The 72089-nt window shown below is 44.5% G+C and overlaps 1 protein-coding gene across 3 annotated transcripts; it reads right to left on the bottom strand.

Annotated features, from left to right (window-relative positions):
- Positions 1-14952: 14952 nt before the first annotated feature.
- TOR4A (torsin family 4 member A) lies at positions 14953-70445 on the bottom strand. Of its 3 annotated transcripts, none has more exons than XM_077284008.1 (3): positions 70319-70445; positions 20167-20246; positions 14953-16548 (listed from the first exon to the last, which is right to left on the bottom strand). In XM_077284008.1, the coding sequence occupies exon 3, from the start codon at positions 16496-16498 to the stop codon at positions 15245-15247; it is 1254 nt and encodes a 417-aa protein (XP_077140123.1). In that variant the 5' UTR covers positions 16499-16548; positions 20167-20246; positions 70319-70445; the 3' UTR covers positions 14953-15244. The 3 variants fall into 3 exon arrangements, with proteins under 3 accessions (XP_077140123.1, XP_077140122.1, XP_077140124.1); XM_077284007.1 differs by lacking the exon at positions 70319-70445 and adding an exon at positions 21190-21632; XM_077284009.1 differs by lacking the exon at positions 70319-70445 and adding an exon at positions 20861-21088.
- Between the last annotated feature and the right edge of the window lie 1644 nt (positions 70446-72089).

Here is a 72089-nt window from a genome sequence, read left to right as displayed (position 1 = left end):
AAAATTATTATTGGGGAATGACACTAGGTGAAAATGAATGAATCAGAAACTGCCTGTTGAAATAATGGTTTCCCCAATAAGTGGTGATGACTACACAGCTACTTGGTGTTTTTATTTTTACATATTAGTTCATTAAAAGTTATGTTTTTAATATAATCTTTAGTTAGGGATTTGTTGCCAATTGGCAAATTGTGATTAGGGCTAAGATTGTGGACACGGAACAGGGACTGTGTCATTATTCTGGAATAATGGGAAGTAAAGTGGTAATTATAGTAAAAGAAGCTCCAGCGTCACAGAGTGTTTCAGCAGAGGAGTGTGCTTCCACTACGGCAGTCTGTGACCTGTCCAATCCTATGTTAAGTCTACGTTCACATTTGCGGTCTGCGCCGCAGCGTCGCCGCATGCGTCATGCGCCCCTATATTTAACATGGGGGCGCATGGACATGCGTCGCACTTGCGTTTTGCGCCGCATGCGTCACTGCGGCGCACGCGTCCGGGCGCAGAGGACGCAGCAAGTTGCATTTTTGCTGCGCCCAAAATCAATGAAAAAAAGGACGCATGCGGCGCAAAACGCAGCGTTGTGCATGCGTTTTGCTGCGTTTTTGTTTGCGTTGTGCGTTGCGGCGGCGACGCTGCGGCGCACAACGCAAATGTGAACGTAGCCTAACAGGGCAGTGTCGTGATATGGGAGAGGTGCAAACAGGCTGATGAGGTGGAAGAAGCAGGTTTCCAGCAGCACAGAGTGTTTTTGTAGGGGAGTTTGCTGATTTTTCTGGTGACACATTGACCTGTCCACTGGTAATAATATGTTCAGGACTACATACGACGTGTCCTGATGTGAGGAGAGGAATGGAAAGAAGTGAGCTGTTAAAAGTAGATAGGGGGAATAGAGTCCCCAGCAGCACAGAGTATTTCAGGAGTGGAGTGTGTTATTCTTTCATAAGGCACAGATAACAATTACTAGTTTGAATATAACCAGAGGGCAATGCCGTTTCCATTCTTTATCTCAATAGTGAATGGGAAATTCTATCCTACAGGAATGACATCATTGGAATCTCCTTACAGCTAAATATAGTGTTGTATCGCCTCAGCACATAGTAAATGTCCAACACACCCTGTACTAATAATACAGCATCTGAGCAACAGTATCTATATCACCATAGGGAGCGCTGCACCTAAACATTACTGAGCCTGATCTGCTACTATGTAACTGAGACCATGTTCACTAATCAGCAGTTGAATGAACGTTCTTATAGATTACTGCACATAGGGGGCAGTATTCTAGTAGCTATATTCTTGTACATAGGAGCAGTATTATAGTAGTTATATTCTTGTACATAGGAGGCAGTATTATATTAGTTATATTCCTGTACATAGGGGGCAGTATTATATTAGTTATATTCCTGTACATAGGGGGCAGTATTATTGTAGCTATATTCTTGTACATAGGAGCAGTATTATAGTAGCTATATTCTTTTACATAGGAGCAGTATTATAGTAGCTATATTCTTGTAATAGGAGGCAGTATTATAGTAGCTATATTCTTGTAATAGGAGGCAGTATTATAGTAGCTATATTCCTATACTCAGGGGGCAGTTTTATAGTAGTTATATTCCTGTACATAGGGGCAGCATTATAGTAGCTATATTCTTGTACATAGGAGCAGTATTATAGTAGCTATATACTTGTACATAGGAGCAGTATTATAGTAGCTATATTCTTCTACGTAGGGGCAGTATTATAGTAGCTATATTCTTGTAATAGGAGGCAATATTATAGTAGTTATAGTCTTGTACATAGGAGCAGTATTACAGTAGCTATATTCTTACTCATAGGGGACAGTATTATAGTAGTTATATTCTTGTACATAGGGAGCAGTATTATAGTAGTTATATTCTTGTACATAGGGAGCAGTACTATAGTGGTTATATTCTTGTACATAGGGGCAGTATTATAGTAGTTATAATCTTGTACATAGGGGCAGTATTATAGTGGTTATATTCTTGTACATAGGGGCAGTATTATAGTAGTTATATTCATGTACATAGGGGGCAGTATTATAGTAGTTATATTCTTGTACATAGGGAGCAGTATTATAGTAGTTATATTCTTGTACTTAGGGAGCAGTATTATAGTAGTTATATTCTTGTACATAAGGGGCAGTATTATAGTAGTTATATTCCTGTACATAGGGCAGTATTATGGTAGTTATATTCTTGTACATAGGGAGCAGTATTATAGTAGTTATATTCTTGTACATAAGGGGCAGTATTATAGTAGGTATATTCTTGTACATAAGGGGCAGTATTATAGTAGTTATATTCCTGTACATAGGGAGCAGTATTATAGTAGTTATATTCTTGTACATAGGGAGCAGTATTATAGTAGTTATATTCTTGTACTTAGGGAGCAGTATTATAGTAGTTATATTCTTGTACATAAGGGGCAGTATTATAGTAGTTATATTCCTGTACATAGGGCAGTATTATGGTAGTTATATTCTTGTACATAGGGAGCAGTATTATAGTAGTTATATTCTTGTACATAAGGGGCAGTATTATAGTAGGTATATTCTTGTACATAAGGGGCAGTATTATAGTAGTTATATTCCTGTACATAGGGAGCAGTATTATAGTAGTTATATTCTTGTACATAGGGAGCAGTATTATAGTAGTTATATTCCTGTACATAGGGCAGTATTATGGTAGTTATATTCTTGTACATAGGGAGCAGTATTATGGTAGTTATATTCTTGTACATAAGGGGCATTAGTATAGTTTTTACATACTTCTACATGGCTAGAGTCTGTATTATACATATTTCTTGACCATATTCCATAATTTGGACTTTTTATTCTAGTTACTATGTTAGGAATGTGCTACATGGACATTTCTTCTCCCCGTTTCTCCTTGGTTATGTGTTGGATCCCGCTGAATGTCTCCTAGAGCCAGGTAGAAGAGCTGCATTAATTGGATTATTCTCTTGATGTTTGGGCCTGATGTTGTGCATTAGAGCTGATAACGGGTTGCAGAGGAGTAGCCCTCAATAAGGGTCCTGCACGCTAGGCACATTTCTAGTCAATTATTTTATATTCCATGGACAGGTGGGGCAGGGGGTGCTATTCTTTTATATGTCATAATTTAAAGGGCTGAGTTCAGATAATTTTGCCTCTACTAGTATCAGAAGGCTGGGTAATGACAAATATCATCTGTCACTATGGTGGGGCCATACTGAGCTTTTTATGGCAGATATAATAAGGGTATGTGCACACGTTGCAGATTTGCCTGCGGATTTTTCTGCACTAAATCCGCAGCTCTTGGCAGAAAACGCAGGTGCGTTTTTGATGCGTTTTTTGCGCGTTTTTGATTAGTTTTTGAAAGCTAAATAAAGATGTATTATTGAGCAAAAAAAAAAAAAAATTGTGATGTCATTTCTTGTCCAACCTCCTCTTTTACATTTGTCCAACCCACACTCCATTACACACAGATAGATAAATAAATAGATAGATAGATCTATGTATCTATCTATAGATATATCTATGGATAGATGTAGATGGATATATGGAGAGTTAGCCTACTTTCACACATCAGTTTTTTTCCGTCAGGCAGGATCCGGCGAATTTAAAAAAAAACAGATCTGTTGCAAATATTGAAAAACTGATGCAACTGATCTTTTTTTTTTTTGAGAGAGAGAACGGAAAATGTGCATGATTAGAATGGAAAAATGCATGAAAAACCGGATTAGGAGGCCGGATTCATCATTTCACATCTCAGTTTAATACGTTTTTCGACAGATCGGTTGCTGGACAGAAAAAACCTTCCTCTGTACGTTTTCTCCGTCCGCCGGAAACAGCTTTTTTGACGGATCCACCAAAAAACTGATGAAACGTGTGACGAACAGGCGCAATCCGGCGCTAATACAACTCTATAAGAAAAAAAAATAGATTTTTTTTTTTTTCAAAACTCGTTGGATTGTGCCTCACGGCAAAAATCTGATGTGTGAAAGTAGCTATAGATAGATATATAGATAGACGCATCTATAGATGTAACTATCTATCTATAAATATATCTATAGATAGATATAGCCATAGTTATCCATCTATAGATATATCCATAGTTACATCTATAGATATATCTATAGATATATCCATCTATAGATATATATAGCAAGGCCGATGTTGAATAATTAACATGTTTAACCCCTTCATGACCCAGCCTATTTTGACCTTAATGACCTGGCCGTTTTTTGCAATTCTGACCAGTGTCCCTTTATGAGGTAATAACTCAGGAACGCTTCAACGGATCCTAGCGGTTCTGAGATTGTTTTTCGTGACATATTGGGCCTCATGTTAGTGGTAAATTTAGGTCAATAATTTCTGAGTTTATTTGTGAAAAAAACGGAAATTTGGCGAAAATTTTGAAAATTTCACATTTTGAATTTTTATTCTGTTAAACCAGAGAGTTATGTGACACAAAATAGTTAATAAATAACATTTCCCACATGTCTACTTTACATCAGCACAATTTTGGAAACAAATTTTTTTTTTGCTAGGAAGTTATAAGGGTTAAAATTTGACCAGTAATTTCTCATTTTTACAACAAAATTTACAAAACCATTTTTTTTAGGGCCCACCTCACATTTGAAGTCAGTTTGAGGGTTCTATATGGCTGAAAATACCCAAAAGTTACACCATTAAACTGCACCCCTCAAGGTGCTCAAAACCACATTCAATAAGTTTATTAACCCTTCAAGTGTTTCACAGCAGCAGAAGCAACATGGAAGGAAAAAAATGAACATTTAACTTTTTAGTCACAAAAATGATCTTTTAGCCACAATTTTTTTTATTTTCCCAAGGGTAAAAGGAGAAACTGGACCACGAACATTGTTGTCCAATTTATCCTGAGTACGCTGATACCTCATATGTGGGGGTAAACCACTGTTTGGGCGCACGGCAGGGCTCGGAAGGGAAGGAGCGCCATTTGACTTTTTGAATGATAAATTGGCTCCAATCTTTAGCGGACACCATGTCGCGTTTGGAGAGCCCCCGTGTGCCTAAACATTGGAGCTTCCCCACAAGTGACCCCATTTTGGAAACTAGACCCCCCAAGGAACTTATCTAGAAGCATAGTGAGCACTTTAAACCCCCAGGTGCTTTACAAATTGATCCGTAAAAATGAAAAAGTACTTTTTTTTTTTTCACAAAAAAATTATTTGAGCCTCAATTTTTTCATTTTCACATGGGCAACAGGATAAAATGGATCCTAAAATTTGTTGGGCAATTTCTCCTGAGTACACCGATACCTCACATGTGGGAGTAAACCACTGTTTGGGCACATGGTAAGGCTCGGAAGGGAAGGAGCGCCATTTGACTTTTTGAATGGAAAATTGGCTCCAATCGTTAGCCGACACCATGTCGCTTGGAGAGCCCCTGTGTGCCTAAACATTGGAGCTCCTCTACAAGTGACCCCATTTTGGAAACTAGATCCCCAAAGGAACTTATCTAGATGCATAGTGAGCACTTTAAACCCCCAGGTGCTTCACAGAAGTTTATAACGCAGAGCCGTGAAAAAAAAAAAAAAAAATTCTTTCCTCAAAAATTATTTTTAGCCCGGAATTTTTTATTTTCCCAAGGGTAACAGGAGAAATTGGACCCCAAATGTTGTTGTACAGTTTGTCCTGAGTACGATGATACCCCATATGTGGGGGTAAACCACTGTTTGGGCGCACGGCAGGGCTCGGAAGGGAAGGCACGCCATTTGGCATTTTGAATGGAAAATTAGCTCCAATCATTAGCGGACACCATGTCGCGTTTGGAGAGCCCCTGTGTGCCTAAACATTGGAGCTCCCCCACAAGTGACCCCATTTTGGAAACTAGACCTCCCAAGGAACTAATCTAGATGTTTGGTGAGCAACCCCCAAGTGCTTCACAGAAGTTTATAACGCAGAGCCATGAAAATAAAAAATAATTTTTCTTTTCTCAAAAATGATTTTTTAGCCCACAATTTTTTATTTTCCCAAGGGTAAGAGGAGAAATTGGACCCCAAAAGTTGTTGTCCAGTTTCTCCTGAGTACGCTGATACCCCATATGTGGGGGTAAACCACTGTTTGGGCACATGCCGGGGCTCGGAAGGGAAGTAGTGACGTTTTGGAATGCAGACTTTGATGGAATGGTCTGCTTGCATCATGTTACGTTTGCAGAGCCCCTGATATGCTTAAACAGTAGAAATCCCCCACAAGTGACCCCATATTGGAAACTAGACCCCCCCAAGGAACTTATCTAGATGTGTAGTGAGCACTTTGAACCCCCAAGTGCTTCATAGAAGTTTACAACACAGAGCCGTGAAAATAAAAAATAAATTTATCATTCCTCAAAAACTATGTTTTAGCAAGCAATTTTTTATTTTCGCAAGAGTAACAGGAGAAATTGGACCCCAATAGTTGTTGTCCAGTTTGTCCTGAGTACGCTGGTACCCCATATGTGGGGGTAAACCACTGTTTGGGCACACGTCGGGGCTCGGAAGGGAAGCAGTGATGTTTTGAAATGCAGATTTTGATGGAATTGTCTGCGGGTGTCACGTTGCATTTGCAGAGCCCCTGATGTGCCTAAAGAGTAGAAACCCCCCACAAGTGACCCCATTTTGGAAACTAGACCCCCCCAAGGAACTTATCTAGATGTGTGGTGAGCACTTTGAACCCCCAAGTGCTTCACAGAAGTTTATAACGCAGAGCCGTGAAAATAAAAAATAATTTTTCATTCCTCTAAAATTATGTTTTAGCAAGCAATTTTTTATTTTCGCAAGGGTAACAGGAGAAATTGGACTCCATTAATTGTTGCCCAGAGTATGCTGGTACCCCATATGTGGGGGTAAACCACTGTTTGGGCGCAAGGCGGGGCTCGGAAGGGAGGGAGCACCATTTGACTTTTTGAACGCAAGATTGGCTGGAATCAATGGTGGCGCCATGTTGCGTTTGGAGACCCCTGATGTGCCTAACACACCCCAACTCTATATATAACCCTAACCCCAACACACCCCTAACCACAACCCTAACCCAACACACCCCTAACCCTAATCCCAACCCTAACCACAACCCTAACCCCAACACACCCCTAACCACAAGCCTAATCTTAACCCTATTTCCAACCCTAGCCCTAATTCCAACCCTAACCCTAAGGCTATGTGCCCACATTGCGGATTCGTGTGAGATTTTTCCGCACCATTTTTGAAAAATCCGCAGGTAAAAGGCACTGCGTTTTACCTGCGCATTTACCGCGGATTTCCAGTGTTTTTTGTGCGGATTCCTATTGAGGAGCAGGTGTAAAACGGAATCCGCACAAAGAATTGACATGCTGCGGAAAATACAACACAGCGTTTCCGCGCTTTATTTTCCACACCATGGGCACAGCGGATTTGGTTTTCAGTAGGTTTACATGGTACTGTAAACCTGATGGAAAACTGCTACGAATCCGCAGCGGCCAATCCGCTGCGGATCCACAGCCAAATCTGCACAATGTGTGCACATAGTCTAATCTAACCCTAACTCTAGTTCTAACCCTAATTCTAACCCTAATCCTAACCCTAACCCTAACCCTAGTGGGGGAAGAAAAAAAATATATATTTTTTCTTTATTTTTATTATTGTCCCTACCTATGGGGGTGATAAAGGGGGGGGGTTCATTTACTATTTTTTTTATTTTGATCACTGTGATAGGTTTTATCACAGTGATCAAAATGTACCTGGAACGAATCTGCCGGCCGATTCGGCGGGCGCACTGCGCATGCGCCCGCCATTTTGGAAGATGGCGGCTCCCATGAAGAAGACGGACGGACACCGTGAGGCTCGGTAAGTATGAGGTGGGGGGGGGGGGGAGATCGGAGCATGGGGGGTGGATCGAAGCACGGGGGGGAGCGGACAGGAGGACGGGGGAGCGAACAGGAGGACGGAGGGGAGCGGACCACAATATGGGGCAGAAAGGAGGACTGGGGAGGCGATTGGTGGAGGTGGGGGTGGGGGGGGGCAGATTAGGTTTTCCAGCCATGGCCGATGATATTGCAGCATCGGCCATGGCTGGATTGTAATATTTCACCATTTTCATAGGTAAAATATTACAAATCGCTCTGATTGGCTGTTGAAAGTGAAGCAGCCAATCAGAGCGATCGTAGCCACGGGGGGGGTGAAGCCACCCCCCCTGGGATGAAGTACCACTCCCCCTGTCCTTGCAGATCGGGTGAAATTGGAGTTAACGCTTTCACCCGATCTGCAGGGACGCGATCATTCCATGACGCCACATAGGCGTCACAGATCGGATTGGCACCGACTTTCCTGACTCCTACGTGGCGTCAAAGGTCGGGAAGGGGTTAATTAAAAAAAAAATTGGCGTGGGCTCCCGCACACTTTTCTGCGCCAGATGAGGAAAGCCGATGGCCGGGGGCCAATATTTGTAGCCTGGGAAGGGGGTAATACCCATGGCCCCTCCCAGGCTATGAATATCAGCCCACAGCTATCTGCGTAGCCTTTACTGGCTATTAAAATAGGGGGGTCCCCCTATATTTTATAGCCAGAAAGGCTACGCAGACAGCTGCGGGCCGATATTCACACCCTAGAGAGGGGCCATGGATATTGCCCCCCCCCCCCCCCCGGCTACAAATACCAGCCCGCAGCCGCCCCAGAAATGGCGTATCTGTAAGATGCGCCAATTCCGGCACTTAGCCTCCCTCTTCCCACTCCCCTGGAGCAGTGGGATATGGGTAATAAGAGGTTAATGTCACCTTGCTAATGTAATGTGACATTAAGCCCGGTTAATAATGGAGAGGCGTCAATAAGACGCCTATCCATTACTAATCCTATAGTAGTGAAAGGGTTAAAAAAAAATGCCACAGCCAGAAAAAAGTATTTTAATATTCTTAATTTAACCATACTTACCATATTCGATCGCCTGCAAAAAAATTAAAAATAATAAACCAACCGTATACTCACTTTCCGCCGTAGTCCAATTAATAACGAGTTTTCCAAGACGATCTCCCCTATAGAGCAGGGACACCGGGTGATGTCACTGCTCTATAGACCTTCAGTGACACACTGACAGAAGACAATGGCTCCTGCAATGCATCACTGAAGAGGTTACCTGAGTTCAGGGTCTCACTTTATGGCAAAGCTGCGTGGGAATTTCCCCACATATCAGTACCACAAATGAGAATAGGGACTATTTTTCACAGCGGCGGAGGAATACATTGCGGAAGGATACCTTCCGTCATTGTATTTCTGGAGCCCCTGGAGAGCGGTCGCACCAGCAGATGTGGCTGCTCTCCACGGGAGATCGTCTTGGGAAACTTGTATGAATTGGATATCTGTGGATCAGGAAGTATATTGTTTATTATTTTAATTTTTTTTTTTACAGATGACAATGGATTCGGGGATCAAGGTGATGGTGAGTATGTACTCTGTTGTATGCACTGTATGTCTATATGTATGTACTGTATGTCATATGTTATGTGCTGTATGTTATATGTTGTATGTACTGTATGTCATAAGTTGTATGTACTGTGTCATATGTTGTATGTTATGTTGTATGTTCTGTTGTACTGTATGTCATATGTTCTGTTGTATGTTGTATGTTCTGTATGTATGTTGTATGTACTGTTGTGTGTACTGTATGTCATATGTATGTACTGTTGTATGTTCTGTTGTATGTACTGTATGTCGTATGTTGTATCTACTGTTGTATGTTGTATGCACTGTATGTATGTTGTATGTACTGTTGTATGTTCCGTACGTCATGTGTTGTGTGTTGTATGTACTTGTCATATGTTGTATGTACTGTGTTTTTTTTTTTTTTTACATTCAACACATTAGCAGGGTAATGGGATTGCTACTGACCCATCATTGGCTTATGTGTCAATCACTGTCACTGTAGCAGGCATAGCCCGATGGGACTTGTGGTCCCATTGGACGATGCCTGCACGTACGCACACCCCCCCCCCAAAGATCCCCCCGCACAGCTCCGCAGACCCCCAGACAGCCCGCAGACCCCCGACAGCCCCGGCAGACCCCTGGCAGCCACGCACAGACCCCCGACATCCCCCCGCAGCCCCTGCCCGACACAGTCAACGCCCAAACTCTGCCCACACACTCCCCCCATTCGATCTGCAGCATATCACCCACAGCTAAACCGCAGATCTTTTTTACATCTGCGGTTTTGCTGCGGATGTGCCCGACTCAATGCAAGTCTACGGGTGCAGAAAAGCTGAAGATCCACACAAAGAATTGACATGCTGCGGAAAAAACGCTGCGTTTCTGCACGTTTTTTCCGCAGCATGTGCACAGCGGATTGGGTTTTCCATAGGTTTACATGGTACTGTACACCGCATGGAGAACTGCTGCTGATCCGAGCCACATAATCTTCTTTTCTCTGCCATCTATTTTGTGAACTGCACCAGTCCCTCCTGCAACAAAACAACCCCACAACATGCTGCCACCACAGTGTTTCACAGTTGGAGTGGTTTTCTTAGGGTATATACACACGTTACGGATTCCGTTGTGGATTTTCCTGCGCGGATTCTGCAGAATCTGCAGGTAAAATGACCTGCGTTTTACCTGCGGGTTTTTCTGCGGATTTTGTGCCTGTGTTTATTATTATTATTATTATTATTATTATTATGTTTTTACACCTGTGGATTCCTATAATGGAATAGGTTAAAAGCGCTGCGGAATCCGCACAAAGAATTGACATGCTGCGGAAAATAACCGCTGCAATTCTGCACGGAACTTTCCGCAGCATAAGCACAGCGGATTTGGCTTTCCATAGGTTTACATGATACTGTACACCGCATGGCCAAATCCGCTGCGGATCCGCAGCCAAATCCGCAACGTGTGCACATACCCTAAGGCTTCCAAGCTTCTCCCCATTTCCTCCAAACTGAACGATGGTCATTATGCCCAAAAAGTTCAATTTTTGTTTCATCAGACCACAGGACGCCTCCAAAAATTAAGGCCTTTGTTCCAATGTGCATTTGCAAACATTAAACTATTTTTTTTTTTTCTTTTGGCGTAATGGCTTCTTCCTGGCAGAGTGGCCTTTCAACCTATGTAGATACAGTACTCGTTTCACTGTGGATATTGACACAATCTTACCAGCTTCCGCCATCATCCTCACAAAGTCTTTTGCTTTTTTCTTTGGGTTGATAAGCACATGTCAGACCAAAGCACATTCATCTCTGGGACACAGAACCCATCTCGTTCCTGAGCAGTATCATGGCTGGACTTGTACTTGCGTATCATTGTTTGTACAGATGAATGAGGCACCTTCAGGTATCTTGAAATTGTAGCCAAGGATGAGCCAGACTTGTGCAAGTCCACAATTCTCTCCTTGATATTTTGGCTGATTTCTTTAGGCCGGGGTTCACTAACCTGTAGCTCGGGAGCCACATGTGGCACACAGTCCCATGAATTGTGGCTCGCGGCTGTCTGCCAGCTTGGTGCATTAGCTCCAGGTCTAGGAAACGTGTGAAGACCACATCTCAAAATGGTGAATTTTGTGAGTAGTCCTGCACAGAAGGGCAGATCTGGATGCACATACACTGGTCTTAGGGGTTTAGAGATAATTTGAGTATGGTAGGCTGGAGACAGGATGATACTACCTGTAAGAGGAGATGCTTGAAGCTGGATGTAACATTGTGTTGGGAGAAAACTGAATGGGGGTATTGTGGGAACCCTTAGATTTTGGTATTTTGCTTCGGGATGAATTCTATGGAAAAGCTTTGGTTATCATTGCACCCATAATGGGGGCTTTGATTGCCACTGCTGTGAGGGGGGCAGTACCTGGATGTGGCTCGCGACCCTCTCTCGAAGCTGAATGTGTCTCTCCAGGTCAGGAAGGTTGGGGACCACTGCTTTAGACTTTCTCATGATGCTACACAAAGAAGCAGTGTGTTTCAGGTGTGTATTAAAATACATCCATAAGTGCATCTCTAATTAACTCAGATGTTTCCAAAAAAACATCAAAAATCAGAAGCTTCCAAACACATGACCTCATCATATGGGCAGGCCAGAATTGTTTAAAGGCATAGTATTCTTAGTGTATGTAAGCTTTTGACTTTGCATTAAGCAATAAAAATGCCTTAAAACATTCTCTCTCATTATTCTGTCATTTGGCAAATAATAATTATGGTAATCCTAATTGACCTAAAACGGGAAAGGTTTATTCTGATTTCATGTCAGACATTCAGAAAAACCTGCATATGTGTCTTTATATAGTAATAATAATAATAATTTTATTTATATAGCGCCAACATATTCCGCAGCGCTTTACAACTTATAGAGGGGACTTGTACAGACAATAGACATTACAGCATAACAGAAATCACAGTTCAAAACAGATACCAGGAGGAATGAGGGCCCTGCTCGCAAGCTTACAAACTATGAGGAAAAGGGGAGACACGAGAGGTGGATGGTAACAATTGCTTCAGTTATTTGGACCAGCCATAGTGTAAGGCTCGGCTGTTCATGTAAAGCTGCATGAACCAGTTAACTGCCTAAGTATGTAGCAGTACAGACACAGAGGCTATTGACTGCATAAAGTGTATGAGAACATGATGCGAGGAACCTTTTTTTTTTTTTTATGAGGCCACACAGGGATAGTTAGGTTAATGCGTTGAGGCGGTAGGCCAGTCTGAACAAATGCGTTTTTAGGGCACGCTTAAAACTGTGGGGATTGGGGATTAATCGTATTAACCTAGGTAGTAAATTCCAAAGAATCGGCGCAGCACGTGTAAAGTCTTGGAGACGGGAATGGGAGGTTCTGATTATTGAGGATGCTAACCTGAGGTCATTAGCGGAGCGGAGGGCACTGGTAGGGTGGTAGACTGAGACCAGAGAGGAGATGTAGGGTGGTGCTGAGCCATGGAGTGCTTTGTGGATGAGGGTAGTAGTTTTGTACTGGATTCTGGAGTGGATGGGTAGCCAGTGTAATGACTGGCACAAGGTAGAGGCATCGGTGTAACGGTTGGTGAGGAATATGATCCTGGCTGCAGCATTCAGGACAGATTGGAGCGGGGAGAGTTTGGTAAGAGGGAGGCCGATTAGTAAAGAGTTACAATAGTCCAGACGAGAATGAATAAGTGAGACAGTAAGAGTTTTTGCAGAGTCGAAAGTAAGAAACGGGCGAATTCTAGAAATATTTTTGAGATGCAGATAAGAAGAGCAAGCCAGTGATCGGATGTGGGGGGTGAATGAACGCTCGGAATCAAGGATGACCCCAAGGCAGCGGGCATGTTGCTTGGGAGTAATGGTGGAACCGCACACGGAGATGGCAATGTCAGGCAAAGGTAGGTTAGTAGAGGGAGAGAACACGAGTTCAGTTTTTGACAGGTTCAGTTTCAGATAGAGGGAGGACATGATGTTAGAGACAGCGGTAAGACAATCACTGGTGTTTTCTAAGAAGGTCGGAGTGAAAGCAGGAGAAGATGTGTATAATTGGGTGTCGTCAGCATAGAGATGGTACTGGAAACCAAATCTACTGATTGTTTGTCCAATAGGGGCAGTATACAAAGAGAAGAGGAGGGGGCCTAGGACTGATCCTTGAGGAACCCCAACAGTAAGGGGAAGGGGAGAGGAGGAGGAACCAGCAAAACATACAGTGAAGGATCGGTCAGAGAGATAGGAGGAGAACCAAGAGAGAACGGTGTCCTTGATGCTGATGGAGCGGAGCATAGTGAGGAGGAGCTGATGATCCACAGTGTCAAATGCTGCAGAAAGATCCAAGAGAATTAGAATGGAGTAGTGACCATTAGATTTAGCTGTTAGTAGGTCATTAGAGACTTTAGTGAGGGCAGTTTCAGTAGAGTGTAAAGAGCGGAAGCCAGATTGAAGAGGGTCGAGAAGAGAGTTATCTGAGAGATAGCGGGTAAGACGGGAGTGGACCAGGCGTTCCAGGAGTTTAGAGATAAAGGGAAGATTAGAGACAGGTCTATAATTAGCGGCACAGTTTTGGTCGAGGGAGGGTTTTTTAAAGTAATGGATGTATGATCTCATGCTTAAATGAGGAGGGAAAAATACCGGAAGTGAGGGAAAGGTTGAATATTTTTGTTATGTGAGAGGTGACAGCCGGGGAAAGGGACTGGAGGAGATGTGACGGAATGGGGTCACTGGTGCAAGTGGTCGGGCGAGAAGATGCAAGGAGCCTGCTTACTTCTTCTTCTGTAACTGGTTCAAAGTCAGAGAGTGAACTAGATGCAGTGAGGGAGGGAGGACAGTGCCTGGTATGAAGAGATTGGAAGATGATATATATATATATATATATATATATTGTATTAAAGCTTCTAGTTTCCACTGTATATATGTCTATTTTAAGATTTATAAGCTTTATTACACTGAACAAGGAGGCTTATCTGCCATTGTTTCTGACTTGCCCAAATAGCTAATATCTAATTATCTGAAACATTCATGTGTCAATGAGAGGACCTGCAAGGTATGTATTATGGTATGGTGACATGGAGTGGTTTGCGTATGCCCAGCCCTATAAGAAAGTTGGTGATGACTTCAGAATGGTTATGGAACAGAGCAAATTACCTAGTGGAACTGGTCATGCGGTTGTCCAAAAATTGCAATATTACTTCTGACCCTACCAAAAGGTGTTAGGAAACTAGTTGTATCAAGATACTTTGAGTGACATAGGTGCCTTAAAAACTCCATAGACAGACCTGAGGACTAGTATGTGGATGCTATTTAGCCCGCTGTGGCAGTATGAGTAGTACACCAGATTACATTATCATGTTTCCATTCATTACTACATATTTCTGCCTCATTTAGCTTAAATTTTTTGACCACATGGATGTGGCAGCTCAAGAGCCTGGTTTGTCATTGAGAACACATGCACGCTCGGCCAACTTCACCGTACAGTTGACTTGTATCTGAGGTTAAACTAATAGGCAAACAAAGAAGTAGATCTCCCCAAATAAACAATCCAAAGACTTTAATTGAATTTAAAAAATCCAAAATTGGAACATGTCTAATTTTACTTGCATACATTAAAAAAATAAAAGTAAAATGACAGTCACACTTCACTATTTTAAAAGAAGTCATTGCCTTTCATTTGGCTTATTCATTATTTTGAATAATCTCTCCTTGGAAACTATTTCTCTTCAAGAAACTCCATAAATTGAGTGATCATTTTTGCATACCATTCATTCTACTAGGATCACCATTATCAGAGCCACGACTGACAATTTCTGATAGGGATTCTCGCTGTTTCATGTGTACGGGTGTAGAAGATTCACCTTAGCTACAACCTGCTTACAGCCAGTGATGGAATATTGCTTGTCACGTATGGTGTAATATTTTAGCTGCCCTGCCAGGTTCTCGATGTTGCTATTATCAGGGTAAAACCCTTCCCGTAACAATTCATCCAGGAAACAATTTGCAATATGACTCTTTTCCAGAAGCGTGAAAGGGACAATTTCAGCAACATCCCAGATGCCATGATGCTGCCTCAAGGAAGACTGTATTATGCTGTGAAGTTCTTGAGGGACATTTAAGAAGTCACTGGAGACATTCTTTAGAAAATATTTTGTCACCTCGTTGCCTCCGATGTTGCCAATTAGGATATAGATGGCATTTAGGTACTCATTACTTTGGTTTAGTTTGAAGTAACCATGCAACGTATCCAACAGAGATGGTGGCATGAGCTCCATTTCATCAAATATGAATACTGGTATTTTCTCCTCATTTTCTGCCCGAGTGACCATATCTGATATCATGTTAGAGAGCTCAGTCTCACAAGTAGCAATGTCGCTTTCATTGGGACAGTTGTGCATCACGTAATATTGGAGAACAAAATCACTTTCCATGACCGATCGGAAGTGTTTGGCTAGTATTCGTCCCATGTGGCTCTTGCCAACTCCACTAGGTCCATTCATGGAGATTACCAATGGTTTATTATGCCAGTGTGTGGCCAAGTAGTCTTTCAGCAGGTCTGTTATTTTATCAATAGCAAGTTTTTGCCCGAACACCTCCCTTTGCATAGTTTTCTCCAGTCCGTCCAGTTCGTATTTTAGAACGTTATCGTCCAAATTCTCAATAGCGTTTAGGATTTGGAAGCAAACGATCCCGATAAAGAGGATGAGGCAACGTTTCGCCTTACTCTTATGTTCTATGGGTAGATATTTTTTACCATTTCCCGGATAGAGCACCGGTCTGGACTTCTTGCGCTTCTTCTTACGTTTTAAGTTGCTCAGTGCAACTTGCTCTAGTGTTGGAGTATCGAAATTAAAAACTTTGGGGGCATCTAAGCTAGATTGGGATTTACTGTCTGTGGAGAACTGTCCTCGAAGTAAGGTGGATTTTGTACCATCCGCAGATTTTCTGCCAGACAAGTCAAGCTGCAGATGATTTTTCTTCAAGTTGCGGATCTTTCGGCGCATTCGGATGGCTGCCCGTATAGGATAGACCAGAGATATCTTGTGTCCTGGGGCAGGGGCCTCTGAGATCGGTTCCATCCCATCCATTCGTTAGTTAGTAGTGGTTTCCAGTTTTAAGAATAGTCAAGAGAGGGGAGCTATAAAAGTAAAAAAAACAAAAAAACAAAAAAAACAACAAGCCACCACATTAGTTTAAAGGGATTTAAAAAAAAACAAAACAACCAACTACACATAAAAAACTTGTTTGAAAGCAAAATAGTTTATCCCAACTCGGATATACTAAAAATGACTAGGTGCAGGTGAACTCTAATGCAAAGATAAAGCTTCAAGAAAGAGCAATAGGGCATAAAGAAAGAGCCCTGAGACGAGAGTACTATGCCCCAAATTAAATTATTTAAGTAACAGTAAATAGTGCACATTATTTGTAAAAAAAAACAAAAACAGAATGAATGAATAAAAAGCATAGTGGTGAAAGCACAGCATGAATATACAATGTAAGGGTCTATTATGCGGAACATGCCCTATGTGCGAAAGTTTCACACGGGCCAACTAGTTATTTACAAAAGGTATCCCGTAAGTGGAACAAATACCACAACAATCTGCGAACTTACATACTGTCTGGTGTTCAGCATATCCCCAACTCATGTTTCATCCTTCTTGGTCAGGGTGTATATGTTGGGGAGGGGACAGCTGGGTTTTTATCAGATTACACAAAAAGGTGAACTGAAGTACCATAATTCATCGGGGATGATGTCGGCAACACATGCACCTTTCTACCTTACCACTATGGGCAATAGGAACCTTCCTGTGTGACACTCCCCCCGTATGGTGCCATTGGTGTAATCTGATGAAAACTCAGCTGTCCCCTCCCCAACACACACTCCCTGACGAAGAAGGGCGAAACATGCTTTGGGGGCAACCGGAACATTCTGAGTATCAACCAAGATACAAGTCTGCATGTATGGATTTTTTTTTTTTAACAGAATGTTGTGGCATTTGTTCCATTTACGGGATACATGTTTAAATAATTCTCTAGGGTCCACTCTGCAGCACATTCTTTTATATTGCACATTCAGTTGGTTTGGTATATTAATTCTGGGCTTCTCTTGTTTAGGCTTCTATTCATTCCTTTTTTAATGAAAAGATGTATTTATTGTGTGACAAATAAACTATTCATATTTTGGGCAGACTATACTAGTCTATGGGCTCTTTCTTCATACCCTGTTATTTTGCCCTTATGTCAGGCTATCTGCCCCTAGAGGAACAGATAAGATTTTACTACAGCTGCAACAATAGTATCTCCCCAATACAGGCTTGTGATAAGTGCACCTACTCCATGTGAAGTTCATACATTGTGCCTGACTGCAGACATCCAGTTTTGCAGAAACGGGAAGTGAGACATTGGCCATGCATTTCCATTTGTGATAGGTGCAGATAATAACCCGACACTTCGCTATCTCGCAATACCAGCACTTCGCATTCGGAAAGAGAAGTGAAGACACATTGTCTGCTTGTGTTTTTATAAAAGCACGAACGGCTCCCAAGTCACCTTCCTGATATGAATGGAAGATTCAGCATGAGAAAGACCTCCTCACACACAATGGGGCATGATCCATGGCTGCTTAGCCTCTACAACCCTCTGTGGAGGCACCGCTGGCCACTGCATTGCTCTGCATCTGGGTAGGAAGCAATGGATATCCATTATTGATTGCCTGAGGTACATCCAGATTTTTGCAGAGGTTGTACTACCGCTTTAAAAAGGGGGTCTTGGTATTCGTTAATACTTTATAATTAGAAGAGTCCTGCAAGAATAAGCTGAAAGGAGCCAACACTGTCCGGTTGCAATCACCTCCCTTTCCCTTCTAAAAATTCATCAGTAATTGCGAGCCATGAAATGAAAAGGTAGTAAAAAGTCGCCTAGACAGGTTGCATATACAGTATGCCCACCCCTGGATCACAGGGTGTTTCTGTGTTAGAATCCTCAGTGATCAATAATGGAACTTGGCAGCAACTGTTCAATTTCCTTGCAGCGCCACCACAGGTGTTATTAAGAATGACAGTCCATGGAAAAAAAAAAAAGGCAATGAAAAGTATAAGGCCATGTTCACACGGTGCGGTTTTTGCTGCGGATCCGCAGCGGAATTGCAGCTGCGGATCCGCATCCTTTTTCCATGCAGGTTACAGTACAATGTAACCCAATGGAAAACAAAACCCGCTGTGCCGACGATCCTTTTTTCCCCTGGAAAATCCGCGCGGATTTTCTGTGGAAAAAAAGAAGGACCATGTCTATTCTTTCTGCGGATTCCGCTCCTGTTTTCAACATGCACCAATAGGAAAGTGCTGTTGAAAACCCGCAGAGGAATCCGCAGAAGAAACAGTCGGAAAATCAGCAGTGCAGTTTTGCACTGCGGATTTTCCAAAACAGGACCTGAAAAAAAAGGACCAAAAAAAAGGATCGTGTGAACGTAGCCTTAGAAATGCACAGATATGCTGGGTCCTCCAGAGTCGGGGACACTTTATAGCAGTTCTCTTTTGCTAATCGAGGTTAGATCTCTAGAGCAAGCAAACAACAAAATAAACCGTCCTAAGGCATTGGTGCAATTAAAATATAATGAAGAGAAAAATGCCAGACAGTGGGGTAAATATAATAAATCTTTATTAATAAAACAAGGCAAAAGAGGTGGGTATGGATGCAGTTATTAGCTACAATAATAAAGGTCTGTAAATACATGTACAGTAATGGACTTCTGACATGAGCAAGTTCATTACAGATAAAAAGCAATATAAAAATAGTTGTACATGGAGGCCTGTAATTTGTACAAAGACGGTAACAATCAGCTAGTTTAAGAAGGTTAAGAAAATGTAAATAAATACATGAAAGTCAGATTATGTGTCACTAAATAAGGGCAAAATTGTCAGTGTATACATGGAGGAGAAAAAAAACAGCTGAGAAAAATGAGAATACAGAAATAAGGTTGATAGAATTAACACATGTTGCCAAGACAGAGGCTACATAGGCCGATGAAAACAGACCTGGTAAATTGACTAGGTGAATAAATAGAAATCATAGACATCCCAGCAACCAAAGTAAGTGGCTAAAGGAATAAAAGCCATATTGCATAGATATAAATAGTCATCAGTCAGACATCCCCGGATTAGGCTCTTTTCTTCACCTTATTTTTGCATTCTCATTTTTCTCAGATAGCGGGAACTTCCCTCCCCCATGTATACACTGACAATAGTGCTCTTAGAGACACAATCTGACTTCCGTGTACTTACATTCTCTTTTTCAACTACCTGATTGTTACCATCTTTGTACAAATGATTGGTTCCAGGTACAGAAATTTTATGATTATTATACATTTTATAGCGCCATTTATTCCATGGTGCTTTACATGTGAAAGGGGCAGATGTAGACAAGCACAACAAGCATGAGCAAACTCACTATACTATCTGTAATCCATGTCCATTACTGTACATGTATTTAGAGACCTTTATTATCATTGTTGCCATTTACTGCATCCATACCTACCTTTTGTCTAATTTTTATTTCATGCTTGTTTGGTTCTCTTTATATTCTATTTCAATAAAGATGTATAATAATATTTAACCCTTTCTGGCATTCCACCCCCCTTTTCTTTATATTTTGATTGATATAGGTCCCAAATAAGAACCTCCTCTAAACTGGATGGATTGCTCCCTGAATGCAACATTTTTCCTGTCCTCTAATAGGCGAAGTCCTCTGCATTACTTACTTGTAGTAACCGGCCTCTCCACACTAATGTGTCTTCTGGTCACAACCTCTGACTACTTCTGCTCATGACCAAAGTCATATCTTGAAAAGAAAAGACACGCCTTGTTAGGATAAAGTGATCATGACTGCACGGCTCCATGGATGAGGCAGATCTCCCATGTAGTGCCGTGTGGTTCTGTGTGCTCAGATAGTCTGCAGAGCTGCTGTATCACATGATGGAATACACAGATCAGGACAGGGTCACATGACGGGATTAGATACAGCTCAGCAGACAGGATCACACAATAGACTTAGATATAGCATTTTAGCATATGTGGCACACTCAGTTGGATTAGATGCACAGATGAGCAGCCGTCACACACCAAGCTTTGATACAGTGGCTAAGCAGACTGTCAAACATGATAGCTTAGATACCCCAATACCCTGAAAGGGTACCTGATGAAACACACTAGAGGGTGCACCCGAGACAGACGCTTAGGCTGGGATGACACCGGTTGTGTGACCAGAGATGGCTGTACACAGCGGCTATATCACAGAGGAATTGGATTGCAATCAACAGGGAGAAGAAACTGCGAAAAGTCGCAAAAAATTCAACAGGTTCACACTTCACAGTACCTGCAGATTGCAAGGTGACTCCGTGCACCGCATTACACTACAATGTAGCAGCAGCTTACAGCGATCTTTAGCCCCCTTACCTGTATTGTGTCCAAAGTCACCATGTAACCTTAGACTTATAGAGCCTGCTAAATGAGGCATTAATTGGAGAACTTTGTGCAGATGAACAAGAGAGCACTGGTGCCCGGCACAATACAAGCGTATTGGGGCATCAGGGGGACTACACCAGCCCCACACCCCAAGTCATGCATATGGTAACGCAATCATTACACTCAGAATAGGGAACAGTTTGCTGCTCATGTAGGGTCAGGAGGAAATGCTGAACACAGCCTTATATTCTGCAGCAGGGAGTGGTACAGCAACTGCAAAATCAGATATGAGCTACAATAACAGTATAATGTAAGATTACCTCTCCGAGCAGACACCGCTACTGACAGGGAGGATCCAGGCTACAGGACTCCCAGCCTCGCACCATGGTCACCCAGGGGAAAGTGAGCAAGAGGTGGAGGAAACTTCCTTATTACCACTGATCTGCAGTCCTCAGTCTGCTCAGCACCAGCTCTAACACAGCAAACGAACACCCAAAAAATAAAATACAAACCAGGAAGGAGAGGGGAAAAAAAAAATAAAAATGCAGCAGCCACTATATTACCAACACAGGGCAGAAAACTAATGCACTACAAATCGCAGCTGTCCTGTGGAGGCAACACAGGTGCAAATTACTGATGACACACTCGCACCCTATACCAATCCATGGAGGGGGTGGTCCCCTAGTATTAGAATTACACATGCATAAAACGGGTATAGGGCGCCAGTCATGCAGGTGTAGTGTACAGCGATGGCTCACAGCCTTAGGCTGCCGTCACACTAGCAGTATTTGGTCAGTATTTTACATCAGTATTTGTAAGCCAAAACCAGCAGTGGAACAATTAGAGGAAAAGTATAATAGAAACATATGCACCACTTCTGCATTTATCACCCACTCCTGGTTTTGGCTTCCAAATACTGATGTAAAATACTGACCAAATACTGCTAGTGTGACGGCAGCCTTAGGCCACGTTCAGTATTTGGTCAGTATTTTACATCAGTATTTGTAAGCCAAAATCAGGAGTGGAACAATCAGAGGAAAAGTATAATAGAAACACGTCATCACTCCTGTATTATCACCCACTCCTGGTTTGACTTACAAGTAGTGATATAAAATACTGACCAAATACTGAACGTGTGAACATGGCCTAATAGTGACGTTCATACTATAAATGTAAGTTCATTTTCTGACCTGTGGCGGTGAACACTACTGCTGCTTTTTTTTTTTTTTACCATCAGATCTATAGAAACAATCACTAGTATTTACCTCACATTCAGCATGTGATACTGTCTGCTGAGCTATATATCTAATCCTATCCTGTGTGATACTGTCTGCTGAGCTGTGTATCTAATCCTATCCTGTGTGATACCGATTGCTAAGCTGAGTATCTAATCCTGTCCTGTGTTATACTGTCTTCTGAGCCATGTATCTAATCCTGTCATGTATAATACTGTCTGCTGAGCTATATATCTAATCGTATGCTGTGTGATATTGTATGCTGAGCTGTGTATCTAATCCTATCCTGGGTGATACCGTCTCCTAAGCTGAATATCTAATCCTATTCTGTGTGATACTGACTGCTGAACCATGTATCTAATCCTGTCATGTATAACACTGTCTGCTGAGTTGTGTATCTAATCCTGTTCTGTGTGATACTGTCGGCTGAGGTGTGTATCTAATCCCATTATTTGTGATACTGTCTGCTGAGCTGTGTATCTAATCCTGTCATGTATAACACTGCCTGCTGAGCTGTGTATCTAATCCTGTCATGTATAACACTGTCTGCTGAGCTGTGTATCTAATCCTGTCCTGTGTGATACTGTCGGCTGAGGTGTGTATCTAATCCCATTATTTGTGGTTCTGTCTTAATAGTAAAATCTTGCTGCATTGCTTGGTATTCATCATCCAGCTGACTGCTATCTTTCCCCTCCCCTCCATACACATGCATGCTCGGCTCAGCTGAGCGTACATGTGTACTTATTAGGAAGGGAGCAATAAGCAGGACTCCTGAGGTGGTGCATCTACGAAGCACAAAAGGAGCGGACATTTTTAAATTGTTAATCCCCTGATTCTTATCCCCCGACATTTGCCTGTAGGGGCCCCAATTCACAATATATTGGATTTGGCTAATATACTTGTCATGTGTATAGCGGTTTTAAAGGAGTTTTCCAATGTAGAGAGAAAAAAACATTTTAGGCATGGACGCTTTTAAAATAAAAAACGCCGACACATTCACCTTCCAGCTGCCCCGTGCATCCTACCCTGGATTGTCTGGAGGTCTACTGCTCGGGAAGCGATTCCCACTAGTGATGTGTGAACACGCTCAGAAAAGGTGTTATCCCAGCTCGTGTGCTAACCGAGTGTATTTGGTGTGCTCTATAAATATGTTCGAGTCCCAGTGGCTGCACACCTCGCAGCTGTTCGACAGCCGCAACACGTGCAGGGATTGCCTGTTTGCTAGGTGATCCCTGCATGTGATGCGGCTATCTTAGCAGCCGTGAGACATGCAGACACGGGGACTCAAATGTATTTTTCGAGCACGATGAAGACACTTGGTTAGCACCTGAGCATGCTCAGATAACGCCTTATCTGAGCACATTCGCTCATCACTAATTCATATTTTGTTCAGACATCACACAACACTGCAGCCTGTGATTGGTTGCTGCGGTCAGGTCATCAGATGTTTCTCTGATGACCAATGCTGGGATGTTTGGTCACAGTGTGTGCTGACTACACATCGGGGACCCTGTGGCCCCTGATATTTACTGCAGATGCTCCCAGGGAATATATAGATAGGATCAAGAGACTTTTTATAGTGGAAACACCTGATAAGAAAATATCCCTCAGTCCGTGGACAGTATTTGAATAGATACAGTCATGTTACAAGCCCCATTGTCAGGACAGAGGGAGGTTGTCACCACAAATCCTCTTATTTGGTTTCTTTATGAATGACTCATCACTTGTCCTGAGATATATTATATTCCAGAGCCATTGTCAGTGCGGGATATCAGAGGTATATTGTTTTTTAACCCTTTATATACACTACCGTTCAAAAGTTTAGTGTCACCCAGACAATTTTGTGTTTTCCATGAAAACTCGTACTTTTATTATTCAAATGAGTTGCCAAATGAATGTAAAATATAGTCCAGACATTGACAAGGTTCGAAAAAAAAAGGATTTTTTTTTTTTTAAATAATAATTTTCTCCTTCAAACTTTGCTTTCGTCAAAGAATGCTCCCTTTGCAGCAATTACAGCATTGCAGACAGTTGGCATTCTAGCAGTTAATTTGCTGAGGTAATCTGGAGAAATTTCCCCCCATGCTTCCAGAATCCCCTCCCACAAGTTGGTTTGGCTTGATGGGCACTTTTTGCACCATACGGTCAAGCTGCTCCCACAACAGCTCAATGGCGTTGAGATCTGGTGACTGCGCTGGCCACTCCATTACAGATAGAATACCAGCTGCCTGCTTCTTCCCTAAATAGTTCCTGCATAATTTGGAGGTGTGCTTTGGGTCACTGTCCTGTTGTAGGATGAAATTGGCTCCAATCAAGCGCTGTCCACAGGGTATGGCATGGCGTTGCAAAATGGAGTGATAGCCTTCCTTATTCAATATCCCTTTTACCTTGTACAAATCTCCCACCAAAGCAACCCCAGACCATCACATTACCTCCACCATGCTTGACAGATGGCGTCAGACGCTCTTCCAGCATCTTTTCAGCTGTTCTGCGTGATCCAAACACCTCAAACTTGGATTCGTCTGTCCATAACACTTTTTTCCAATCTTCCTCTGTCCAATGTCTGTGTTCATTTGCCCATATTAATCTTCTCCTTTTATGAACCAGTCCCAGGTATGGCTTTTTCTTTGCCACTCTGCCCTGAAGGCCAGCATCCCAGAGTCACCTCTTTACCGTAGACGTTTCGCGTGTACTATTTAATGAAGATGCCAGTTGAGGACCCGTGAGGCGCCGATTTCACAAACTACAGACTCTAATGTACTTGTTTTGTTGCTCAGTTGTGCAGCGGGGCTTCCCACTTCTCTTTCTACTCTGGTTAGAGCCTGTTTGTGCTCTCCTCTGAAGGGAGTAGAACACACTATTGTAGGAAATCTTCAGTTTCTTGGCAATTTCTCGCAGGGAGCGATGAAGCAGGAGGGTGGTGTCGCAAGAAGATGGGAGGCACCGAACACAGACTGCGACACCCATTGGACGGAACGCACAGGACGCCCCTCCAGGTGAGTATAATATAACTTATTTTTCTTCACTTTCAGGTCGGACCAGGGGGCTTATCAACAGCATTATAGAATGCAATATATATTCTCTGAAAGGCAGTGGCCGCATCTCATAGCGGCAAAATCTGCTGACAGGTTCCCTTTAAGAAAAAGCCATTCAAAAAGTCTGGGAAGATTCACAAGGAGTGGACTGCTACTGGAGTCTTTGCTTCGAGAGCCACCACACACAGACATATCCAGGACATGGGCTACAAGTGTCACATTCCTTGTGTCAAGCCCCTCATGACCAATAGACAAGACCAGAAGAATCTTACCTGGGCCAAGGAGAAAAGGAACTGGACTGTTAGGCTGGGGTCACACATGCGTGTTTTACGTACGTAAGAGCGCAAAAACTACGTACGTAAAACTCGCATTACATACGGCACAATGCTTCTCAATGGGGCTGCTCCTATTAGCCGTATATTACGGTTCAGTATTATATGGCGTTCTACGGCCGTACAAAATCGCAGCATGCTGCGTTTGTCAGCGTATTGCGCAAATAATACGCCAATGAAAGTCTATGGGGGCGAGAAAAATACGGATTCCACACGGACCAGCAGTGTTACTTGCGAGAAATACGCAGCGCTGTTAGTGAAAAGTCGGTAATTCAATTGCCGGCTTTTCATTTCTCCTGCACAAACCCGACAGGATATGAGACATGGTTTACATACAGTAAACCATCTCATATCCCCTTTTTTTTGCATATTCCACACTACTAATGTTAGTAGTGTGTATGTGCAAAATTTCAGCACTGTAGCTGCTGAAATAAAGGGTTAAATGGCGGAAAAAATTGGCGTGGGCTCCCGCGCAATTTTCTCCGCCAGAGCGGTAAAGCCAGTGACTGAGGGCAGATATTAATAGCCAGGAGAGGGTCCATGGTTATTGGCCCCCCCGTGGCTACAAACATCTGCCCCCAGCCACCCCAGAAAAGGCACATCTGGAAGATGCGCCTATTCTGGCACTTGGCCACTCTCTTCCCACTCCCTGTAGCGGTGGGATATGGGGTAATGAAGGGTTAATGCCACCTTGCTATTGGAAGGTGACATTAAGCCAGATTAATAATGGAGAGGCGTCAATTATGACACCTCTCCATTATTAATCCAATTGTAGGAAAGGGTTAAAAAACACACACACATGATTGAAAAGTATTTTAATGAAATAAACACAGCGGTTGTTGTAATAATTTATTGTTCTCTCAAATCCATTTGCAGTCCCTCGCTTGGCAACATAATAAACGCACAAGATACATACCTTCTGATGTACTGTCAGGTCCAACGATGTAATCCATCTGAAGGGGTTAACTAATATTACAGGCAGGAGCCCTGCTAAATGCAGCTGTGCTCCGTGCCTGTAATCCCCGGCGAATGAATGAAATGTAGGTCATTGACCTACATTTCCTTCAGTCGCGGTGATGCGCCCCCTGGTGGATGTCCTCATATGACCTGGAGCGTGGGAAAAAGTTCCCAGGCTGCAGTTCATGAGAACATCCACCAGAGGGCGCCTCACCGCGAATGAATGAAATGTAGGTCAATGACCTACATTTCATTCATTCGCCGGGGATTACAGGCACGGAGCACCGCTGCATTTAGCAGGGCTCCTGCCTGTAATATTAGTTAACCCCTTCAGATGGATTACATCGTTGGACCTGACAGTACATCAGAAGGTATGTATCTTGTGCGTTTATTATGTTGCCAAGCGAGGGACTGCAAATGGATTTGAGAGAACAATAAATTATTACAACAACCGCTGTGTTTATTTCATTAAAATACTTTTCAATCATGTGTGTGTGTTTTTTAACCCTTTCCTACAATTGGATTAATAATGGAGAGGTGTCATAATTGACGCCTCTCCATTATTAATCTGGCTTAATGTCACCTTTCAATAGCAAGGTGGCATTAACCCTTCATTACCCCATATCCCACCGCTACAGGGAGTGGGAAGAGAGTGGCCAAGTGCCAGAATAGGCGCATCTTCCAGATGTGCCTTTTCTGGGGTGGCTGGGGGCAGATGTTTTTAGCCACGGGGGGGCCAATAACCATGGACCCTCTCCTGGCTATTAATATCTGCCCTCAGTCACTGGCTTTACCGCTCTGGCGGAGAAAATTGCGCGGGAGCCCACGCCAATTTTTTCCGCCATTTAACCCTTTATTTTAGCAGCTACAGCGCAGAAATTTTGCACATACACACTACTAACATTAGTAGTGTGGAATATGCAAAAAAAAAGGGGGATATGAGATGGTTTACTGTATGTAAACCATGTCTCATATCCTGTCGGGTTTGTGCAGGAGAAATGAAAAGCCGGCAATTGAATTACCGGCTGTTCACAGATATCGCGCTGAATGAAATCTAAATACAGACTATATATATATGTGTCTCAATGACATATATATATATATATATATATATATATATATATATACTGTATATATGTTTTCCCTAACATTTGAGCACATAAATCCATTAGATGTCGGTTTTGCAAGCCTGCGCGAAAATCTCGCAGTACGGATGCCATACGGATTACATACGGAGGATGCCATGCGCAAAATACGCTGACACACCCTGACTACGGATCACTATTTTGGGAACATTTCTCCGTATTACGGCCGTAGTACGGACGTATAATACGTGGCGTATTGTCTTACGCCATGTGTGACCCCAGCCTCACACAGTGGTCCAAGGTGTTGTTTTCAGATGAAAGTAAATCTTGTATTTCATTTGGAAATCAAGGTCCCAGAGTCTGGAGGAAGAGTGGAGAGGCACACAATCCAAGCTGCTGGAGGTCTAGTGTGAAGTTTCCACAATCAGTGATGGTTTGGGGAGCCATGTCATCTGCTGGTGTAGGTCCACTGTGTTTTATCAAGACCAAAGTCAGCACAGCCGTCTACTAGGACATTTTAGAGCACGTCATGCTTCCCTCTGCCGACAAGCTTTTTGGAGATGGAAATGTCATTCTCCAGCAGGACTTAGCACCTGTCCACACTGCAAAAGTACCAATACCTGGTTTACAAACAACAGTATCACTGTGCTTGATTGGCAGCAAACTCGCCTGACCTTAACGCCATAGAGAATCTATGGGATATTGTCAAGAGGAAGATGAGACACCATACCCAACAATGCAGACGAGCTGAAGGCTGCTATCAAAGCAACCTGGGCTTCCATAACACCTCAGCAGTGCCACAGGCTGATCGCCTCCATGCCACGCCGCATTGATGCAGTAATTGATGCAAAACGAGCCCCGACCAAGTATTGAGTGCATTTACTGAACATATATTTCAGTAGGCCAACATTTCAGATTTTAACATCATTTTTCAAGCTGGTGTTATAAAGTATTTTAATTTACTGAGATAATGACTTTTGGGTTATCATTGCCTGTAAGCCATAATCATCAACATTAACAGAAATAAACACTGTATGTAATAACTCTATATAATATAGGAGTTTCACTTTCTGTATTGAAGAATTGAAATAAATTAACTTTTTGATGATATTCTAATTTAGTGAGAAGCACTTGTACCTCTAAGACACCATGAAATGGGTACAAATAACACTAGACCACCAGGGAACGGGTAGACTGTGTTCCTCTTGAATACATCTTGCATTGACAGGATATTGCAGACTCTATAGTCTATGTGCTGGTGACTGGTACACTACACCTACTACACATAGTAATGCATATTATATATCAGGATATTTTCACTGTCATTAGAAGAAAGTTGGTTTGTGACTCACTTCTTGCATTTCTAATATAAGGGTACCGTCACACAGTGCAATTTTGATCGCTACGACGGTACGATTCGTGACGTTCTAGCGATATCGTTACGATATCGCAGTGTCTGACACGCAGCAGCGATCAGGGATCCTGCTGAGAATCGTACGTCGTAGCAGATCGTTTGGAACTTTCTTTCGTCGCTTGATCACCCGCTGACATCGCTGGATCGTTGTGTGTGACAGCGATCCAGCGATGTGTTCGCTGGTAACCAGGGTAAACATCGGGTAACTAAGCGCAGGGCCGCGCTTAGTAAGCCGATGTTTACCGTGGTTACCAGCGTAAAAGTAAAAAAAAAAAAAACGTACATGCTCACCATCTGATGTCCGTCCGGTCCCTTGCCGTCCGCTTCCCGCTCTGACTGTCTGCCGGCCGGAAAGTGAGAGCAGATCACAGCGGTGACGTCGCCGCTGCACTCTGCTCTCACTGTACGGCCGGATCTGTCAGAGCAGGAAGCGGACGGCAAGGGACCGGACGGACATCAGATGGTGAGCATGTACGGTTTGTTTTTTTTTTACTTTTACGCTGGTAACCACGGTAAACATCGGGTTACTAAGCGCGGCCCTGCGCTTAGTTACCCGATGTTTACCCTGGTTACCCGGGGACCTCGGCATCGCTCCAGCGCCGTGATTGCAACGTGTGACCGCAGTCTACGACGCTGGAGCGATAATCATACGATCGCTGCGACGTCACGGATCGTGCCGTCGTAGCGATCAAAATTGCACTGTGTGACGGTACCCTAACCCACAGCTACATACTGTTAATAAAGAATGATGACAACTGAAAACTATTAACAGATTCAAATCCCTAGAAAAAGATCCAATCCTTAAAAAAAGTTAAGCTGGATCACAACAGATGGACTTAGACATAGTTTATTGCTATGAAATGTGAGAAGACATGCTGTGCTGCTCAGTGAAGATGCCCCTAAGTTACAGCACTAATTGTATATTCACTGCTGACCCCCTCAGCCTTCTCAACAAGATAGGTAAAGCCATTCCTGAAATGTCCTTATTGCTTTATTGTAGTAGACTGCCTCTGAGGCCGGGGACACACTTAACGTATAAAAAAACGGTCCGTTTTTCACGGCCGAGAATCGCACAAATGTTTCAAAAACAGTGATCCGTGTGCAGTGCGAGGATGCGATTTCCTCGCATCAAATGATCCGTGTGTCATCCGTATGGCATCCGTATGCCGAGATTTTCTCGCAAGCTTGCAAAACCGACATCTAATGGATTTATGTGCTCAAATGTTCGGGAAAACATATATACAGTATATATATATATATATATATATATGTCATTGAGACACATATATATATATATTCTGTATTTATATTTCATTCAGCGCGATATCTGTGAAAAGTCGGTAATTCAATTGCCGGCTTTGCATTTCTCCTTCACAAACCCGACAGGATATGAGACATGGTTTACATACAGTAAACCATCTCATATCCCCCTTTTTTTTGCATATTCCACACTACTAATGTTAGTAGTGTGTATGTGCAAAATTTGGCCACTGTAGCTGCTAAAATAAAGGGTTAAATGGCGGAAAAAATTGGCGTGGGCTGAAATGAAATGTAGGTCAATGACCTATAGTTACCTTCAGTCGCGGTGATGCACCCCCTGGTGGATGTCTCATATGACCTGGAGCGTGGGAAAAAGTTCCCAGGCTGCAGTTCATGAGAACATCCAGCAGGGGCGCATCACCGCGACTGAATGTAAGTATAGATCACTGCTTTCCTTTCAGCACCCGGGGATTACAGGCACGAGCGAGTGGTTTATCGCAGCTCGTGCATGTAATATTAGTTAACCCCTTCAGATGGATTACATCGTGGGAAGTGATCTGACATCAGAAGGTATGTATATTGTGTGTTTATTGTTTTGCCAAGCGAGGGTCTGAAAATGGATTGAGAGATCAATAAATTATTAAAACAACCGCTGTGTTTATTGCATTAAAATACTTTTAAATCATGTGTGTGTGTGTTTTTTAACCCTTTCATACAATTGGATTAATAATGGATAGGTGTCATAATTGACGCCTCTCCATTATTAATCTGGCTTAATGTCACCTTCCAATAGCAAGGTGGCATTAACCCTTCATTACCCCATATCCCACCGCTACAGGGAGTGGGAAGAGAGTGGCCAAGTGCCAGAATAGGCGCATCTTCCAGATGTGCCTTTTCTGGGGTGGCTGGGGGCAGATGTTTGTAGCCACGGGGGGGTCAATAACCATGGACCCTCTCCTGGCTATTAATACCTGCCCTCAGTCACTGGCTTTACCATTCTGGCGGAGAAAATTGCGCGGGAGCCCACGCCAATTTTTTCCGCCATTTAACCCTATATTTAAGCAGCTACAGCGGCCAAATTTTGCACATACACACTACTAACATTAGTAGTGTGGAATATGCAAAAAAAAAGGGGATATGAGATGGTTTACTGTATGTAAACCATGTCTCATATCCTGTCGGGTTTGTGAAGGAGAAATGCAAAGCCGGCAATTGAATTACCGGCTTTTCTATAGAACACCGCTGCGTATTTCTCGCAATGCACACGCATGGTCCGTGTGTAATCCGATTTTTTCTCGCACCCATAGACTTGCATTGGCGAGTCTCGGCCGAGATACGCTGACAATCGCAGCCTGCTGCGAGTTCCCTCGGATCCGAAATACGGTGGAGAAAATATCGGATGATGGGAGCTGAACCATAGATTAACATTGGGCCGAGTGCTATGCGATTTTTTATCGCATAGCACTCGTCCGTATTACGGTCTAGTGTGACCCCGGCCTGGGTGTCTGCCTCCAGCAGGCTTACACGCCCGAAAATGATGCTCAAAAAGCGCACATTCGCTCAGTCTGCAGTAGTATAGTCCATGGCCCCATCAGCGCACCGTTCTGAGGAAGCTTCAGACAGACATAAGCCACGAGGAGACCAACAATTGGGTGCCAGAACGCAATGTGAGAGCGCCCTTATAGCCTCTCATTAGAACAAGCTTTTCTGGTTGTAGTGTAGACAAGTATCCTTGGGAGCAGATTACAGTGTGAGGTGATGGGGGGTTTCATTTACTTAAGGTACCTTCACATTAAGCGACGCTGCAGCGATACAGACAACGATGCCGATCGCTGCAGCGTCGCTGTGTGGTCACTGGAGAGCTGTCACACAGACAGCTCTCCAGCGACCAACGATGCCGAGGTCCCCGGGTAACCAGGGTAAACATCGGGTTGCTAAGCGCAGGGCCACGCTTAGTAACCCGATGTTTACCCTGGTTACCAGTGTAAAATGTAAAAAAACAAACAGTACATACTTACATTCGCGTCCCCCGGCGTCCGCTTCCCTGCACTGACTGAGCGCCGGCCCTAACAGCAGAGCGGTGACGTCACCGCTGTGCTGTGCTTTCACTTTACGGCCGGCCCTCAGTCAGTGCAGGAAGCGGACGGTGAGGGACGTGACGGACATCAGCGGGTGAGTATGTACTGTTTGTTTTTTTTACTTTTACGATGGTAACCAGGGTAAATATCGGGTTACTAAGCGCGGCCCTGCGCTTAGTAACCCGATATTTACCCTGGTTACCATTGTAAAACATCGCTGGTATCGTTGCTTTTGGTGTCAAACACAACGATACACGGCGATCTGACGACCAAATAAAGTTCTGAACTTTTCTAAACGACCAGCGATATCACAGCAGGATCCTGATCGCTGCTGCGTGTCAAACACAACAATATCGCTATCCAGGACGCTGCAACGTCCCGGATCGCTAGCGATATCGTTTAGTGTGAAGGTACCTTTAGAAGGACAACTTTCCAAAGCAACATGGTTAAAAATGTTGTACAAAAGTGCAGTGAAAGGTTAGTAATTGGTTATATTAGTTCGCCACCTTCTTGAAATGCTGCTCAACATGCCCTCAGGCGTGACCTGCAGTCATTGCAGACATCAGACAGATCCCAGAAAGCTGATACAATGTGCATTCACTTTCTGTACGCAGGAAAAGCCCTCGTGTCAATCCTTCCTTTCTGGACACATATTTGCCACATTTGATCAAAGTTGTTACAGGGACCTCTGATTATCTCTGACAGCGGGAGATAATGGACTGGGTATGGGAGCTGATCTGCTGGGTACGTTGTAGCTGAGGGAGCGCTGCTTCCTTCACTGTCCAGAAACAGAGCTGCTTATTCATATAAAATAGGCCCTGATGATCTCACATGGAGCTAAATACGTTACAAGAAATGCAATTTTATTTGTATTGTTTTCCCCCTATTTTCATGACTTTGTGGAGTGTTTGATCTGTGGATTGATGTAAATGATGTCTGCCTGAACACTACCTGATGTGGTGCACTGAGCCGCTCCCTTATTCCCAGATCAGTCCCCCATAGAGGATCTCCAGAAACCGCCGCGAGCTGCTGAGCATGGGAGGTGCTGAAGCCTCTGGTCACAGCCTCCCTCCAGGGATCGGACCCTGGGTTGAGTTATTCCTGTCGCGGCCATTGAAAGCTAAGATGGGAATAACCCTTTATCCACACCCACAGATTGTGGTGGTATTTGCCATCTAATGTGTATTGGAGCCTTCCACCTCTGCTTGGATGGATGATGGTAGGAATCAGGCACAGAAGGAATGCCTGAACACATTTGTGCATGAGGAGGTCAGGAAAAGCGAAAGTATCTCTAAAGTTCACTTTTACTGTGGAAGTGGAAATGCTTAGCCTGTCTGGTAGTCCGTGCAGATGGGAGATTTCTACAACAGATTCATGTCAGCCCATCTTATTTACCAAGTGAAGCAATGAAGAGGGAAAAGAGCTGGAGACAAGCAGTAGATAAAGGCAGCAGCTCCAGGAACACGTGTGATCTCTCTGCATCACTGGACTCATCATCCTGCTGCTTTCTCCTCAGCTGTAACAAGATGTCATGACACAAAGTGCAGCAACCACCGCAGATGATCTGCACTATATAATACCCGCTAGCCCGTGACACATTTTCCTGGGAACATCACCCTGTCATGTATCCAGCACTCACTTTACTGACTTCTGCAGAATCTTATACATTTCTTACAACTCTGAACTGGAGGAAAACCTGTAGGTCAGGTCCATCCTGTTGCCTGTGTATGCCAGAAAAGTGTGTTGCAATCTTTTAACTGTGTAGACATGTCTCTTCCTTATTTTCAGTGGAGCAATATGTTTTTAACGACAACTATTCTGTGTCTAATTATTCTAGTCATTGTGTCAGTATGTCAGTGCTACTGTAGTGCTCCTGTAATAGTGCCAGCCACAGCCCATAGCATACTGCCAGCCATAGAGCCCACATCGTAGTGCCAGCCACAGCACCCATATATTAGTGCCGGCCACAGAGCAAGGTTTAAAGAGGTATTTCCATATTATAAATCGATAGCATATCACTAAAATATGCCATCACTGTATAGTCGGTGTAGATGCAACCTCGGGGACTACCACCAGTGCTGTAGGGGCTGCATCACTGCTTTATGGTTTTCCCTGCGCAGCGACGCTCACTAACAGGAGTGCTGGCTGCAGTTCTCTGCATAATGTCAATGCTGTAGCTTCTTAAAACTCAACACTGGAAGAGATCCCTGAAGTGTGATCATTCGGATCATAAAGTGAAGGCTTACTGTAGCTAGGAGTCCATGCCATGATGCCGTATACCAGTGCATGCACACTCTATAATAGCACCCTTCTATAGCCTGTTTGTTGAACTCTCAGTTGCAGGCTGCAGATTGAGTCGTCCCAGAATCCTTAAGCGAGATTGTTCTGACGGGATAGTATAACTCTTGTCAAACTCTGCTGGTTTATGACCACATGGAAGTTGAGCTAAACTTGTACATCAGCTGAGAGGAGCTCAGAAGAAGGAAGATAAGAGTTATAGACTCTCCGTTCCCAAAGACAGTGTAACACACAGGCCGTAGAAGGGAAACCGTGCAAAATGTAATGAGACTCAACTGCAAAAATTACTTTTAACCATAAATAAACACATGTATGAAAAAAAAAAGGAACCACGAAGGTGCTTATATCTTTTTAGGGATCAGCTCATTTTTCTGCGCACCATTAAAATGACAGAAAATAAGTTCTCTGCCCATAGTGTTTTGCTGATGTTATCTTAGCATCTTCCTGTGATACATCACTTTTTTGGCTTAGGAAGGGAGCCTATATGACAACCCTCCATCTACAGTGGTGTGACCGGACCTGTGGTTAACCCCGTCACTTCCTGCATTACTGTAACTGGTCACTAGAAAAGGATTGTTGTAAGGCTCTCACTAATTGATGAGGGTCGGCGTATACGCCCAACGTTGCTATCAATCCACTCACCCGCGAGAGGGTTCTAGATACTGTGACGTACTTGTCCTGGGAGGGCATTGTTCTGCAGACTACTTCACCTTCACTTCCCTCTTCCCCTTATCGTTCATGTCCCCTGTCCTACTCTTTAACATCATATGTGTTAATTTCCATTTACAACGTGAATACAGGATACATAGATATGACTAAAAGAAATAGAGGGATAGAGAGTCAGATGGATATGACGTAGATATTAGATACCAGAGATTTCATTGATAAAATTACAGAATATTTTATATATCAGAGTAGATAGATACAAGTTTAGAAGGTCACTTCTGTATTACAAGGGAACACACTTGAAACTAAGGGTAAGTTCACACAGGGCGTTTTTGAAGCTTTTTTTTTCTGCAGCAAAACCTGATCTTCTTGGCAAGGAAAGAAGCTGCGTCAAAAACGCAGGTTTAGGCAGCGTTTTTGGTGCGTTTTTGGCAGCAAATAATGATACCTGCATTTTTGCTGCTTTTGTTTCAACACCCATTCAAGTCATTCGGTGAAAAACGCTGAAATGACGCACCAAAAACGCTGAAAGAAGTGACATGCTCTATGTCCAAAAAACGCAGCAAAGCACAAAATACTGATCACACAAAAAACCAATATGTGTGCATGAGATTTCTGAAATCTCATAGGCTTTGCTGGTACTGTAAAAAGCCGCTGAAAATTAGGATAAAAAAAGCAAAAACGCCCAGTGTGAACTCACCCTAACATAGCTATGAAAGTAGAGCTTCTCATTGGGCAGTGTCACAGCGAGCACAATGGAAAATTATCATGAAAGACCCAACTGTGGCGGCAGGCAGCAATGAGCACGATAAGATTGTACGGATGTTGTAGCCCTCTGCGGCAGTAAACATCAGGCTCTTCGCTTCCTCCTGCTTATCTGAATCATTTCTATCTAGCACTGTCTGGCCAGAGATCTGAGGAGGGGAGAATGGCGCATAGATCAGTGCTGGGGCCTGGTTTAGCTCCTCGTACCTATCGCTAACAGCCTCCCTGCCTGAGCCAGACATTAGTAAAGCTGAGCTATGCACGCAGACATCACCAGTTCCCCCCCAATCTCCAGTAATAAGCTTCCATTCAGGCCGGCGTCACACTGGCGAGTTTTACGGACGTGTGAGAGGTGCGGAAAATACGGATTGCATACGGTACAATGATTCTCTATGGCCCAGCTCCTATCAGCTGTATTTTACGGATCCGTATTATACGGTCTTGTATGGCCGTAGAAAATCGCAGCATGCTGCGTTTGTCACCGTATTGCGCAAAAAAAATCGCCAATGAAAGTCTATGGGGGCGAGAAAAATACAGATTACACACCGACCAGCAGTGTGACTTGTGAGAAATACGCAGCGGTGTTCTATAGAAAAGCCGGTAATTCAATTGCCGGCTTTTCCTCTCTCCTTCACAAACCCGACATGATATGAGACATGGTTTACATACAGTAAACCATCTCATATCCCTTTTTTTTTGCATATTCCACACTACTAATGTTAGTAGAGTGTACGTACAAAATTTGGGCACTGTAGCTTGTAAAACAAAGGGTTAAATCGCAGAAAAAATTGTCGTGGGCTCCCGCTCAATTTTCTCTGCCAGAGTGTTAAAGCCAGTGACTGAGAGCAGATATTAATAGCCTAGAGAGGGTCCATGGTTATTGCCCCCCCCCCCCCCCGGCTACAAAACATCTGCCCCCAGCCACCCCAGAAAAGGCACATCTGGAAGATGCGCCTATTCTGGCACTTGGCCACTCTCTTCCCACTCCTGTGTAGCGGTGGGATATGGGGTAATGAAGGGTTAATGTCACCTTGCTATTGTAAGGTGACACTAAGCCAGGTTAATAATGGAGAGGCGTCAATTATGACACCTATCCATTATTAATCCAATAGTACGAAATGGTTAATAAAACACACACACATTATTAAAAAGTATTTTAATGAAATAAAGACTCAGGGTGTTTTAATATTTTATTATACTCTTAATCCACCTGAAGACCCTCGTTCTGTAAAAAAGGAAAAATAAATCAACAATATCCCCTACCTTCCGTCGTTCAGTCACGTCCCACGATGTATCGTATATACTCGAGTATAAGCCGAGATTTTCAGCCCACTTTTTTGGGCTGAAAGTGACCCTCTCGGCTTATACTCAAGTCAGTGTCGGCATGGGGTCGGCGGGTGAGGGGGAGCGGCGGCTGTCACATACTCACCTGCTCCTGGTGCTTTCCCTGCATGTCCGATGGTCTCCGGGCAGCTCTTCCTGTGTTTCGTACTATTGGATTAATAATGGATAGGTGTCATAATTGACGCCTCTCCATTATTAACCTGGCTTAATGTCACCTTACAATAGCAAGGTGACATTAACCCTTCATTGCCCCATATCTCACCGCTACACAGGAGTGGGAAGAGAGTGACCAAGTGACAGAATAGGCGCATCTTCTAGATGTGCCTTTTCTGGGGTGGCTGGGGGCAGATATTTTTAGCCAGGGGGGGCCAATAACCATGGTCCCCCTCTAGGCTATTAATATCTGCCCTCAGTCACTGGCTTTCCCACTCTGGCGGAGAAAATTGCGCGGGAGCCCACGCCAATTTTTTCTGCGATTTAACCCTTTAGTTTACAAGCTAGAGCGCCCAAATTTTGCACATACACACTACTAACATTAGTAATGTGGAATATGAAAAAAAAAGGGATATGAGATGGTTTACTGTATGTAAACCATGTCTCATATCCTGTTGGGTTTGTGAAGGAGATAGCAAAAGCCCGCAATTGAATTACCGGCTTTTGTGCTATCTCGCGCTGAATTAAATATAAATATAGTATATATATATATATATATATATATATATCTCAATGACATATATATATTGTAACAAAACACTCCGGGATCGCCTTTGCTGGGGTCAAAGGTCACGTGGTTTGTGCATTGAACTCTGAGGCGACAGCAGGTTTCCAAGATGACTGACCTCAGGTCAGATTTATTAACGTGAAAGCAACATAGGAAAAAACAAAACATAAAAATAAATCCTAGCCTGTCCGGCACTAACTAAACAAATAAGCTGCTATCTAACAACTGGGGGGGCTTCTCCCACCCAGCTAACAACACACAGTCCTTGAGCACCGCTCTCACTCACGTTTGTCTCACACAGACAGGCAATCTGTGTGCCCCAGGCTGACACCTGAAACCTCCAGCTGGTCAGCCTTTATTCCTGCACTTATTAACCCCTCGGTATCCTGAAGATACTGAGCGGCCTAATTCACATAGGACAAATACCTGGGCGAGATATACCTGCCCCCGACTACCCGACCGACATGATTCTTACATATCCTCCCCCCCTGCTCAGACCACTCAGGTCGAGCAAGAACACTCTCGAAACAGTGTACCCGGGACAGAGCATCAGCGTACCCCATTTGCACCCCGGGGCGGTGCTCCACCGTGAAAGAGTAAGCCTGCAGGGCAAGGAACCACCGGGTTACCCGACTATTACGGTCTTTGTGGAGGTGCATCCACTTGAGAGGGGCGTGGTCCATGACCAGCCTAAACTTCCTACCTGCCAGGTAATACTTGAGGGAATCGAGAGCCCATTTAATGGCTAGGCACTCTTTTTCAACCACGGCATACCTCTGCTCATGTACATTCAGTTTCCGGCTGAGGTAGAGGACCGGGTGTTCGACTCCGTCCCTCACCTGGGAAAGTACAGCTCTGACCCCAGTATCAGAAGCATCAGTTTGGACCACAAACTCGCGGCCGAAATCAGGAGTCACTAGTACGGGCTGAGAGCACAAAGCTCGTTTCAGGCTGTGGAAGGCCTCTTCAGCCGCTGAGGACCATTTTACCATGACGGAATCCTTCCCTTTGGTAAGATCCGTCAAGGGGGTGGCCATGGCTGCAAAATTGGGTATGAACCGGCGATAATAGCCGGCGATCCCCAGGAAAGCTTGTACTTGTTTCTTGTTCACTGGTTGCGGCCAGCCCTGAATTGCCTGTATTTTGTCGATCTGTGGTTTAACCACTCCTCTGCCAATCACGTAGCCCAAGTATCGGGCTTCTTCAAGCCCGATGTGACATTTCTTGGGGTTCGCCGTTGAGCCTGCGTCTCGCAGGTCATCAATCACCGCCTGTACCTTCCGGAGGTGAGTTTCCCAGTCCATGCTGTAGATTACGATGTCATCCAGGTAGGCCGAAGCGTACTGTCTGTGGGGCCTCAAGACTCGATCCATCAATCTCTGGAATGTTGCTGGAGCTCCGTGAAGTCCAAACGGCATGTAGACATACTGAAACAGCCCTTCCGGTGTACCAAATGCCGTCTTCTCTCTGGCCGCCTCGGCCAGCGGGATCTGCCAGTACCACTTTGTTAGATCCAGGGTCGTAATATATCGGGCTTTGCCAAGCCGGTCGATTAACTCATCGACCCGAGGCATAGGGTACTCATCAAATTTAGAAACCGCATTCAGTTTCCTAAAGTCATTACAGAACCGTATTGAGCCATCCGGCTTAGGTATCAATACGATTGGACTGGACCAGGCGCTGTGTGACTCCTCAATGACTCCTAAGTCCAACATTGCCACCACCTCCCGGGAGACGGCTTCACGGCGTGCTTCCGGAATCCAGTATGGCTTTACATGAACTGTCACACCAGGCTCTGTAACAATCTCATGTTTCACCAGCTTAGTCCGGCCAGGTTTTTCCGAAAAAAAAAACGTCGGTTCTGTAACAAAAACTGCTTAACCTCAGATTTTTGTTGTTCCGAGAGAGTCTCGGCAATCTGTACCTCCGGTACGGTAGGTGCGCAAACCGGACGGGGCAGATCCGCCGTTAGGGCAGAGCGGTCTTTCCAGGGTTTTATCAGATTCACATGATAAATCTGTTCTGGTTTTCTCTTACCGGGCTGGTACACTTTATAGTTCACTTCACCAACTCTTTCCATGACCTCAAAGGGGCCCTGCCATTTCGCCAGAAATTTACTATCCACTGTACGGATTAGGACCAACACCCTATCCCCGGATGCAAATGTACGGACCTTAGCGCCTCTATCATAACTTTGCCTCTGGGCTCCCTGGGCCCGTAACATATGGTCCCTAACCATGGGCATGACAGCGGCAATACGGTCCTGCATTTGTGTTACATGGTCGATCACCGTTTTAAAGGGAATGACTTGACCTTCCCAGGTTTCTTTTGCGACGTCCAAAAGTCCCCGGGGACGTCGGGCGTATAACAGTCTGAAAGGCGAAAACCCCGTGGAAGACTGGGGAACCTCCCTAATGGCAAACAGTAAATAGGGTAGCAAGTAATCCCAGTTCTTCCCATCTTTGTCTATCGCCTTCCGGAGCATCTGTTTTAAGGTTTTGTTGAACCGCTCAACCAGGCCATCTGTTTGAGGGTGATAGACAGACGTACGCAACTGGTCTATTTGTAAGAGTCTGCAGAGCTCCTTCATCACCCTTGACATAAAGGGAGTCCCCTGGTCGGTGAGTATCTGTTTTGGAATTCCCACCCGACTAAACACTTGTACCAACTCTTTGGCGATCGTTTTGGTAGCAGTGTTACGCAAAGGGATGGCTTCTGGGTAACGAGTGGCATAGTCCATGATGACGAGGATATGTTGATGCCCACGTGCGGACCGGGGTAGGGGCCCAACCAGATCCATCCCAATTCTCTCAAAAGGGACCCCAATGATAGGGAGGGGTACCAAAGGGCTACAGAACCGAGTTTTAGGCGCAGAGATTTGGCACTCTGGACAGGACTCACAATAGTTACGCACATCATTATGTATTCCGGGCCACACAAAACAATGCGATATCCTTTCTGTGGTTTTCTGTACCCCCAGATGTCCCCCCATTATATGTCCATGGGCCAGGTCCAGTACCTTCCGCCGATAAGGTTTGGGTACCACTAACTGTTGCACAATATCTTCCCCTTTTTTCTCTACCTGGTAGAGCAAATCATTTTCAAGAACCATGTACGGGTACGCTAGCCTAGTGTCAGGTTCTACGGGTACCCCATCTATCATTTTTACATTTTTCCTAGCCGGAGTCAGGGTAGGATCTCTCATTTGCTCGCTGTGGAAGTCCTCCAACTGGACTCCCAAATCTGGTGGGCAAGGTGCTGGATGGCTGTCTGCCTCCGCCTCTCGCTGAGTTTCCTCAGTTTCCTCAGTTTCCCCCGCCATAACTGAGAAGGGGAACTGAAGGTTGGATTCAATAACCTCCCCAGCAACGTCTGCCTGTGGGACCTCCTCTAGGAGTTCGGGACCTCCAGATGGCATGGGAAAAGATTCACAGCTACGGTGAAGGAGCAACTGATTCTCCCACAACTGCCAGAAATGGGGAAAATCCCTGCCCAGGATTACATCCTGTAACAATGCGGGAACGAGTCCCACTTTGTGTTGCACAGACCCATAGGGAGTGGAAATCGATATGACCGCCGTTAGGTACGAACAGGTGTCACCATGCACACACGTTACAGAAAATTTGTCAGACGAACTCGATGGAAGTGCCACCAGACTAGCTTTCACCAGAGTCACCACACTTCCAGAGTCTAGTAATGCCACAACACTTTTCCCATCAACAGATAATTCACACAGGTGTTTCGCTATATCATTTTGACCCGCATTCACATTCACTAGCCGTGTAACCAAAGACATGCGTTTCTTAGAGTCTGTAACATTGCACTGCATGGGTTCAGTGGTAACAGGACAGTTCGCAGAAATATGGCCCTTCTCATGGCAGCGGAAACACCTAACAGGCCCCCTATTGAGCCCACCGTCCATCACTCTCGGTCTCGGAGTGCGAGCAGCCCCGTGTTCCTCCCCCATAGTTTTTGGCAATTTTCCTTCACCCGTAGTTGCTGGAACAGTCTTACCGGTTCCACGAGGAGAAGGCACAAACTGGGTGCCAGTGGTTTCGTCGGGAAGTCCTTCTGCCACGGAGTAACGCTCGACCAACTCCACAAGTTGATCCGCTGTCGTGGGATTTCCTTGGCTTACCCACCTTTTCAGCGCTGGAGGTAGCACTCTCAGATACTTGTCCAGGACAACCCGCTGAATTATTTCTGGGGTTGTCAGTACCTCGGGTTGCAGCCATTTCTTTGTCAAGTAAATCAGGCCGAACATCTGAGACCGCGGCGGTTTATCTGGCTGGTAGGTCCACTGGTGTACCCTCTGCGCACGGACAGCCGTCGTCACACCTAGCCGGGCCAGGATCTCAACTTTCAGCTTCTCAAAGTCCTGAGCGACTTCCGGGTCTAAGTCATGGTAAGCTTTTTGGGCCTCGCCGGAGAGAAACGGAGCAATCAAATCGGCCCATCTTGCCTTCGGCCACTTCTCCCTCAACGCTGTCCGCTCGAACGTTGTCAGGTATGCTTCGACGTCATCTTCTGCAGTCAACTTTTGCCAGTACCGACTCACATGGATCCTTCTGGACTCTGCTTCCGGGTCTACCTCAGGCATGCTCACCAGGCGCTGCGCCACCTGTTGGAGAAGCTGGCGGTCTGCAACCGTCATGTCCAATAACTCCTTCAGCTGTGCGGCCATCAAGCGATTAGCTTCATGCTGTGCGGCAGTGGCCTGCTGCTGTACGGCAGTGGACTGTACTAGGGCTTTCACCACGTCTTCCATACTGTCGCCTGTGCCACGTGATGCCCGCGTTCTCCACCACAATGTAACAAAACACTCCGGGATCGCCTTTGCTGGGGTCAAAGGTCACGTGGTTTGTGCATTGAACTCTGAGGCGACAGCAGGTTTCCAAGATGACTGACCTCAGGTCAGATTTATTAACGTGAAAGCAACATAGGAAAAAACAAAACATAAAAATAAATCCTAGACTGTCCGGCACTAACTAAACAAATAAGCTGCTATCTAACAACTGGGGGGGCTTCTCCCACCCAGCTAACAACACACAGTCCTTGAGCACCGCTCTCACTCACGTTTGTCTCAGACAGGCAATCTGTGTGCCCCAGGCTGACACCTGAAACCTCCAGCTGGTCAGCCTTTATTCCTGCACTTATTAACCCCTCGGTATCCTGAAGATACTGAGCGGCCTAATTCACATAGGACAAATACCTGGGCGAGACATACCTGCCCCCGACTACCAGACCGACATGATTCTTACAATATATATATATATATATATATATATATATATATATATATATATATATATATATATATATATATATATATATATATAGGCTGTATATATGTTTTAACGAACATTTGAGCCCATAAATCTATTAGATGTCGGTTTTGCAAGCCTGCGAGAAAATATCGCAGTACGGATGCCATACGGATTACATACGGAGGATGCCATGCGCAAAATACGCAGCCACTCCCTGCCTACGGATGACATACGGATCACTATTTTGGGAACATTTCTGCGTATTACAGCCGTAAAAAACGGACCGTATTTTCATACGCTGAGTGTGACGCCAGCCTCACCTATCGCATTAAGGAGTTTTTCTGGCACTGGCATTCGAGCAGTGCTGATGACATTGCTTTGCCAGATGTCTGCCAGGATGTGTGCACCATCAGCAGGTATTGTGCATCTGTCATAGATGTTACCTAATCGGTATTCAGACGCGTGCGCTCTTCGCTAGAATACAATTCAAAGTACTTGTTCTCACCCACAAAGCTCTCCACAGTGCGGCACACCTTACATCTCCTCCCTCATTTCTGTCGGCCTAACCGACCTCTGCGGTCTGCAAACGATTTTCGACTAACCTCTGCACTAATCCGTACCTCCCACTCCCGACTCCAAGACTTCTCCCATGCTGCACCAATCCTCTGGAATGCTCTACCCCAAGATTTTAGGACCATCCACAATTTGCATAGTTTTATGCTCTCCCTCAAAACACATTTGTTCAGAGCGGCCTATCACATTCACTAATCAAAGTCATTTTATGTTTGTGTGTGTGTGTGTGTGTGTGTAGCCCATTCACTACTTCCAGCTATCCCCCACCCCCTGAAATGGCTGAACCATCATTGTAAATACATCACTGTAAATACACACCTGTACATTGTATCTCCCACACCTCATTGTAGATCAGTGTTTCTCAACTCCAGTCCTCAAGACCCCACAACAGGTCATGTTTTCAGGATATCCTTAGTATTGCACAGGTGATAATTTCATCACCTGCTCAAGCATTAAAGGGAAGGTGCCACCAGTTTTCTTGTAGGTTTTTTTTGTGAAATTAAGCTTAAAATAGTAAATAAAATGTACTAATGCAATGTTTGCACTGTTTGCAAACATTTCTATATGAAAAATATTATAGATTTTCTTACAAATATATATATTTACCACTAGGGGGAGCATTTTCCGTTTTAGACCTCAAGCAGCTATAGTGAGACTTACCAGCTTTACTGTTAGCTGGAAAATTGGAGCAGTAACTGCTGACATCACCATTTCCCTCCCCTTTTGGGTGGTTTAATATCCCTGGGGCAGAATGAAGAGCAGCATCACAGGGCAGAGCCATTTTGTGTGTGACTGCCCTGTGATCTGCTATCACACAAGTGGTGTGTGTGTTAGTGATGTGTCGTTCGTGAACCAGCCAACACAAAGAGCCGGCTCCCTGCTGTGAATGAAAGGAGTCGGCTCTGCAGCGTGAGTGAGCTGAGTCTTTTTTTTTTTGTCTTTCTTGTCTGGGCCTGGCAGCTTCTCAGATTGAGCCAGTGAAGTGTGACTGTGACTCATGTGGGAGGAGCAGACAGCAGAGAGGTAGAGTGGAGTCTGTGGGCTGTAAATAAATGCCTATGAGTTACCATGTGACCCAAATAAAGGTGCAATATTACACTGGCTTGAGTGGCTTCCTCCCTGGTATGTGACTGTGTAGGAGGAATGACAAATTGTATGTTCATCATCATCATCATCATCATCATCTGCAATGACCTGTGAGTTACCTTTTGTCCCAAATAAAGATACACTTTACTGTGGCCTCATCCATGGCATATATACATATATGGTACTAGATGGTGGCCCGATTCTAACGCATCGGGTATTCTAGAATATGCATGTCCACGTAGTATATTGCCCAGTCACGTAGTATATTGCCCAGCCACGTAGTATATTGCCCAGCCACGTATGTAACAGGTTAAAAAAAGAGTTAAAATAAAAAATAAACATATACTCACCTTCCGAGGGAGCCCTTGTAGTCCTGTCGCCTGTGTGCTTTGCACGCGGCAGCTTCCTGTCCCAGGGTTTGATGTGCGCAGGACCTGTGATGACATCGCGGTCACATGACCGTGACGTCATGGAAGGTCCTTCTCGCATACCATCCTTGGCACTGGAGCCTGCCGCTTGCACTGCCGAGGAGAGGACGCAACGACGGAGGGTGAGCATAGCAGGTTTTTTTAATTATTTTTAACATTACATTTTTTTTTACTATTGATGTCGCATAGGCAGCATCAATAGTAAAAAGTTGGGGACACACAGGGTTAATAGCAGCGGTTACGGAGTGCGTCAAACACGGCATAACGTGGTCCGTTACCGCTGGTATTAACCCTCTGTGAGAGTGCCTGCCAGGGGGTCTGTACGGCCTGCCGGAGGGTCTGTACGGCCTGTCCGGGGGGTCTGTATGGCGTCTCCGGGGTGTGTACGGCCTGCCGGGGGTCTTTGTGTCTGTGTAGGCATCGTCCGATGGGACTACAAGGCCCATCGGACGATGCCTGCTAGACTGACAGTGATTCACACATTAGCCAATGATGGGACAGTAGTAGTCCCATCATCCGGCTAATGTGTTAAATATAAAAAAAAAATACTCCATACATACTCCATACATGCTACATACATACATACTACATTCATACTCCATACATACATACTCCATACATACATACTCCATACATACATACTACATACAGTACATTCATACATTACATATAACATAGATTACATACTCACCGTTACTTGTCACTTTGTTCCCCGAAGCCAGTGTCATCTGTAAAAAATATGAAAAAAACAAACAACCAATATACTCCCTGTCCGCAGAAATCCATGAGTGTCCCACAACGATCTCCCGTGGAAAGCAGCAGCATCAGATAAAAAAACGGATCCGGCGGAAAAAAACGGTTCAGACGAAAAAAAACGGATCCGGCGAAAAAAAAAAGGATCCGGCAGGAAAAAACGGATCCAGCGGAAAAAAACGGATCTGGTGGAAAAAAACAGATCCGGTTGAAAAAACGGATCCGGCGGAAAAAAACGCATCCGGTGGAAAAAGCGGATCCGGCGGAAAAAAGCGGATCCGGCGGAAAAAAACATCCGGCGGGGAAAAAACTGATCCGGCGGAAAAAACGGACCCGGCGGAAAAAACGGATCCGGCGGAAAAAAACGGATCCGGCGGGAAAAAAACTGATCCAGCGGAAAAATACGGATCTGGTGGAAAAAAAACGGATCTGGCAGGAAAAAAAATGGATCCGGGGGAAAAAAAATGGATCTGGCGGAAAAAAAACGGATCATGCAGGAAAAAATGGATCCGGGGGGAAAAAAATGGATCTGGCGAAAAAAAACGGATCTGGCGGAAAAAAACGGATCCTGCAGGAAAAAATGGATCCGGCGGAAAAAAAATGGATCCGGCGGAAAAACCCGTATCTGGCGGAAAAAACCTGATCCTGCAAATGTGCTCGCAGGATGCGTTTTTTTCCCATAGACTTGTATTAGTGACGGATCGTGACGGATGGCCACACGCCGCTTCCGTCGTGCAACGGATCCGTCGTGTTTTGGCGGACCGTCGGCACAAAAAACTGTTCAAGTGAACTTTTTTGTCAATCGCGTCCGCCATTTTCTACCGCGCATGCGCGGCCAAAACTCCGCCCCCTCCTTCCAGACTTCAGAATGGGCAGTGGATGTGTTGAAAAACTGCATCCGCTGCCCACGTCGGGCACAAATTTCACAACGTGCGTCGGTACGTCGGCCCGACGCATAGCGACGGACCCGTACCGACGCAAGTGTGAAAGAGGCCTTTGAGCGTTGAATTAAAAATAAAAAAAAAAAAATGGAGTGGGCTCCCACGCAATTTTCTGCGCCAGAGGGGGAAAGCCGACAGCCGGGGGCCAATATTTGTAGCCTTCTATGAATATCAGCCCGCAGCTGTCTGCGTAGCCTTTACTGGCTATTAAAATAGGGGGACCCCCCAAAAAAAAAATTACGTGGGGTCCCCCTATATTTTATAGCCAGAAAGGCTACGCAGACAGGTGCGGGCTGATATTCATAGCCTAGAGAGGGGCCATGGATATTGCCCCCCCCCCACCCGGCTACAAATACCAGTCCGCAGCCGCCCCAGAAATGGTGCATCTGTAAGATGCGCCAATTCTGGCACTTAGCCCCTCTCTTCCCACTCCCGTGTAGCGGTGGGATATGGGGTAATAAGGGGTTAATGTCACCTTGCTATCGTAAGGTGACATTAAGCCGGGTTAGTAACGGAGAGGCGTAAATAAGACGCCTATCCGTTATTAATCCAATAATAAGAAAAGGGTTAATAAAACACACACACATTAGGAAAAAGTATTTTAACCCCTTCCCGACATTTGACGTACTATCCCGTCGAGGTGGGGTGGGCCCGTATGACCGCCGACGGGATAGTACGTCATAGCCGATCGGCCGCGCTCACGGGGGGGAGCGCGGCCGATCGCGGCCGGGTGTCGGCTGCATATCGCAGCTGACATCCGGCACTATGTGCCAGGAGCGGTCACGGACCGCCCCCGGCACATTAACCCCCGGCACACCGCGATCAAACATGATCGCGATGTGCCGGCGATGCAGGGAAGCATCGCGCAGGGAGAGGGCTCCCTGCGGGCTTCCCTGAGCCCCCCGCAGCAACGCGATGTGATCGCGTTGCTGCGAGGGTCTTACCTCCCTCCCTGCCTGCTCCAGACCCGGATCCAAGATGGCCGCGGATCCGGGTCCTGCAGGGAGGGAGGTGGCTTCACAGACGCCTGCTCAGAGCAGGCACTGTGAAGCAGCCTGCACTTCTCGCAGATCGGTGATCTGTCAGAGTGCTATGCAAACTGGCAGATCACCGATCTGTATTGTCCCCCCCTGGGGCAAAGTAAAAAAGTAAAAAAAATAATTTCCAAATGTGTAAAAAAAAATAAAAAAAAATATTCCAAAATAATGAAAAAAAAAAAAAAATATTATTCCCATAAATACATTTCTTTATCTAAATTAAAAAAACAAAACAATAAAAGTACACATATTTAGTATCGCCACGTCCGTAACGACCCAACCTATAAAACTGCCACACTAGTTAACCCCTTCAGTAAACACCGTAAGAAAAAAAAAAAAAAACGAGGCAAAAAACAACGCTTTATTACTATACCGCCGAACAAAAAGTGGAATAACACGCGATCAAAAAGACTGATATAAATATCCATGGTACCTCTGAAAACGTCATCTTGTCCCGCAAAAAACAAGCCGCCATACAGCATCATCAGCAAAAAAATAAAAAAGTTATAGTCCTGAGAATAAAGCGATACCAAAATAATTATTTTTTCTATAAAATAGTTTTTATCGTATAAAAGCGCCAAAACATAAAAAAAATGATATAAATGAGATATCGCTGTAATCGTACTGACCCGAAGAATAAAACTGCTTTATCAATTTTACCAAACCCGGAACGGTATAAACGCCTCTCCCAAAAGAAATTCATGAATAGCAGGTTTTTGGTCATTCTGCCTCACAAAAATCGGAATAAAAAGCGATCAAAAACGGTCACGTGTCCGAAAATGTTACCAATAAAAACGTCAACTCGTCCCGCAAAAAACAAGACCTCACATGACTCTGTGGAGCAAATGTGGAAAAATTATAGGTCTCAAAATGTGGAGACGCAAAAACTTTTTTGCTATAAAAAGCGTCGCTGGTTTCACACTTGCGTTTTTGTCTGCAGCGTTTTTTGCACAAAAAAACGCATGCGTTTTTTCCCTATATTTAACATTGAAAACGCATGCGGTTTTTTTGTACGCGTTTGGTCGCGTTTTCAAACGCATGCGGTTTTTTTCTGCGTGCGTTCATTTTCAGAAATACAACCTGCAGTATTTTCTTGCGTTTTTAAGCACATGCGTTTGTTTGCGTTAAAAACGCATGCATTTTTATCGAAAAAAACAGAAAACACACTGAAAAGCCACCCACCACCATCAAGGTGATAAAGGGATCCAAACCCTAACCCTAACTCTACCCCTAACCTCACCCCTAACCGTTTAATGAACATTTTCTGACAGTCATAGTGCCACGTATTTCAGTGCCACGTATTTCAGTGCCACGTATTTCAGTGCCACGTATTTCAGTGCCATGTATTTCAGTGCCACGTATCACGTATTTCAGTGCCACGTGTTTCAGTGCCACGTATTTCAGTGCCACATATCACGTATTTCAGTGCCACATATTTTAGTACCACGTATTTCAGTTGCACGTATTTCAGTGCCACGTATTTCAGTGCCACGTATTTCAGTGCCACGTATCACGTATTTCAGTGCCACGTGTTTCAGTGCAACGTATTTAAGTGCCACGTATCACATATTTCAGTGCCACGTATTTCAGTGCCACGTATTTCAGTGCCACGTGTTTCAGTGCCACGTATTTAAGTGCCACGTATCACGTATTTCAGTGCCACGTATTTCAGTGCCACGTATTTCAGTGCAACGTATTTAAGTGCCACGTATCACATATTTCAGTGCCACGTATTTCAGTGCCACGTATCACGTATTTCAGTGCCACGTATTTCAGTGCCACGTATCACGTATTTCAGTGCCACATATTTTAGTACCACGTATTTCAGTTGCACGTATTTCAGTGCCACGTATTTCAGTGCCACGTATTTCAGTGCGGCAGTGGACTGTACTAGGGCTTTCACCACGTCTTCCATACTGTCGCCTGTGCCACGTGATGCCCGCGTTCTCCACCACAATGTAACAAAACACTCCGGGATCGCCTTTGCTGGGGTCAAAGGTCACGTGGTTTGTGCATTGAACTCTGAGGCGACAGCAGGTTTCCAAGATGACTGACCTCAGGTCAGATTTATTAACGTGAAAGCAACATAGGAAAAAACAAAACATAAAAATAAATCCTAGACTGTCCGGCACTAACTAAACAAATAAGCTGCTATCTAACAACTGGGGGGGCTTCTCCCACCCAGCTAACAACACACAGTCCTTGAGCACCGCTCTCACTCACGTTTGTCTCAGACAGGCAATCTGTGTGCCCCAGGCTGACACCTGAAACCTCCAGCTGGTCAGCCTTTATTCCTGCACTTATTAACCCCTCGGTATCCTGAAGATACTGAGCGGCCTAATTCACATAGGACAAATACCTGGGCGAGACATACCTGCCCCCGACTACCAGACCGACATGATTCTTACAATATATATATATATATATATATATATATATATATATATATATATATATATATATATATATATATATATATATATATATATATATATATAGGCTGTATATATGTTTTAACGAACATTTGAGCCCATAAATCTATTAGATGTCGGTTTTGCAAGCCTGCGAGAAAATATCGCAGTACGGATGCCATACGGATTACATACGGAGGATGCCATGCGCAAAATACGCAGCCACTCCCTGCCTACGGATGACATACGGATCACTATTTTGGGAACATTTCTGCGTATTACAGCCGTAAAAAACGGACCGTATTTTCATACGCTGAGTGTGACGCCAGCCTCACCTATCGCATTAAGGAGTTTTTCTGGCACTGGCATTCGAGCAGTGCTGATGACATTGCTTTGCCAGATGTCTGCCAGGATGTGTGCACCATCAGCAGGTATTGTGCATCTGTCATAGATGTTACCTAATCGGTATTCAGACGCGTGCGCTCTTCGCTAGAATACAATTCAAAGTACTTGTTCTCACCCACAAAGCTCTCCACAGTGCGGCACACCTTACATCTCCTCCCTCATTTCTGTCGGCCTAACCGACCTCTGCGGTCTGCAAACGATTTTCGACTAACCTCTGCACTAATCCGTACCTCCCACTCCCGACTCCAAGACTTCTCCCATGCTGCACCAATCCTCTGGAATGCTCTACCCCAAGATTTTAGGACCATCCACAATTTGCATAGTTTTATGCTCTCCCTCAAAACACATTTGTTCAGAGCGGCCTATCACATTCACTAATCAAAGTCATTTTATGTTTGTGTGTGTGTGTGTGTGTGTGTAGCCCATTCACTACTTCCAGCTATCCCCCACCCCCTGAAATGGCTGAACCATCATTGTAAATACATCACTGTAAATACACACCTGTACATTGTATCTCCCACACCTCATTGTAGATCAGTGTTTCTCAACTCCAGTCCTCAAGACCCCACAACAGGTCATGTTTTCAGGATATCCTTAGTATTGCACAGGTGATAATTTCATCACCTGCTCAAGCATTAAAGGGAAGGTGCCACCAGTTTTCTTGTAGGTTTTTTTTGTGAAATTAAGCTTAAAATAGTAAATAAAATGTACTAATGCAATGTTTGCACTGTTTGCAAACATTTCTATATGAAAAATATTATAGATTTTCTTACAAATATATATATTTACCACTAGGGGGAGCATTTTCCGTTTTAGACCTCAAGCAGCTATAGTGAGACTTACCAGCTTTACTGTTAGCTGGAAAATTGGAGCAGTAACTGCTGACATCACCATTTCCCTCCCCTTTTGGGTGGTTTAATATCCCTGGGGCAGAATGAAGAGCAGCATCACAGGGCAGAGCCATTTTGTGTGTGACTGCCCTGTGATCTGCTATCACACAAGTGGTGTGTGTGTTAGTGATGTGTCGTTCGTGAACCAGCCAACACAAAGAGCCGGCTCCCTGCTGTGAATGAAAGGAGTCGGCTCTGCAGCGTGAGTGAGCTGAGTCTTTTTTTTTTTGTCTTTCTTGTCTGGGCCTGGCAGCTTCTCAGATTGAGCCAGTGAAGTGTGACTGTGACTCATGTGGGAGGAGCAGACAGCAGAGAGGTAGAGTGGAGTCTGTGGGCTGTAAATAAATGCCTATGAGTTACCATGTGACCCAAATAAAGGTGCAATATTACACTGGCTTGAGTGGCTTCCTCCCTGGTATGTGACTGTGTAGGAGGAATGACAAATTGTATGTTCATCATCATCATCATCATCATCATCTGCAATGACCTGTGAGTTACCTTTTGTCCCAAATAAAGATACACTTTACTGTGGCCTCATCCATGGCATATATACATATATGGTACTAGATGGTGGCCCGATTCTAACGCATCGGGTATTCTAGAATATGCATGTCCACGTAGTATATTGCCCAGTCACGTAGTATATTGCCCAGCCACGTAGTATATTGCCCAGCCACGTATGTAACAGGTTAAAAAAAGAGTTAAAATAAAAAATAAACATATACTCACCTTCCGAGGGAGCCCTTGTAGTCCTGTCGCCTGTGTGCTTTGCACGCGGCAGCTTCCTGTCCCAGGGTTTGATGTGCGCAGGACCTGTGATGACATCGCGGTCACATGACCGTGACGTCATGGAAGGTCCTTCTCGCATACCATCCTTGGCACTGGAGCCTGCCGCTTGCACTGCCGAGGAGAGGACGCAACGACGGAGGGTGAGCATAGCAGGTTTTTTTAATTATTTTTAACATTACATTTTTTTTTACTATTGATGTCGCATAGGCAGCATCAATAGTAAAAAGTTGGGGACACACAGGGTTAATAGCAGCGGTTACGGAGTGCGTCAAACACGGCATAACGTGGTCCGTTACCGCTGGTATTAACCCTCTGTGAGAGTGCCTGCCAGGGGGTCTGTACGGCCTGCCGGAGGGTCTGTACGGCCTGTCCGGGGGGTCTGTATGGCGTCTCCGGGGTGTGTACGGCCTGCCGGGGGTCTTTGTGTCTGTGTAGGCATCGTCCGATGGGACTACAAGGCCCATCGGACGATGCCTGCTAGACTGACAGTGATTCACACATTAGCCAATGATGGGACAGTAGTAGTCCCATCATCCGGCTAATGTGTTAAATATAAAAAAAAAATACTCCATACATACTCCATACATGCTACATACATACATACTACATTCATACTCCATACATACATACTCCATACATACATACTCCATACATACATACTACATACAGTACATTCATACATTACATATAACATAGATTACATACTCACCGTTACTTGTCACTTTGTTCCCCGAAGCCAGTGTCATCTGTAAAAAATATGAAAAAAACAAACAACCAATATACTCCCTGTCCGCAGAAATCCATGAGTGTCCCACAACGATCTCCCGTGGAAAGCAGCAGCATCAGATAAAAAAACGGATCCGGCGGAAAAAAACGGTTCAGACGAAAAAAAACGGATCCGGCGAAAAAAAAAAGGATCCGGCAGGAAAAAACGGATCCAGCGGAAAAAAACGGATCTGGTGGAAAAAAACAGATCCGGTTGAAAAAACGGATCCGGCGGAAAAAAACGCATCCGGTGGAAAAAGCGGATCCGGCGGAAAAAAGCGGATCCGGCGGAAAAAAACATCCGGCGGGGAAAAAACTGATCCGGCGGAAAAAACGGACCCGGCGGAAAAAACGGATCCGGCGGAAAAAAACGGATCCGGCGGGAAAAAAACTGATCCAGCGGAAAAATACGGATCTGGTGGAAAAAAAACGGATCTGGCAGGAAAAAAAATGGATCCGGGGGAAAAAAAATGGATCTGGCGGAAAAAAAACGGATCATGCAGGAAAAAATGGATCCGGGGGGAAAAAAATGGATCTGGCGAAAAAAAACGGATCTGGCGGAAAAAAACGGATCCTGCAGGAAAAAATGGATCCGGCGGAAAAAAAATGGATCCGGCGGAAAAACCCGTATCTGGCGGAAAAAACCTGATCCTGCAAATGTGCTCGCAGGATGCGTTTTTTTCCCATAGACTTGTATTAGTGACGGATCGTGACGGATGGCCACACGCCGCTTCCGTCGTGCAACGGATCCGTCGTGTTTTGGCGGACCGTCGGCACAAAAAACTGTTCAAGTGAACTTTTTTGTCAATCGCGTCCGCCATTTTCTACCGCGCATGCGCGGCCAAAACTCCGCCCCCTCCTTCCAGACTTCAGAATGGGCAGTGGATGTGTTGAAAAACTGCATCCGCTGCCCACGTCGGGCACAAATTTCACAACGTGCGTCGGTACGTCGGCCCGACGCATAGCGACGGACCCGTACCGACGCAAGTGTGAAAGAGGCCTTTGAGCGTTGAATTAAAAATAAAAAAAAAAAAATGGAGTGGGCTCCCACGCAATTTTCTGCGCCAGAGGGGGAAAGCCGACAGCCGGGGGCCAATATTTGTAGCCTTCTATGAATATCAGCCCGCAGCTGTCTGCGTAGCCTTTACTGGCTATTAAAATAGGGGGACCCCCCAAAAAAAAAATTACGTGGGGTCCCCCTATATTTTATAGCCAGAAAGGCTACGCAGACAGGTGCGGGCTGATATTCATAGCCTAGAGAGGGGCCATGGATATTGCCCCCCCCCCACCCGGCTACAAATACCAGTCCGCAGCCGCCCCAGAAATGGTGCATCTGTAAGATGCGCCAATTCTGGCACTTAGCCCCTCTCTTCCCACTCCCGTGTAGCGGTGGGATATGGGGTAATAAGGGGTTAATGTCACCTTGCTATCGTAAGGTGACATTAAGCCGGGTTAGTAACGGAGAGGCGTAAATAAGACGCCTATCCGTTATTAATCCAATAATAAGAAAAGGGTTAATAAAACACACACACATTAGGAAAAAGTATTTTAACCCCTTCCCGACATTTGACGTACTATCCCGTCGAGGTGGGGTGGGCCCGTATGACCGCCGACGGGATAGTACGTCATAGCCGATCGGCCGCGCTCACGGGGGGGAGCGCGGCCGATCGCGGCCGGGTGTCGGCTGCATATCGCAGCTGACATCCGGCACTATGTGCCAGGAGCGGTCACGGACCGCCCCCGGCACATTAACCCCCGGCACACCGCGATCAAACATGATCGCGATGTGCCGGCGATGCAGGGAAGCATCGCGCAGGGAGAGGGCTCCCTGCGGGCTTCCCTGAGCCCCCCGCAGCAACGCGATGTGATCGCGTTGCTGCGAGGGTCTTACCTCCCTCCCTGCCTGCTCCAGACCCGGATCCAAGATGGCCGCGGATCCGGGTCCTGCAGGGAGGGAGGTGGCTTCACAGACGCCTGCTCAGAGCAGGCACTGTGAAGCAGCCTGCACTTCTCGCAGATCGGTGATCTGTCAGAGTGCTATGCAAACTGGCAGATCACCGATCTGTATTGTCCCCCCCTGGGGCAAAGTAAAAAAGTAAAAAAAATAATTTCCAAATGTGTAAAAAAAAATAAAAAAAAATATTCCAAAATAATGAAAAAAAAAAAAAAATATTATTCCCATAAATACATTTCTTTATCTAAATTAAAAAAACAAAACAATAAAAGTACACATATTTAGTATCGCCACGTCCGTAACGACCCAACCTATAAAACTGCCACACTAGTTAACCCCTTCAGTAAACACCGTAAGAAAAAAAAAAAAAAACGAGGCAAAAAACAACGCTTTATTACTATACCGCCGAACAAAAAGTGGAATAACACGCGATCAAAAAGACTGATATAAATATCCATGGTACCTCTGAAAACGTCATCTTGTCCCGCAAAAAACAAGCCGCCATACAGCATCATCAGCAAAAAAATAAAAAAGTTATAGTCCTGAGAATAAAGCGATACCAAAATAATTATTTTTTCTATAAAATAGTTTTTATCGTATAAAAGCGCCAAAACATAAAAAAAATGATATAAATGAGATATCGCTGTAATCGTACTGACCCGAAGAATAAAACTGCTTTATCAATTTTACCAAACCCGGAACGGTATAAACGCCTCTCCCAAAAGAAATTCATGAATAGCAGGTTTTTGGTCATTCTGCCTCACAAAAATCGGAATAAAAAGCGATCAAAAACGGTCACGTGTCCGAAAATGTTACCAATAAAAACGTCAACTCGTCCCGCAAAAAACAAGACCTCACATGACTCTGTGGAGCAAATGTGGAAAAATTATAGGTCTCAAAATGTGGAGACGCAAAAACTTTTTTGCTATAAAAAGCGTCGCTGGTTTCACACTTGCGTTTTTGTCTGCAGCGTTTTTTGCACAAAAAAACGCATGCGTTTTTTCCCTATATTTAACATTGAAAACGCATGCGGTTTTTTTGTACGCGTTTGGTCGCGTTTTCAAACGCATGCGGTTTTTTTCTGCGTGCGTTCATTTTCAGAAATACAACCTGCAGTATTTTCTTGCGTTTTTAAGCACATGCGTTTGTTTGCGTTAAAAACGCATGCATTTTTATCGAAAAAAACAGAAAACACACTGAAAAGCCACCCACCACCATCAAGGTGATAAAGGGATCCAAACCCTAACCCTAACTCTACCCCTAACCTCACCCCTAACCGTTTAATGAACATTTTCTGACAGTCATAGTGCCACGTATTTCAGTGCCACGTATTTCAGTGCCACGTATTTCAGTGCCACGTATTTCAGTGCCATGTATTTCAGTGCCACGTATCACGTATTTCAGTGCCACGTGTTTCAGTGCCACGTATTTCAGTGCCACATATCACGTATTTCAGTGCCACATATTTTAGTACCACGTATTTCAGTTGCACGTATTTCAGTGCCACGTATTTCAGTGCCACGTATTTCAGTGCCACGTATCACGTATTTCAGTGCCACGTGTTTCAGTGCAACGTATTTAAGTGCCACGTATCACATATTTCAGTGCCACGTATTTCAGTGCCACGTATTTCAGTGCCACGTGTTTCAGTGCCACGTATTTAAGTGCCACGTATCACGTATTTCAGTGCCACGTATTTCAGTGCCACGTATTTCAGTGCAACGTATTTAAGTGCCACGTATCACATATTTCAGTGCCACGTATTTCAGTGCCACGTATCACGTATTTCAGTGCCACGTATTTCAGTGCCACGTATCACGTATTTCAGTGCCACATATTTTAGTACCACGTATTTCAGTTGCACGTATTTCAGTGCCACGTATTTCAGTGCCACGTATTTCAGTGCCACGTATCACGTATTTCAGTGCCACGTGTTTCAGTGCAACGTATTTAAGTGCCACGTATCACATATTTCAGTGCCACGTATTTCAGTGCCACGTATTTCAGTGCCACGTATTTCAGTGCCATGTGTTTCAGTGCCATGTGTTTCAGTGCCACGTATTTAAGTGCCACGTATCACGTATTTCAGTGCCACGTATTTCAGTGCCACGTATTTCAGTGCCACGTATTTCAGTGCCACTTATTTAAGTGCCACGTATTTCAGTGCCACGTATTTCAGTGCCACGTATTTCAGTGCCACGTATTTCAGTGCCACGTGTTTCAGTGCCACGTATTTAAGTGCCACGTATCACGTATTTCAGTGCCACGTATTTCAGTGCCACGTATTTCAGTGCCACGTATTTCAGTGCCACGTATTTCAGTGCCACGTATTTCAGTGCCACGTATTTCAGTCACGTTTAGGGTTAGGGTTAGGGGTAGGGTTAGGGTTAGGGCTAGGGTTGGAGGTAAAGTTAGGGTTGGGGCTAAAGTTAGGGTTGGGGCTAAAGTTAGGGTTAGGGTTTGGATTACATTTACGTTTGGATTAGGGTTGGGATTAGAATTATGGGTGTGTCAGGGCTAGGGGTGTGGTTAGGGTTACCGTTGGGATTAGGGTTAGGGGTGTGTTTGGGTTAGGGTTTCAGGTAGAATTGGGGGGTTTCCACTGTCCAGGCACATCAGGGGCTCTCCAAGCGCGACATGGCGTCCAATCTCAATTCCAGCCAATTCTGCGTTGAAAAAGTAAAACAGTGCTCCTTCCCTTCCGAGCTCTCCCGTGCGCCCAAAAAGGGGTTTACCCCAACATATGTGTTATCAGCGTACTCGGGACAAATTGAACAACAACTTCTGGGGTCCAAGTTCTCTTGTTATCCTTAGGAAAATAAAAATTTGGGGGGCTAAAAATCATTTTTGTGGGAAAAAAAAGATGTTTTATTTTCACGGCTCTGCATTATAAACTGTAGTGAAACACTTGGGGGTTCAAAGTTCTCACAACACATCTAGATAAGTTCCTTGGGAGGTCTAGTTTCCAATATGGGGTCACTTGTGGGGGGTTTGTACTGTTTGGGTACATCAGGGGCTCTGCAAATGCAACGTGACGCCTGCAGACCAATCCATTTAAGGCTGCATTCCAAATGGCGCTCCTTCCCTTCCGAGCTCTGTCATGCGCCCAAACAGTGGTTCCCCCCGACATATGGGGTATCAGCGTACTCAGGACAAATTGGATAACAACTTTTGGGGTCTAATTTATCCTGTTACCCTTGTGAAAATACAAAACTGGGGGCTAAAAAATCATTTTTGTGAAAAAAAAAAAAGAATTTTTATTTTCACGGCTTTGCGCTATAAACTTTAGTGAAACACTTGGGGGTTCAAAGTTCTCAAAACACATCTAGATAAGTTCCTTGGGAGGTCTAGTTTCCAATATGGGGTCACTTGTGGGGGGTTTGTACTGTTTGGGTACATCAGGGGCTCTGCAAATGCAACGTGACGGCTGCTGACCAATCCATTTAAGTCTGCATTCCAAATGGCGCTCCTTCCCTTCCGAGCTCTGTCATGCGCCCAAACAGTGGTTCCCCCCCACATATGGGGTATCAGCGTACTCAGGACAAATTGGAAAACAAATTTTGGGGTTTAATTTATTCTGTTACCCTTGTAAAAATACAAAGCTGGGGGCTAAAAAATCATTTTTGAGAAAAAAAAAAATATATATTTTCACGGCTCTGCGTTATAATCTGTAGTGAAACACTTGGGGGTTCAAAGCTCTCAAAACACATCTAGATAAGTTCCTTAGGGGGTCTACTTTCCAAAATGGTGTCACTTGTAGGGAGTTTCAATGTTTAGGCACATCAGGGGCTCTCCAAACGCAACATGGCGTCCCATCTCAATTCCAGTCAATTTTGCATTGAAAAGTCAAATGGCGCTCCTTCCCTTCCAAGCTCTGCCATGCGCCCAAACAATGGTTTACACCCACATATGGGGTATCAGCGTACTCAGGACAAATTGCACAACATTTTTTGGGGTCCAATTTCTTCTCTTACCCTTGGGAAAATAAAAAATTGGGGGCAAAAAGATCATTTTTGTGAAAAAATATGATTTTTTATTTTTACGGCTCTGCATTATAAACTTCTGTGAAGCACTTGGTGGGTCAAAGTGCTCACCACACATCTAGATAAGTTCCTTAGGGGGTCTACTTTCCAAAATGGTGTCACTTGTAGGGAGTTTCAATGTTTAGGCACATCAGGGGCTCTCCAAACGCAACATGGCGTCCCATCTCAATTCCAGTCAATTTTGCATTGAAAAGTCAAATGGCGCTCCTTCCCTTCCAAGCTCTGCCATGCGCCCAAACAATGGTTTACACCCACATATGGGGTATCAGCGTACTCAGGACAAATTGCACAACATTTTTTTGGGTCCAATTTCTTCTCTTACCCTTGGGAAAATAAAAAATTGGGGGCGAAAAGATCATTTTTGTGAAAAAATATGATTTTTTATTTTTACGGCTCTGCATTATAAACTTCTGTGAAGCACTTGGTGGGTCAAAGTGCTCACCACACATCTAGATAAGTTCCTTAGGGGGTCTACTTTCCAAAATGGTGTCACTTGTAGGGAGTTTCAATGTTTAGGCACATCAGGGGCTCTCCAAACGCAACATGGCGTCCCATCTCAATTCCAGTCAATTTTGCATTGAAAAGTCAAATGGCGCTCCTTCCCTTCCAAGCTCTGCCATGCGCCCAAACAATGGTTTACACCCACATATGGGGTATCAGCGTACTCAGGACAAATTGCACAACATTTTTTGGGGTCCAATTTCTTCTCTTACCCTTGGGAAAATAAAAAATTGGGGGCGAAAAGATCATTTTTGTGAAAAAATATGATTTTTTATTTTTACGGCTCTGCATTATAAACTTCTGTGAAGCACTTGGTGGGTCAAAGTGCTCACCACACATCTAGATAAGTTCCTTAGGGGGTCTACTTTCCAAAATGGTGTCACTTGTAGGGAGTTTCAATGTTTAGGCACATCAGGGGCTCTCCAAACGCAACATGGCGTCCCATCTCAATTCCAGTCAATTTTGCATTGAAAAGTCAAATGGCGCTCCTTCCCTTCCAAGCTCTGCCATGCGCCTAAACAATGGTTTACACCCACATATGGGGTATCATCGTACTCAGGACAAATTGTACAACAACTTTGGGGGTCCATTTTCTCCTGTTACCCTTGGTAAAATAAAACAAATTGGAGCTGAAATAAATTTTGTGTGAAAAAAAGTTAAATGTTCATTTTTATTTAAACATTCCAAAAATTCCTGTGAAACACCTGAAGGGTTAATAAACTTCTTGAATGTGGTTTTGAGCACCTTGAGGGGTGCAGTTTTTAGAATGGTGTCACACTTGAGTATTTTCTATCATATAGACCCCTCAAAATGACTTCAAATGAGATGTGGTCCCTAAAAAAAAATGGTGTTGTAAAAATGAGAAATTGCTGGTCAACTTTTAACCCTTATAACTCCGTCACAAAAAAAAATTTTGGTTCCAAAATTGTACTGATGTAAAGTAGACATGTGGGAAATGTTACTTATTAAGTATTTTGCGTGACATATGTCTGTGATTTAAGGGCACAAAAATTCAAAGTTGGAAAATTGCAAAATTTTCAAAATTTTCGCCAAATTTCCATTTTTTTCACAAATAAACGCAAGTTATATCGAATAAATTTTACCTTTAACATGAAGTACAATATGTCACGAGAAAACAATGTCAGAATCGCCAAGATCCGTCAAAGCGTTCCAGAGTTATAGCCTCATAAAGGGACAGTGGTCAGAATTGTAAAAATTGGCCCGGTCATTAACGTGCAAACCACCCTTGGGGGTGAAGGGGTTAATATTCTTCATTTCACCATACTTCAGCGCTTGCAAAAAACTTAAAATAATAAACCGTATACTACCTGTCCGCCGTAGTCCAATTAATAACGAGTGTTCCACGACGATCTCCCCTATAGAACAGTGACATCGGGTGATGTCACTGCTCTATAGGACCCTCAGTGACACACTGACAGGAGACAATGGCTCCTGCAGTGCATCACTGAGGTTACCTGAGTTCAAAGTGTCACTTTATGCCAATTGCTGCATGGGAAAATGTCTCACCCAGCAATGCCATAAAGTGAGACTAGGGACTTTTTTTTTTACAGCGGCGGAGGAATACAGTGGTGGAAGGATACCTTCCTGCCCTCATTGTGTTCCTGGAGCCCCTGGAGAGCAATCGCATTATCTGATGCTGCTGCTTTCCATGGGAGATCGTCGTGGGACACTCGTGGATTTCTGCGGACAGGGAGTATATTGGTTGTTTGTTTTTTTCATATTTTTTACAGATGACACTGGCTTCGGGGAACAAAATGACAAGTAATGGTGAGTATGAAATTTATGTTTAATGTACTGTATGTCTATATGTATTGTGTGTAGCATGTGTGTGTAGCATGTGTGTGCAGGATGTGTGTAGCATGTGTGTGTGCAGGATGTATGTAGCATGTGTGTGTGCAGGATGTATGTAGCATGTATATAGCATGTATGTAGCATGTATGGATGTATGTAGCATGTATGTAGCATGTATGGATGGAGTATTGTTTTTTTTTTATTCAACACATTAGCCGGATGATGGGACTATTACTGTCCCATCATTGGCTAATGAGTCAATCACTGTCAGTCTAGCAGGCATCGTCCGATGGGACTTGTAGTCCCATCGGACGATGCTTGCACACACGCATAGAGACCCCCCCACACGGGGAGAGAATGCAGGGGGGAGAGGAAGGAGAGCGACACGGGGGGAGAGCGACATGGGGGGGGGCAGAGAATGCAGGGGGGAGAGCGACACGGGGGGGGGCAGAGAATGCAGGGGGGAGAGGAGGGAGAGCGACATGGGGAGAGGAGGAGGAAGGACACGGAGAGAGAAGGCAGGGAGGAGAGGAGGAAGAGCGACACGGGGGGGGGGGGGGGGGGGAGGAGAGAATGCAGCTTGATCTCCGGGACTGTGTGCAAGTGGGGAGGCGGAGACATAGCAGGAAAAGCACCCAGGGAGGGCAGCGTGTGAGGAGCAGAGGATGTCTGCTCAGAACGTGCAGTGCCTGGAGTACAGACAGAGGAGCAGGGAGATAAATCACCCGCACTCTCCGGCTCCAGTCAGCGCTTCTGTCCTGCAGCGATAGAGAGCAAGTGGATCTGGCAGATAGCACTGGGCTATAGTAAAATGGCGGCCAGTCACACCTACAGCAGTGAGTTGTACAGCCCACAGAGGCGTGCCCAGCTCACTGCTAATGCCTCTTCAATGTTATAGATAGGGTCTATTATCTCCTATGTCCATGGGGTGCCGTAATATGACACTGCTAGTGTTGTGCTACTGCTGTGAAACCAAGATGTCAGCCCCCAGTTCCTTCTTTCTGCTCGTATAACTCATGAAATCTGTTTTACATGCATTCAAATCTTGGTTATAACAGCATGTTATGCTACATTACATTGATTAATTAATGATCTACAAACGCGGTACCTTACCTTTAATTCCATCGCCTATGCAATACTAAGGAAATCCTGAAAACATGACCTGTTGTGGGGTCTTGAGGACTGGAGTTGAGAAACACTGTTGTAGATTGTAAGCTCTCACGAGCAGGGTCGTCTTGTTGTGCTTTAATTATTGTATTGTTAACGTTATTACTTATGACTGTTGTGTTTGAAACTGTTAAGCTGTAAAGCACTGCGAAATATGGTGGCGCTATATAAATAAAGATTATTATTATTATTATTACCTGACGATAATGCTCACCTCCCAATACTGATCTGACCAACACTGGAGAAAACCTTTATGTCTACCCTGTAATCAGTCCACACAAAACTTCTTTCCACCACTGCACTGGCATTGCTCTCTAGCAACAGACTAGTCGAATTCTAGCACTCTGGCATTCAGAGGGTTAACCGTAGACTGTACTTTCTGTTTTTGAGGATTTGGGGTAGATGTGTAGCAGCAAGACAACATACACATAACCAAAACAGCACAAAAGGAAAAGGGGATGCATTAAGAGACTGTTTACTTATTAGAAAGATGAGGGATCTTGCACAGGAGAACTGCGAAAATTCAGACATCTGCAATTGTAAGGTTCGCATACAGATTAGAAAAAAATATCATTTTAACCCAGTGGGCTCATCAGACCATCTATTGTGTATTGTGGTGTCTCCCATAACAGGTTTTGTGGGGGGACATAAGGATCGGATGGTTGGAATTCAATCACCTGATCCTTTTGTTTGTCAGGGAGCAGTGCTCAGGGGAGCCTGTATGGGGGAGGAAGGAGAGGGGGCTGCTTTCGTTGCATCTTCTGGGTCTGACCATTTGTGTGGCTCTGAGACATTTTAAAGAGTGCCAATAGACCCCTCAACCCCTCTTCTTGTCAGATGAGAAGAGGATGGATAACCTACATGCATAGAAGGAAGGATTGCAGGACCTCATTATAGTCTTTTCTTCTTTTCAATAGGAATCTCGTATGCATGTAATCTACCATGACAATGAAATATCTATAATCTTGTCTGATATGAAAGGGTTTATCACTATTTTATTTTTACTTTAACCCCTTCCCGACCTTTGACGCCACGTAGGCGTCATGAAAGTCGGTGCCAATCCGACCTGTGACGCCTATGTGGCGTCATGGATTGATTGCGTCCCTGCAGATCGGGTGAAAGGGTTAACTCCAATTTCACCCGATCTGCAGGGACAGGGGGAGTGGTACTTCAGTCCAGGGGGGGGTGGCTTCACCCCCCCCCCCCGTGGCTACGATCGCTCTGATTGGCTGTTGAAAGTGAAACTGCCAATCAGAGCGATTTGTAATATTTCACCTAAAAAACTGGTGAAATATTACAATCCAGCCATGGCCGATGCTGCAATATCATCGGCCATGGCTGGAAACACTGATGTGACCCCCCACCCACCCCACCGATCGCTCCCCCAAGCCACCGATCTCTGGTCCGCTCCCCTCCGTCTTGTGCTCCGCTCCCCCGTCCTGTCCGCTCCCCCCGTGCTCCTATGCCACCCCCGTGCTCCGACGCCCCCCCGTGCCCCGATCTCCACCCCCTTATACTTACCGAGGCTCCCGGTGTCCATCCGTCTTCTCCATGGGCGCCGCCATCTTCCAAAATGGCGGGCACATGCGCAGTGCGCCCGCCGAATCTGCCGGCCGGCAGATTCGTTCCAGGTATAGTTTGATCACTGTGATATAACCTATCACAGCGATCAAAATAAAAAAAATAGTAAATGACCCCCCCTCTTTATCACCCCCATAGGTAGGGACAATAATAAAAAAAAGAAAATATTTTTTTTTCTTTTTCCACTAGGATTAGGGTTAGAACTAGGGTTAGAACTAGGGGTAGGGTTAGGGTTAGGGGTAGGGGTAGGGTTAGGGTTAGGGTTAGGGGTAGGGTTAGGGCTAGGGGTAGGGTTAGGGGTAGGGTTAGGGGTAGGGTTAGGGGTAGGGTTAGTGCATGTGCACACAGTGCGGATTTGGCTGCGGATCCGCAGCGGATTGGCCGTGGATCCGCAGCGGATTGGCCGCGGATCCGCAGCGGATTGGCCGCTGCGAATTCGTAGCAGTTTTCCATCAGGTTTACAGTACCATGTACACCTATGGAAAACCAAATCTGCTGTGCCCATGGTGCGGAAAATTCCGTGCGGAAACGCTGCGTTGTATTTTCCGCAGCATGTCAATTCTTTGTGCAGATTCCACAGCGTTTTACACCTGTTCCTCAATAGGAATCCGCAGGTGAAATCCGCACAAAAAAACACTGGAAATCCGCTGTAAATCCGCAGGTAAAACGCAGTGCCTTTTACCTGCAGATTTTTCAAAAATCGTGCGGAAAAATCTCACACGAATCCGTAACGTGGGCACATAGCCTTAGGGTTAGGGTTGGAATTAGAGTTAGGGTTGGAATTAGGGCTAGGGTTGGAAATAGGGTTAAGATTAGGCTTGTGGTTAGGGTTACGGATAGGGTTAGGGGTGTGTTGGGGTTACAGTTGTGGTTAGGGTTGGGATTAGGGTTAGGGTTCGGATTAGGGTTAGGATTAGGGTTAGGGTTGGGATTAGGGTTACGGGTGTGTTGGGGTTAGGGTTGTGGTTAGGGGTGTGTTGGGGTTAGGGTTGTGATTAGGGTTATGGCTACAGTTGGGATTAGGGTTAGGGGTGTGTTGGGGTTAGTGTTGAAGTTAGAATTGAGGGGTTTCCACTGTTTAGGCACATCAGGGGACTCCAAACGCAGCATGGCGCCACCATTGATTCCAGCCAATCTTGCGTTCAAAAAGTCAAATGGTGCTCCCTCCCTTCCAAGCCCCGACGTGCGCCCAAACAGAGGTTTACCCCCACATATGGGGTACCAGCGTACTCAGGACAAACTGGGCAACAAATGTTGGGGTCCAATTTCTCCTGTTACCCTTGCAAAAATAAAAAATTACTTGCTAAAACATAATTTTTGAGGAAAGAACAATTATTTTTTATTTTCACGGCTCTGCGTTGTAAACTTCTGTGAAGCACTTGGGGGTTGAACGTGCTCACCACACATCTAGATAAGTTCCTTGGGGGGTCTAGTTTCCAAAATGGGGTCACTTGTGGGGGGTTTCTACTGTTTAGGCACATCAGGGGCTCTGCAAATGCAACGTGACGCCCGCAGACCATTCCATCAAAGTCTGCATTTCAAATGTCACTACTTCCCTTCCGAGCCCTGACGTGCGCCCAAACAGTGGTTTACCCCCACATATGGGGTATCAGCGTACTCACAACAAACTGGGCAACAAATATTGTGGTCCAATTTCTCCTGTTACCCTTGTGAAAATAAAAAATTGCTTGCTAAAACATCTTTTTTGAGGAAAGAAAAATGATTTTTTATTTTCACGGCTCTGTGTTGTACACTTCTGTGAAGCACTTGGGGGTTGAACTTGCTCACCACACATCTAGATAAGTTCCTTGGGGGGTCTAGTCTCCAAAATGGGGTCACTTGTGGGGGGTTTCTACTGTTTAGGCACATCAGGGGCTCTGCAAACGTAACATGATGCCCACAGACCATTCCATCAAAGTCTGCATTCAAAAACGTCACTACTTCTCTTCCGAGCCCCGGCATGTGCCCAAACAGTGGTTTACCCCCACATATGGGGTATCAGCGTACTCAGGACAAACTGGACAACAACTTTTGGGGTCAAATTTCTCCTGTTACCCTTGGGAAAATTAAAAAATTCTGGGCTAAAAAAAATATTTTTGAGGAAAGGAAACACATTTATTATTTTCACGGCTTTGCGTTATAAACTTCTGTGAAGCACTTGGGGGTTCAAAGTGCTCACCACACATCTAGATTAGTTCCTTGGGAGGTCTAGTTTCCAAAATGGGGTCACTTGTGGGGGAGCTCCAATGTTTAGGCACACAGGGGCTCTCCAAACGCGACATGGTGTCCGCTAATGATTGGAGCTAATTTTCCATTCAAAAAGCCAAATGACGTGCCTTCCCTTCCGAGCCCTGCCGTGCGCCCAAACACTGGTTTACCCCCACATATGGGGTATCATCGTACTCAGGACAAACTGGACAACAACATTTGGGCTCCAATTTCTCCTATTACCCTTGGGAAAATAAAAAATTCCGGGCTAAAAATCATTTTTGAGGAAAGAAAAATTATTTTTTATTTTCGCGGCTCTGCGTTATAAACTTCTGTGAAGCACCTGGGGGTTTTAAGTGCTCACTATGCATCTAGATAAGTTCCTTGGGGGGTCTAGTTTCCAAAATGGGGTCACTTGTAGGGGAGCTCCAATGTTTAGGCACACAGGGGCTCTCCAAACGCGACATGGTGTCCGCTAACGATTGGAGCTAATTTTCCATTCAAAAAGTCAAATGGCGCGCCTCCCCTTCCGAGCCTTGCCGTGCACCCAAACAGTGGTTTACCCCCACATATGAGGTATCGGCGTACTCAGGAGAAATTGCCCAACAAATTTTAGGATCCATTTTATCCTGTTGCCCATCTGAAAATGAAAAAACTGAGGCTAAAAGAAATTTTGTGTGAAAAAAAAGTACTTTTTCATTTTTACGGATCAATTTGTGAAGCACCTGAGGGTTTAAAGTGCTCACTATGCTTCTAGATAAGTTCCTTGGGGGGTCTAGTTTCCAAAATGGGGTCACTTGTGGGGTAGCTCCAATGTTTAGGCACACAGGGGCTCTCCAAACGTGACATGGTGTCCGCTAGCGATGGAGATAATTTTTCATTCAAAAAGTCAAATGGCGCTCCTTCCCTTCCGAGCCCTGCCGTGCGCCCAAACAGTGGTTTACCCCCACATATGAGGTATCAGCGTACTCAGGACAAATTGGACAACAAGGTTCGTGGTCAGTTTCTCCTTTTACCCTTGGGAAAATAAAAAAATTGTTGCTAAAAGATCATTTTTGTGACTAAAAAGTTAAATGTTCATTTTTTACTTCCATGTTGCTTCTGCTGCTGTGAAACACCTGAAGGGTTAATAAACTTCTTGAATGTGGTTTTGAGCACCTTGAGGGGTGCAGTTTTTAGAATGGTGTCACTTTTGGGTATTTTCAGCCATATAGAACCCTCAAAATGACTTCAAATGTGAGGTGGTCCCTAAAAAAAATGGTTTTGTAAATTTTGTTGTAAAAATGAGAATTCACTGGTCAAATTTTAACCCTTATAACTTCCTAGCAAAAAAAAATGTTGTTTCCAAAATTGTGCTGATGTAAAGTAGACATGTGGGAAATGTTATTTATTAACTATTTTGTGTCACATAACTCTCTGGTTTAACAGAATAAAAATTAAAAATGTGAAAATTGCGAAATTTTCAAAATTTTCGCCAAATTTCCGTTTTTTTCACAAATAAACTCAGAAATTATCGACCTAAATTTACCACTAACATGAAGCCCAAGATGTCACGAAAAAACAATCTCAGAATCGCTAGGATCCGTTGAAGCGTTCCTGAGTTATTACCTCATAAAGGGACACTGGTCAGAATTGCAAAAAACGGCCAGGTCATTAAGGCCAAAATAGGCTGAGTCATGAAGGGGTTAAAAATGAGCCTATAGTAGTCTAGGCATATAATAAAAGGCAGGTAGCTACTGGACCCCTGCATTCTTCCCCTCGCTGCACATTTTTTTCTTCCCTCCCTGTTTTCGTGGGGAACATCATGAGACCACTGCAGCTGGTCCAAGGCCATTGATTGGCTGCAGCTGTGACATTCATTCTGGGACAGAAGAGATCTAGGAGTCTGTCTCTTCCAGCTCTGGAAAGACAAGCTTTGGGGCCACTGATTGGCTGCAGCAGTCACATATCATCCTCCATCAGAAGGGGTGGAGGAGAATGACTGGTGATCTAGGCAGCACGGGTGAGGGATGCAGGGGGCCAGCAGGTATGCAGTGCCGTGGAGTCCGAGTCTGAGTTCGTTCTGGACAAGTTGGAATTGGTATAAAATGGACCAACTCCGACTTTTAAAATATATAGTAAGTTGGGTAAAGTAGTACAATGCAGGATGTGCTGTACATTTTTTTCATAAGATTTTGTAGAGTTATTAACTGTCCTATAAATGTCTGTTCTGTTCCAGATCTAAGTATCTGGGCTTTTAGACGAGATGAATCTGTGTGCACTGTACAGGCTCAGTAGTGACAAGTGCTGAGGAGTCATAGATGAGATGACTCTGTGCCGCACTTTATGTACAGGCTCACTAGTGACAAGACCTGTGGAGTCATGGATGAGATGAATCTGTGCCGCACTTTATGTACAGGCTCAGTAGTGACCAGTGCTGTGGAGTCGTAGATGAGATAAATCTGTGCTGCACTTCATGTACATGCTCAGTAGTGACCAGTGCTGTGGAGTCTGAGAAATTGAGGAGTCAGAGGTTTGGCTTACTGACTCCACAGCCCTGCAGGTAAGTTTCCATACATTTTCATTTGGTCATCTCTGCTTCTCTTCATACTAAAGTAGTTGTTCTGATTCTTAGGAACCAATGGTTGTCTAGACCCAACTAAAAGAACAGGCTCATCCAACTTCAGTCTAATATTTATGTATTGATTTTATATTCTATATTTTCGATTTCATGAAAAGTGGAGTCTTTCATTTCATTACAGTGTCCCAACATAACAACTTGTCCACCAAAACACAAAAGAAAGTGAAAACCTGCCGCTGACCCTAAAGACACAGACAAGGTACTAATCAGCCTAACCAAGCAACAGTTATTCAGGGTCAGACCGGGCGGCGGCGGGCATTCACACTCAATTTTCTGATGAGTCAAGTACTTTAGACTTTTCAGAATTGCAGCATTATTCAGGAAACAGGTGAAGAAGTTTTGTTTTTTTGTTGTAAGTCTGCAAATTCAGAGCCCAAAGCAAAATCTGGACCAGGGGCCCCAACCATTATAGTTCTACAGTCCTCAGGACCATCAAGCAACAGACTGCAATTTCTGTACCCCTTATACATCAGAACAGGACCAACACCTTATCCGACCAAATCTTCCACAATCGCCCAAGACCTTGGCCTTGCTGACCTAAATCGACTGTTCTTTAGGAGACTTTTCCCATCAGAATTTTGTCACTCTTTTTCCTGATACTGATTGTTAAGGACCTGCGCTTTACCAACTTGGGCTCTTAAGGATACATTGACGATTACATAACAGCCCACAATCATCCTAAGAACTAACAGGGCATATCCGTCCTCTAAATAATTTCAGTGGTCAGAAAACAGAAGTACTTTAGCTCTGAGCACTTACAATTTTGGCAGTCTTGATGATAGAGCCATGTTTGCTCTGCTCTGCTGCATGTGTTTCTATTCAGAGCGGTTACAATGTGCAGGGTGATGGCTGCCACAATGTAAACTGTTTGCATGTGGCGTGAATGTAGAGCATTGTAGTGCACACCAGTCAGACGAGGGGGTTCCTACCAACAGTGGCTGACAAAACATGTACCGACATATTGTACGACTTAATATAGAACATACTAGTGCATTGTTATATACCGGCATCGCCCAGCTGCTACATACCTGTGCCCACCTCACACCCTCCTGCCCGCCTGGCACTGCTGCTCTCTGCCTGGGCTCATCCTGGTCTGAGCTCTGGAGGGAGGCACTGATACCAGCGAGAACTAAGCAAAATTCACCTCCCCCAGATGCCGCTCACACTTAACTTCTGCAAATACTGGGAAGAAGCTAGTGAAATCCATCCCAGCCCCCAGGAATGTCCGCCTCTCCAGAGGCTATAAGCTGGAATTCTTCGCATAGAAAGCGCATGATCCTCAGGTGTGTGCATGTAAAGCCAGGCAAAAGAAAAATACTGCGCCCCTTTACATATTCAGGCATCGTGTTTTATAGCATCTCAATTACCGGGAAAGGTGGGTGACAAGTGATATGGCTGCTACATTCCCTATACATTTTCAGTGGAGAGCAGCATATTCCTCATTAGATCATGTAACTGGCTGAACCTGAGCCTTCCCGACCGTTCCAGTGAAAAGTTATCTGTCTGATTATCAGATGAAATCGGATGACGCCCATTTTATGTATGTGGGGCACTAAATGCTAAGATAGAGGTTATGGGAATAAGAGCATTATGCTGCAAGCTTCCTTTAAAGGGAACCTGTTGGTGCGTTTTTACATATAGAAGTAGTGGTATGTCTGTTTAGGGGCTTCTCCTCCAATAATAATTACCGTATGCCTTCTTTATAGAGATCTGATGTACTAGTCATGAAAAATCTAACATAGAATTCCTATGCAAATCACACTGGAAGTGCACTGGGGGAGTGTCCGTACACTTGGACTGCTTATTTCAAGTGCATATACACCCCCCCCAGTCAACTCCCCGTCTGATTTACATATGACTTAGGATTATTCATGACTGGCACATCGTATCGCTATAAAGAAATGTATAATTATTATTGGGGAGAACCTATACAGCCATAGCACTACATCCATATGTAAAAGCATGCTTAACGGACTCCTGCCGATGCTGACAACTGGGCCCTGAAATGCCTACTCTCCATTAATTGTCTACGGGACTGCCATTACATTCATCACTCTCCAGCAGTCCCATAGACAGTGAATGAGTGGTGGTGCTCTCTTTTGACGGGGCCCTGTTCTTGAGATCGGTGGGGGGTCACAGTGGCCAGACTCAATCAGAAAGCTATCACCTATCCTGTTAGGATTCACTGACTAATACCTACACTATGATGAGGAATTGAGACGTGCAAGAGGGAATTCTTACCCCACCTATAAGCTGTTGTGCACTGGTTAATAAGGTGTACCAAATCTAGTAAGAGACCCATGCCTCCTCATGTATTGAGGGCTCTTTGCCCTTCTATCAGTAGCACTATAATTTACCACAGTTTTTTTTTTATTATCCATTTAAATCAGTGGCAAGGGAAGAGCAAACCAGCAAAAAGTCGTGCGTTCTGGAGCAAAATTGTATTGGATTGTAAACAGATATTACAGATTCTACAGAACTGAGAGTGATAGATCAGTCCAGGAGGAGAAAGAAGCAGATTTCTCTGATTAGACATATTACAAAGTTGCTAATTATTTTGTATACTATTGATCCGTGAAGTAAGAATTAAAATAAGACATTTAATTTATGCAAATAATTCCAAGCTTCTTGATCCTTCAAGGGAAATGTTGCAGTGTATGAGTTTCCTGTAAACTAGATGAACCAGAGCTTATTACTACCTCTGGCCACGATGCCACCGAGCGGGAGAAGAAACGCCAGGCACGACATTTGCAAATTTCCTGCATTGTGTAATAAGCTGAATGGTGTGGAGGATAAGGC

This window comes from Ranitomeya variabilis, chromosome 2, assembly GCF_051348905.1.
Source record: "Ranitomeya variabilis isolate aRanVar5 chromosome 2, aRanVar5.hap1, whole genome shotgun sequence".
Classification (NCBI taxonomy): domain Eukaryota; kingdom Metazoa; phylum Chordata; class Amphibia; order Anura; family Dendrobatidae; genus Ranitomeya; species Ranitomeya variabilis.
This window is presented reverse-complemented; position numbering and strand designations above follow the sequence as displayed.

Coding starts and splice junctions, on each gene's coding strand:
- TOR4A (XM_077284008.1), bottom strand. CDS start 16,498: ATGGATGGGATGGAACCGATCTCAGAGGCCCCTGCCCCAGGACACAAG.